Source organism: Lemur catta, chromosome 5 (genome assembly GCF_020740605.2).
Source record: "Lemur catta isolate mLemCat1 chromosome 5, mLemCat1.pri, whole genome shotgun sequence".
NCBI classification, from domain to species: Eukaryota; Metazoa; Chordata; class Mammalia; order Primates; family Lemuridae; genus Lemur; species Lemur catta.
Genome location: NC_059132.1, coordinates 96056053 through 96128141, shown reverse-complemented (window position 1 = coordinate 96128141; position 72089 = coordinate 96056053). Strand labels below are relative to the sequence as shown.

Genomic DNA, 72089 nt, shown 5'->3' with positions numbered 1-72089 from the left:
GAGGCCGGGTGCAGTGGCTCACGCCTGTAATCCTAGCACTTTGGGAGGCCAAGGCGGGTAGATTGCTCGAGGTCAGGAGTTCGAGACCAGCCTGAGCAAGAGTGAGACCCCGTCTCTACTAAAAATAGAAAGAAATTATCTGGCCAACTAAAATATATATATGGAAAAAAAATTAGCCGGGCATGGTGGCGCATGCCTTTAGTCCCAGCTACTGGGGAGGCTGAGGCAGTAGGATCACTTAAGCCCAGGAGTTTGAGGTTGCTGTGAGCTAGTCTGATGCCAGGGCACTCACTCTAGCCTGGGCAACACAGCGAGACTTTGTCTCAAAAAAAAAAAAAAAAAATCCTTTGTGTTCTTTGCTCCCATCAAGGATAATCCAAAAACAGATGGAAAAAAACAAAAAAACAAAAAACCCAGGGCAACACCTCTAGTCATGAACTTATCATTACTTTACACCTCAGTATGGTCCTTCAGGCAAATCTCCATGATAATTCTGAATGTTTTGATTGCTCAATAACCACTGACAAAATGCAAGCACCCCTGTTGAGCAGCCCTAGCCAGCCTCCCCAAATGTGAATTCTCCAAACCTACTCATTTGTCAGCAGCTGCAATCTTCTGATCTCCAAAGTTACATTTGCTTGGAGCCCTGCCTTTGTTTAGATCAATTAAATTGCCCTGGGCAAAATGCACGTGTCTCCCTTTAATATATATTTTCCCTCTGAGTTCCCAGCAATATATTTACTTTAAAGGAAAAGTTACAGATATAAAAAAAAGCTTACTTGGGGGATTACCATTCTTCTAAGTGAAGTATCACAAGAATGAAATAACTAATACCACATGTGCTCATCATTGAATTGGAACTAATCAATCAAGGCTTACGTTACATATGGAAGTAACGTTCACTGGAAATCAAGCAGGTGGGAGGGCAGAGGAGGGGATGAGTAAATTTACAACTAACCGGTAGGTACAATGCACATTATCTGGGGGATGGGCACACTTTTAACTTTGACTCAAACTGTACAAAAACAATTTATGTAACCAAAACATTTGTACCTCCATAATATTCATAAATAAATAAATAAATAACAAGGCTATGTGGTTCTAGAAATTCAACTTTCCTCTCACCATTTTATTTATGAATGAGAAATGTTACTGAAACCTTCTTTGGGGGGAATATGTGTTCCTGAAACTTGTGTCAGTTGCTAATAATGAAAGCATAGTATTTTATAGTAAGAGAGATTCATGCATGTTTTAGAAAATAAAGTATGTTTAAAGATATTGGTTGTTCCGATTTTGACTTCCTTTCTTTAGGGACTATCAGTCTTTTCTAGGCTCATTAAAACTAGAGTCTTGAAAATGTTTGTTGGCACATTCTGTAGTGTGAAGGGTGAGCATGGACCTCATACTTAAATTGGGGAAAAAGATAGAAGTGACGGGTAAACTGTAGGGATCCAAATGATCAGGTGTGTCCTCCGAAAGGTCAATGAAAGACTGAGTTGTAGAATGAAGACAGGACTCGGGAAACACGAAGCATTATTGTGTAGTTCGATGTCACCAGGAGGCTGACCTAAACAAAATACAGATTATCAAATACTGTCATTAAGTTCTCTTTTTATATTTAAATATTTTTTTTTAAGTTTTTTCTCTTCATTGCAGGCTTCTTGTTTTCTTCTTTTAAAATGTTGGAGATTCCATGTTACCTGGTTATTGGGAAGATGCTGGAATTTATGACTACTCATATTTGCTTCTGAACATTTTTATTTTATTAACATTTAGAAATAATTTTAAATTGAATCTCCACTATTAACAATAGCCAATATTTAAAATCTACATACAGTATCCCTCATTGTATGCTTGGAAAAATATTTCCATATAGTTATATGAACAGCTGGTCAAACAGGAATTATTATTTCTGTTTCACAGATGATAGCACAGTGGTTCAGGAAGGGATGTGGAACAAAAAACAGCAAGATATAGATTACTTTCTAGGTCTCCTGAGTGCTAACTCAGTTCTCTTTCTAATACATCACATGCTATTTAAAAAGAAAAATATTCTTTAAAATTTAACTACTAAGGGAATGGTCCCTACCATGAGTTTCTACCAATGAAATCAGGTTTTTCTTTGTTTTGCTTTTTTAAGTGTATTGCATAAATTTAGCATTGATGCTAAAGATAATTTTGCTAGGAATAAACCACACGTAGGTGTAAGATATTTTCGAGTTTAGCATTTGAATCCTTAGTGGCTGGAATTTGTGTTTAATACTAACAGAAAGCATAGCACTATTAATCCTCAAGTTTCACTACAAAACACCTAACAATGTCTTATTTATCCTTACTAATTGATGGACTGCTGTGAAAAGGTACAAGCACAAGTTTATTGTTGTAGTTTTAATGAATGAAAACACTTTCAGTTGTGGATTGGTTTTGTGGTTGGTTGTTCAGCTTGGTTTGTTTTGGTAAGGATATTGAGTTTGTATCAAAGCGCTGCTCCAAAATCAGTTTATATATAGTAGCTTATCGGATTTTCATCTTATTTCTTTTCTTATATTCAAAGATAACCACATGCCTGTGGCAACTCTTCCATTCCCCACACATTCAAAACCATGTTGACTGCATGCCAGATTCTCGCTCTCTGAAACTGCTGGGAATCTTCCTGGAGGAGTTCCTGACTATTCAAGGTCTCTGCCTACAAAGCTCAGAACATAAGAAGAAACGCATGTGATTATGATTGTGATCATCTGGCCCTTCTTTGACATCCACTGGTGTATCTTCAGGTTGGGTACCTTTTTCCTATCTTATAATGAAAACACAGTAATCAAGAGATAACAATGAAGAGATCATTCCCTTCCAGATCCTCCCTATAAGCAGGTCTTTTTTGCCAAAATTATAAAAATTTTTATTTTTTTAATTTTCTGAAAATTGTCACCCTTAAATTCTTCCTAATACAAAATCATTCACTATTACTAAACATTGTTTTAAAAATTGAAGTTGTGCCCATTGTTCTTTTTTTTATTTGTAAGGTACAGAACAGCTATTCAACATTTTCCTCATTGATTTCATAAATTCAGAGGTAATATGGAATTACCCTTTGTATTTTGTTTCCTACATTTTACAATATCAGTTTTCTTGACTTTTGTCCATAGACCCTAAATTGCCACTTGTTTCTTCAGCTTTTCTTTCAACTTGGTATTCAATGACAAATACAGAATCCTAGCTTGTCTTTTTACTTTCTTGACGATAAATAAGTTACTTAACCTCTCTAAAACTATTTCTTCAATTCATAAAATATAGGTACTAAAACTTATTTCATAACATTTAGTAAATTTTAAATGCAAAATAATTATATATCATGCACTTAGCGCAATGCCTGGAATATGAACTCTTGGTAAATTATACACTCTCTGCCACTCCTAGGCTGAGGAGGTGAGGGGCAGAGAGGAGGATCTGTAACTTACAAGATATTTCCCTTTAAAAAAAAAACAAAAAAACAAAATCACTAAATTAGCCTTTTACCAAAATTCATAGATTCCCCAGGAAAGGCGTTTCTCTGTGCTCTGGTCAGTTCCTAAGCGCTACCCATCCTTTGACTATCCGCTGAGGCTGTGTTCACAGGAGCTGTATCTGTTTCTGGCTTTGCCTATTCCTCTCATCCGTAATAGGCTATTTCTTTGCAAACACATCCCTGATTGCTTTACGCCCATGTGTTCTGCCTGCTGTTCTCATTTCCCCAACTCCTGAGCTGATGTTACTATTCTTTAAATTGAGGGCACCCTGAGGATGGAAACCTGCCGGGCAGCAGAATGAATTTAATCCCATTGTTAGTTTCTATTCTAAACTGCTCAGCAAGCAAAGAGCAACTCCTCACAGGATGTATTGCTCCTGAGAGTGAAAGGGTAATGAACTATAAAACCAGATGGCTCAATCCCCTGAAGCCATTACAGGGTTAACTTCCCTGTTGCCTGGGATGAGCAAGGGTGGCAACTCCAGCTAATTATGTCTCAAAATCCCCACTATAACTGACTTTGTGTCTTAAAATAAGTCTCCTTTTTTTAAAGAGAAATATTAAAATTTGTTAAGGTGATCAAGAGAAAGTAAAATTCTCAATTACTTGTTGTAGAAAACTGATAGACACCATTTGATTTTCTTCCCAGTAATTCTAAAGGGTCGATATTCTAATTTGGGAAGGTAGATGGAAACTTTTGCCTGTGGATTGAAAGAGAATTCAAATACAGGTTATGTTTTCAACAGTGTGCTCTGTGGGAAGCTTCCTGCCAAAGTTCCTCTTTCTTAGGACCTTTCTGCCTATAATTTGATGTAAAGAATTCACCACCAGTGCAGGCATATGTCCCCTAAAAAGGATAATAGGAACTGCATATGCACACACATCAAGGGAAGGCTCTTCTCATAAAAAAAAAGAAAGAAAAAAACACTAAAGTTTTTACTACAAATAGAAAATAACAGCTATGGTCTTTTGCCTTTTCTAAGCATTCTATTTTTTAAACAGTTTTTTAGGGACAATGACAGGGGCCATTTGTAATACTACTGGTCAACATCTTTTTTTCTCAGAACTTGATGAAAGTGCCGTCGCTCAATAAAGGCAGGAGATGGTGAAGAAGAGAAAGCTAGCTTTGTCCATTTGGTCCATATCACAGTTTTTGTTGTTCTTTGGCTCTTTTTCATACGATAATGCTGTGATGAATCAAGCACCACTACAAATCTTGCAGTGTTATTTTCATTATAAATTACTCTCAAAAATAACTATTTTACTTATGACATAAAATTTCAGGATACTTCTTCAGAAATTTATTTGGAGGAACAAATGCCATCACTTTGAAGAAGTTTGTACATATGTCTCACTTGTGAATCTTGACTCTCAGCTATAAGGTCCTGAAAAAGACTCTCTCCTTGACCAAACTTTAGTCAGGCTCCTCTGAGCCCTCTTCTCAACTAGGCCTCAACCCTGGGCGTCCCTTCCTGTTCTTGCAGAGCCAGTTGTAGCAAGAATCCTGCTAAGTCAGTTTAGCGAGAATCCCCCCAACTTTGATATCTTTGCACTCTTAGTATCTAATCAGATTTCTCGCACCCCACCCTTTAGAACCAATCACCCTGGCCTGCCTTCAGCAAGAGTTTTGTCAGGTGAATTTAGCAAGAGTTCCGCCTCGCCTTGATGGATCCTCTTAGTAATTTTTCATCTACCAACCTGACCCTCCAAACTGCTCCTTGGCTATAAATCTCCCACTTGTTCTTGTCATATTCAGAATTGAGCCTGATTTCTCTCCTCTATTTTCATAGTCTTGACACCTATCATGACAGCCTTGATACCTATCACAATAGTTCTGAATAAAGTCTTCCTTACCATCTTAACAAGTGTCAGAACAATTTTTTTCTTTGACAGTTCATCACTAGTTTCTACAAGTCTCAGTAATCTATTGATGGGAATTTCCAAATAAATCACAGGTACCCACTGGTGGAGCTAACCTGTAGCTTTATTTTCCTAAGGAGACTATTTCAGAATATTTACTAGTATTTGAGGAGAAAGCTTATTGCTAATGCTAATTTGGCTTTTAATCTACTTTCATCTCTTTCTTATCTCCACTTCACCTTCAGTACTATTAATACCATGACATTCTTCAGGTATAAAATTCTGTTCTACCACTAGTCTCTAAATCAAAGCATAGATCAATCTTGAATAGTCAGAAAAAAAATGTTGCCAGAATACAAAACTCTACTGTGTTTTGATGGAATTAACGTTTTCCAAAAAATCTGTAAACCAGCAATTAGCATTTTATGAAGGAATAAAGGAATATGCCATTCATTAAAACTATAAACCTAATTTGAACATATAGACAGTCTATTATCATCTTAGTCACATCAGAAAAAACAAAAGAACTTATATGACTAAAGAGTTAAATCAGAACTATTCACATCTAATAAAGTCATCAATGACTATGAAAGTTAATGAATGAATCAGACATTTAATTCAAATCAGTTAATTTAAAATACTGTTTGTTAAATTTAGCAAGTCATGTGGAAAACAAAGAGAAAAAAAAGGCAACTAACATTTATTTAGTGCCTCAACAGGCATTTTATATATATTAACTGCTTTAATTTTCACAAGCTTCTAGTGAATGTATTATCTTCATTTTGCAAAAAGTAAACTGAAGTTGAGTGAGGTGAAGTAATTTGCCTAAGGTCATGGTGCTAGGAAATGGTATATACCGGTTTGAAATTAAGTCTAACTAAAAAAGTTCACACCTTCTCCAAGGCCTGAAGCTCAGGTAAATAAAAAAAACAGGTTTGCATTTCAGCTAATTCATGGGATTGCAATCATGGTACACTAAGGTGACGCTATAATGTGTCATGGCATGACTCCAGCCAGTGTACAAATTGGCAGATGGGGCCTACTTATATTCAGAAAAAAAGATTAAAAAGCCCCTAATGAATAAACAATATTTCAAAATATTGAGCTGGAAAGCAAGTTCACAAAAGCAAATTTGTCAGCTTTATTAGCTATTATTTTAAATTAGGAATAAATTCACTTGGTAAATAAGAGGTATTCAGTGAAAAAGTCTGCCTCTTTTTTGCCCTGTGGGCTAGGTCCCATTCTCCTCCTTGCACACATAAACCCTGCGGTTAGCTTAGGTGCCCTTCCATGGTTGTTTACAAAGATTTTTTTTTGTCACTTTTAATGCAAAAAGCAGCATAAGGTACACATTGTTCTGCCTCAAGCTTTTTACTCACATGACAAAACATCTTGAAGATCTTTTAGTATTAGTACATGGAGAGCTTCCTCCTTTTTTTTTTCACCATTGCAGAGTGTTCCATTAAATAGATAGACAATAATTTATTTAATCAGTCTTCTACTAATGGACATGTTCAAATTTCTGGCCATTTTTGATGTTCATTTCTATACTATCATCATTGTTGGCCAGTTCTCTCTTTTGATTATTCAAACAATGCTTCAATGAATAAACTTGTATCTAAGTCATTTCAAACATGTATGGGCATATCTTTAGGTATACAACCAAAGTAGGATTGCAGGATCAAAGAGTAAATATAATTTACAATTTTCTCATGTCATAAGTAAATTGCTTTCTATAGGGATTGTGGCAGTTTGCACTCCCAGTTGCAATGTGTGAGTATGCCTATTTCTCAAATACTTTATAAAAAAGAGGTTTTTTAAAAATCAAATTTTGGGATTTTTTCCATAGATTAAAAATGCTATTTTAGTGTATTTCTTTCACAACATGTTGTACTTGGTTATTGCTTACATATATATAAAAACTAGTGAAAATATATATTATGTACTTCACTGCTTTATTGAAATCTCTAATTGTTTATGGTAGTTTTTCAGTTGATTCACTTGGGCTTTTCCCAAGTATACAATGACAATGTGTACATAGTGATAACTTTAGCTTCTTTACAAACTCCACCATTTATTTTTTCTTTTTCATACTGTATTGGCTACTAACTGCAGAACGTATATAATGAAATTGCATATAACTATTAATATAAAAAATAAAAAAGAGTGCATATAAAAACTTGTGAAATATAAATAAGGTCTTGAATTTTGTAAGAGTATTGCTCCAATGTCAATTTCTTGGTTTTAGTAAATGAACCATGGTAATATAATATGTTATTATTATTGGGAGAATCCAGGTAAAGAATATATTAATACATGAGAACTCAGCCATTTTTGCAAGTAAAATAAAAAGTTTGCTTGCATTTTAGCAGATTCTTGCTTCAATTCTCAGGCCTCTTAGATATTTTGATATGCTTATAGATAGTAGGAAACTCAAAGATATTGTTTAGTCTACGCACGTTCAAGGTTCATAATGTGTCCCATATGTGTCGTGGTTGTATTTCATATAGCATGGTTATCTTTCTCCACTTGAAAAATTGGATAAAAATGACTCACAACTACAATATATGCTGCTGTTTCCTGTGCTGACCTCTGATGGGAAAACAGAAGCACCTCTGTTCCCTGTGTGACAGGTTGAAGAAGGAAACATGATCCACTCTCCTTTGAAACAATGAATCTTCACTGTAGATTCCCTTATGGGGAAGGAAAAATTTCAGAAAAATCAATGTGAAAAGTAGAAACATAAAATCTCAGGGATTGAGGCGGAGATGGAAAACCATTCAACGTGGATTAAGATCTGTCATATGATTGAGACAAAATTTTCTGAGTCATTCTGTTAAAGGAGGAAGTTGAACTAGAAGACCCAAGGCAGTACTTGACAAGCATAGCTGATTTTCAGAAAATATTGGGAAGCTGTTAAAATGATTCAGATGCCCAAATGGGTTTGGAAGTCCACTGATCCAAGACAAATGTTATATCTAAATTATTAAGCAGGATTAGAACAACATCCATGGCAGAGATAAATGATATTCCCAACTTAATAACCAATGGGTCAAAAAAGTGAGAATGAGAGAGAGAAAGAAAGAGTTTTTAAACCAACCAATATATGCATTTTCAGACCTTAGAGGAATAGCTACTCTTGTTTAAAAATTATTTTTTACCCATTGGTAATTCTGGATCACCTTCAAGTCTTCATTCTCAAGCACTCCCTTGAGAGTGTATCTGACTTAAATATATCTTAAATACAGCTTTAAGTGCAACAAAGTCAAATTTTTCTTTGATACGTTATTAGGTATTTTGAGTACTTTGTTATTCAAGATTTGAATAGAGTCACTACAAAAAAAGGGGAAAAACTTCAAATAAAGGTTGTATATGACTATAAGTAATAATACATTTCTTGCTTCACAGAAGTTTTATTTTATATTTCTGCTGGCTCTTCATTGCTTAAATTTAAAAAACAACTTAGCAGTTTTTCTTTCTCTTAAAAATTATTTTTTACAATTGTTTAGGTAGAATCATCCACCTACATGGGGCTACCTGCTTTAAATTCCTGCTCTCATTTCATCCTGTATTACCTTATCCTTAAGTTAAAAAAAAGAAAAGTTTACCTTCAGACTTTTTATCTTTAATTCTAATGTTTACCTTTAACAAATTGATATATTTTTTAAAACAGAAATCAAGAAGTTTTTCTTCAAATCTTCCTACGAGGCACCTTCCAAGAGGAATGGATATAAGCAGGGGAACTAGGGACCTTGCCCACACTCGCTCATCTTCTCCCATTAAGCTTCTAGGGTGTCACTCTTGGTCTGAGTCCCACATTTGTACTCTCATCACTGCCCTGTGGGAAGGGCTGGAACTAACAATGACATAACTTGGCTTCTGTTCTCCCAGGAAGTACCTGTGAGCATAAGCAGGGAAGATATCTATATTGTGCACAGTAAGGCTCCATAGGGAAAATATTGCAAAGCATCATGGCCACAGTCTCATTCCCCCTTAGAATCCTATGAAAAGCCCTGCTGCTATGCTAGGAATTAATGCCAAAGGACAGCTCCTCGGCTGCAGCATCAGAGATAAGTGCTCTCTTGCTAAGGCATTGTCAGAGGTTAAGTCCTTCGTAACTAAGGCAATGGAATAAAGCTGAACTCTTGGTTTAATCTGAGCTCTGACTGACCTCCACATGCTCATGTACCTCCTTCTTCACACATACATTCATAATTTATCAAGTTCTACCAAACAGATGGAGGCACAAAATGTCCACCCTATTCTTGGTGTTATAAGCCAGCCTGACCCACACCAGTAACAAATGACAATCAGAGTTTGAGGATAATTCCATTGCTAGCACCAGCACCAGTACCTGGCTCTCTCTGAATCTACAAAACCCCAATCTCTTAGTTATGTGACCCTAATTTTATCTTTATCCTCTAGTCCCTTTGAACTTTAGTTCTAATGCTTTGGACATTGGCTTTTTCTTCCATTTTTGATTTGAATCAGTGTCCCTTTACCCATATTCACTCACTCTCACCTTATTGGGAGACAATTCTCCATGGGACTGTCATGTTTCTGCCCATCTTGTGATACATTTTATTCTTGACTATCTTTTCCCAGATATTTATGTAGTAAATAGACTTGGAGATATAGTATCTACTTCCAGTGCAGAGGATGATTTATTTCTTGTCCAAGGTAATAAAGACAATGGCTCTCTCCAAAGCAAAATTGTCAAGCATTGCCATTATAAGATGGAGGGTTTCCTAGGCTTTTGGTTCCTTACCTGTGATGCACAACTACTGTGCATGCAGCATCCTGTGCCTGCCTCCTTATCATCCATGTGGAACTTGGGGTGTGAGGAAAACCAGTGCAAACATGAAGTTCATGCTGCCTGTGTGCTGTGAGTAATAAAGTCCTGTGTCTCAAATTCAGAAGTCTTATGTCTTCTGATGGCATCTGTGAGGCTGTGGCAGGCTAACTTGTGAGCTTGCAAATGGGGTAAAATCCCAGACCCCTCATAGTTTTTGACAAGCCTCAGTTCATATTCATGGTCTAGCTGGTATTTTCTATTAATATTTGGGGTTTTCATAGCATTTATTTCCTTTCCTAATAGCACCCTGATTCTCTCTTAAGAATTATGTATTCCTCATTGGATACTAGCTTGAAGGATTTAATTATGTGTTCTGTCCTTTCTTAGCTAAGGGATGAAGGCATGACCCAGGCTAATATAACTGGAACTTAAAAAGAATGACAAAGACAATGGAGACAATTGGCATTCATTTATCCCAGCAGAGACTCCCTAAACAAATATTTTCTGCTATTTCTGTACATCCTTTTGCTAGAATCTATACATTGAACTTTGACTGTGTACAGCCCAGGTTCCTCACATTTCCCATGAATTGTGTGAGCTTCTGATATCCCCAAAATACATTTCTTTTTGCTTAGGTTGGTTTTTGTTTTCTTAAGCCAAAGAATTCTATTATAATTGCTAGCATCCCGGGATGCTAACCCCACAAGGTCATAAATGTATTTTTGTGTGTGGTGTCCTGCTTTTTCATATAGCATTGTTATCACCCTCTACAATTGGAAGATTTGAAACAAAATACTACTAAATATATAGATAAAAATATCAAAACACCCTGGATTTCATAGATCTCCTCTCTGGTTAAAAACCTATTTGAAAGCATTCATCCATCAATTTAACATTTACTGAACACCTTCCTTATGCCAAGAACTGCTAAAAATATGGCAATGAACAAAAGAGAAAATGTCTCTGCTCTCATAAAACTTACTTTCTAATTCTATTCTATATCATATTTCAACTCTCTCTTGAAAAAAAAAAGACTGTTAGAATATAAATCCCTTCAGGGCAAGAATTGTGTTTTTGTTGTTTATCACTGTTTAACGTGGTAACTAGCAGATATTAAGTATTCAATATCTATTGGATATCCAATATTTATTGGATAAATAAATGAATCACACTTACAATGGAAAGTTGCTGGCACTGAAATAAATGCATTGTTGGTCACAAACAGAATTGTCCAAGACAGAGATTAAAAGCCTTAGAACCTAAGGGGATGAAAGAATAAATAGAGTTCTTCTTGTGGATGAGTGAGGCCAAACTAATAATTTTCAGTTAGTATTCATTTGACAAGTAAAATCTCAATGTCCAATGGACCCTAAAAATCATTCTCTGTTAATTAAGAATTTAACTAGAAAGTGAATATGGTAATAATTAAATATAAAAAGTAATCAATGTGAGAAATACAAATAAAAACCAAATACAAAATGTATAAATAGAATTTGTTTTACAGTTTAATGAAGAGTATATTTTTTTCCACAAATCAAATGAGATATAGTCCAAAACCTTAAAATAACACAAGGTCATGGTGTCCATTGATTGGTTTTTACTCCTTTCTAAGGTCTCTAGCTTTGTTTTCAGACTATACTTTCTTTATTTTCCATTCTGGCATATCTTTTCTTCTTTTATTTTACCGGTTTTATTTTATTTTTAATGTGCTATTTTCCCCATTCAGCTTCTATTAAAATTTCTACCAAAGGGATTATTACCAAATCTCAAATCAAATGCCTGTTATTGTTGTACCAGTAGATCCTGTGGCGGATGCTCAGAGAAAGGGTTGTGGTATGGAGTAGGCTGACAGCAGCCCACGCTTACTCTTTTGGCATACCTGATAACTGCTCTTTCTCCATGCTTGCTGGATAATTGAAGGACAAATGGATAGGTTTTTTTGTTTTTGTTTTTGTTTTTTACACTTCAGTGACAGCTACTAAATTCTTCCTAGAAGAACCAACTGAATTCAACTTAATTGTCTCCAATACAAGGAGGTCAGGGCAGAGTATCAGCTAAAAGCAATCAAGCAGTCAACCACAAATGTTCCAATGAATAAGTGATGAATAATTGGTCTGCTTTCCTGTTATAGTCAATGCAAACGGAGTGAGTAGAACAGATGGGAAAGCAGCGATAAGAAAATATATACTATTTTGTACTAAGAGTTGGGTCCCGGTTTGAGAATGATTAAGCCAAGAGTATGTTTTAACAAGTGGCCTAAAATAGCAAGATTTAAATGTTTCTCACTACCACACAGCTGTTTCTGAATGAAAAGAAAGCGTGATTCAGAGAATAGTAATTGAACACATATTCTTTACGAACGGTAGCAAGATAAGACAGACTCGTCTCTATCTAAATGAAGATTACAGTGGGAGAAAAGGAGACAATCTGTTTAGTATAAAACAAAAAGAAGAACTATGAGAGACAAAAATAAATTACAACAGTAATTAAAAAGAAATGATCTTTGCCTGGGAGATGGGAACGAAGGCCAGTGTGGGCAGAGAAATATAGCTGTGCAAGAGCATAGAGTATTCTAGCAATAGTGAATATTCCTATGGTGGAAGTGAGCGGAGGACTTGGTGCACGTTCAGTGGGGAGGGGGGCGAGGTGTGGTAGAGAAAATGGAGGAAGGAGCAACTGCGGTGATGGGTGAAAGATAGTCTGTAACAAGCTGTGTGTGCCATGCATTGACTGTGGCATTCTGCTAGAAATGAGAGCTCTTAAAGGTTTGGAGGTAGAAGTATGCCGTAATAGAGTGATGTTCTGAAAAGATGACTGGTGGCTGCACGAAGGGAAGACTGCAGAGGAGATGGACTGAAAACTGCTGAAGAGTCTTTAACATGGTCAGAGCTTGGCTCTAAGACAATTCATCTGCCATCAGTTTACAGAATTGGAGAAGGCAGAGCACAGAAGAGAGGAATACTGGTTAAGAAGGTGTCCCAGGAGACCAGGGGAGGGCCTAGACGAGGGTGGTAGAAACGGGCAGGCAATAAAGAATAGGAACATAGGAAATGTGGTAGAGTTAAGAGCCCATAGGTAGTAACTACTGTCATGCCTCCCTTAATGATGGGGATGCATTCTGAGATGCGTTCCTGGCCGCGGAGCTCTGTGGCCAGGTCCCTTGGGGGTGGGAACAGCAATTTTAGCTCCATTATATTGTCATGGGAACGCTGCCATATATACAGTCCATTGTTGACTGAAACCTCCTGGTACGGTGCATGTCTATACATAGGTGCAAGAGTTGAAGAGAAGCAAGGTGGAATGTATTTCTTACCTGCCTGGATTTTAATAGGGTAGATTTTAAAAAGAATGCAGAGCAGGGCACTCTATTGTCCGGAGGTATATTGGTTATTTTTTTCCAAAAAAACACTAGTTTATTCCAAGTTAAATACTTATTTTTCCCAAAGAACCTCTCAGGGACTTTAATATAACAATGTGATTCTCCAAGAAAGAAAAATAGCATGCAGCAATTACTAAGCTCAGTGTAACATAAAAGTTTATTTTAGCCTTATTAACGCAATTTGGAAACAAAGTTCAGTAAACCTTAGTTTGGAGTTTTAAGTACCTGAGAGAATAAATTGTACAGCAGAAGCCTTTTTATTGATTCAACTAGGATGGATATTTGGTTTCCTAATAAAAATATTTGGTTAGTTATTTAAAATTTTAGTCACAAAACAAAAATGTGCATCCCTTCACTCATTTCCTGAGGAAGGACCAAAGCATTTCCTACAAGGAAGGGTTCCCTGATGGGTGTTTCCTGTTCTCTTTCGTGCATTAGCCTCGCACACACAGCATGATCTACAATGTCCAATTTCAGTTTCTTTAAAGTAGAATGAAAAACTGCTTATTCTCAGAGGAGTCAAGAAGACATCTGGTGGTTAGGTGGAGAAGTTGATGGATTTAAGTTGGGATATACTGAATTTACAGTGTTTTTAGAATGTGCATGTAGAAATTTTTAGCTGGTATTTGGAAATGCATAAATTGCATTTGCCTATGAGAATTAATAAGAATTACAACATTTAAATTGAAATTGTATGTGTGTATGGGAGTGTTTGTTGTTTCTTTATCTCTCTATTGAATTATGTTAGTGAAGTTATTAATATTAAATTGCCATCAAATCTCACAAAATCACATCATTTATTTAACATAACCTCTACCTTCACAATAGACATTACTTGCTTCAGACATAAGAAGGTTCACATTTAGATATAAAAATACACATAAATGCATTAGTTCGTGTTTCCACTAAGAATCACAGGGAAGAACAGATACCGCATTAGTGACAGCCCATACTTCTTGTTGAAAACTGTAGTTATGAAGAGTTAGATGTGTACCTAATATTAACAAACTCTAAAGTTTTCATTATTATCACCACACTTGCCTTGAACAATTTTTAAAAATGTTAAAGTAGGCCATAGCCAGACATAATGAGAAGGACAACATGGAAGTAAGTGGCACAGCAAGAAATTGCTAAGAAGAGAGGAGACCCTTGAGTGAAGATGGGCCTTTCCCCCAGGCAAATACAGTGACGGGCAAGTGTGTGGCTCTGAGCGTCTCCGACAGTGCACATGCCCTGATCCTGGTGGGATCCACAGAGCACCTCAGCTGTGCCTCTTACGAAGGAAGGAGATGGTGAGGAGCCATGTCCCTTCACGTCCATGTGCAGCTTACGGCTTAATTTGGTAATAAATCCAAGTGAAAGCTGAGGTAATTCATCATTGTTCTCAGTTCTTTCACCATGACTAGCCTTTGTGACCTAATTTAGTTCACTAGTTTGGGACTTGGAGTATTTTATCTATTTGCACATTTCTTTGAGGATTTTAAGCTCACAAATTCTCCTTAAAGTTTTTTTAACTAATCATATATTATTGTTTTAAATATCGTACATTATTAAAGAGTAGATTTAAATATGGGTATTTTTATAGAATTCCAGTTAGGTTGACAATTTTGAGTAGATAATGAGATCACTGAATGGAATCATTAGGAAATTTTAAATCAGTTTCAACAAGTTATTAATGAATTATTAAGAAATTTTAACCTAATACACTGAGAAACCCTAAAACAGTATTCCATTTGCCAAAATGGTATATTTACCAAGCATAAAGCATTTTTGTAGTTGGCAGAATCATAGGTCTAGAGAATCCTTTGAGCTAGCATTTGGAAATTTCTTTATCCATAAGGATAAAGCTACTTTTCTTTCCGAGCAAGACAGTACAGCACAGGGATGAGGGATATAGGTCCTAGAGCTAGGCTGCTAGGGTTCAGTACCAGCCTTTTGACTCATCCACTGTGTTCTTGAGCAAATTGCTTAAAATTTCCCAGAAATCCACCAATATAATCCTTCAGTGTGTATCTCACCACTGCTACAGTAGGGCCTCTGTATCTGTGGGTTCACATCCGCAGATTCTATCAACCACAGATCAAGATCAAGATATAGTATTCAAGGGACGCAGAACTCACAGATACTGAGAGCTGACGGGGGGACTTGAGCATCCACGGATTTCTGTATCCATGGGGGTCCTGGAACCAATCCTGCAAGGATACAGAGGAATTACTGTAGTTGGAATCCTTTCAACTGCTAGGACAAAGCAGTGAAAACATCAGTCATTGCCAAGTTCTCACAGTGTGTTTCTTTGGACCACCAGCTAGAACACTCCATGTTTATTTAGCCAATCAGTCTGTTTTAAAATTCTTCTGTTTCCATTTGTGTTTAAACATTTTGTCATGTTATTAAAATTTTAGAATACGATTTTTATTAATCCAACAGATTTATAAAGAATATAATTAAGGGAATTACTGCAGAACACTATAATCACTACAGAGGATACCTTGGCCTTTTTAGAAACCTCTCTTTGGAGTAATAGGATAGTTGTCCCTCAGTATCCGGGGAGGGATTGTTTCCAGGTCCCCCTTCAGATACCAAAATCCCCAGACACTCAAGTCCCTTATGTAAAATGGTATAGTAATCGTATATAACCTATGCATATCTTCCCATATGCGTTAATCATCTGTTACTTATAATACCTAACACCTGCCTTCCCATCACTTCATTCACGTGGATTCAACATAGTACTCGGCATGCAGCACATTCAAGTTTTGCTTTTTGGAACTTTGTGGAAATTTTTTTCCTGTTCAATTCTCATTTGGTTGAAATCCAGGGATGCTGAACCCACAGATATGGACGGCTGGTGTGTGTGTGTGTGTGTGTTTGTGTGTGTGCTGGTACATGTGTTGTGTTCTGGTGGGGGAAACAGAAGGTCATGAAGAAGTGACTCAAGTTTACTGAGCGAACACACAACTTTTATTTAGAAAATGACCATGTTTGCAATAAAACCCCAAAATATCCAACATAAGATGCCCATAATATTCTGATGATCAAGGAACAAACACACATGTACACAATTTATTGGATTACTGCAACTCTCAGAAGCAAGGGGGAAAAAAAGAACATTAAGTCCTTATAGAAGGTTGAGGAAGATATAAACGCTAAATCTTTTTGTTTTTCTACCTTCCTTTGGACAGTGTTATATATATATTTTTTCTTTGTAAAATGTTTCCAAATTCATTTGCTCAGTATTTTAAAATAACTTAAAACAACTAACAGTTGTCTTTATTATAAACGTATCATGCATGTTCTACAGGTTCAAGGATAAAATTAAAACACGATATCCTCTGTAAAGCAAATATATTTATTATGCACTTTCATATACATAGGGATTTTTGTGTAATATAATACAAGGAATAAAATAAAACTTTTACAATGTGAAATTCAATGTACATTTTAGGCTATTTACATACCCCAAACCAAGGGAAAAATAAAAAGAAAGCATTTGTCTGCAACTACATTTGCTGAGAAGGGTAAATGATGGACATTAAGCAAAACACACATTTGCATAGACAAAACAATATTGAGAAAAGTATTTACTCCTGTTTTTTAAGTAGTGAACTATTTTTGGTGAGGAGTCCAGTGGGGGTGAGAATGAGGGACAAAAAAATACTGGCTGTACTTTGCAGTACACACTTATTTCTGGTCAATTTTCCTTCTAAAACCTTTCCTAGAAACATTCAGGCTTTTATTTTTTCATTACTGTATTTGTATCACTTTCCTTATTATCAAATCATGACTTTTAGGGAGTGGGTACAGATGGAACGTTATAAAACTGTTATAAGCACATGGCATCATAGTTATATACTGTCAACAGCTAATTTACAAAATTTAAACATTTTAATTTCAAAAATAGCTATTAAGGAGTTTTATATTTGGGGGAATATTGTTATTTTTTTAATGGAGCAGTTCATTTTCAGTTATGGTATTAAATTCCCCACAGAAACAAATAAGCTAAGCAGGGCATCTCCAGCACCCTTTTCATCCTTATCCTAACTGAAAGTCACCTATGTTCTATTCCAAAACATAATTTATATAAAAACATCCGGAGGAATACTTACTTTTGAAAATCATATTTTTCCAATAAGTTCTCTTCCTACCAAGTGTTTCAAGTGTATATAGCATGAATATGAAAACATTTAGCTCTTTGAAAAACATAAATCCCTTATGTAATGAGTCATATCTTTGCCCTTTGGCCACAAGGTGCACTTTTGTAAAAACAATAAAATTAAATAAATACAATTTCAATAATTCAAGGTTAATAGAAAAAGTGGCAGCTTTCAGGGTTCTCTAAAGAAAAATACACATAATAAGAAATTAGAGCTTCATCCTCTATAGTAATGTAAATGTGTACTATATTTGAGACATGAGTAAAGTTGGTTCTAATAGTATGTGTTCATATTTATTAATAGAATCATTGACACTTTTAAGGCTACTTTGCAAGAGTCCTATTAAGTGTATTTAATAAATGTCCCATAGGGACAAGAATTCAATACTTGAAACATTCACATTTGAGTTATTAATATTGCCTTGTCATCTTAATATTGATTTGAACTTAATCGACCTATCTCCTAGTTCTCATTATGACTTATAGATGACAGACAAAATGAGTTTTGCTGACTTTAAAAAACAAAAGCAAGAAAAGCCTTACAATAAGATTCAAGTGAAGCTTTTATCATAACCAATTACACATTTCTATTTCCATGAACAACGCACCACATATGTGTCCTTTATATATGAAGATAACATCACTGACTTTTGTTACTAGGACATATTCTAAAGGTTTTTTTCCTAGAAGTAGCAGTGGTTTTGTGCTGAATCTCCAAATTCTCTTTCCTTATTCCTCCTTATCAACAGCACATGAAAAGAACAGAATTTCTCAGTTCTCTAAGATTAACAGGGCTTATTATAAGATCAAATCCATAACCTTGGCTTCTAAACCATTATGCCAACCTTTCCAGAATATACACATAACCCATCTAAGAGAGCTCCACTGGTTTAGAGTATATCCAGGAGATCAAGGCTGTAAGTCGCATGCTTACTTGAACCTATTTTACTTTCCTTGGCCACAGACTTCTCCCTTAACCCTGGCATCCAGCCCTCCTGCATGTAATTGTCTGAAGAAGAAAACAGGAAAGAGTATGTGGATAGAAAAGTGCAAATCCATCACTATTATTTATCAAATTATAATAAAAAGTATGCATGTACTATGACTGATGAATTTGTGGTATCATCTGGGAAGGACAGCACATATTACATTCATCAAGAATACTTATCCAACTAAACCATTAAAATTAATCCAATTGATTTTGAGTGGGGCTATACTGGTCATGCAGTGATTTACAAAATAGAAACAGCTGAGAAAGAAGCCAGCATTAACATTTACACTGGGCTATTATATTTCATTTGGCTGGAAGGAAGAGAAGGGTAGTCAATGAATTGTTCAGGGATCAAAAATCTACCCGCAGATAGACAGGTGCATTTCCCTCTGCACACACATGCAACTGAGGCATGGCTTTGTCCCTGAGAATTTTCATGCCTCAGGAATGATAGTCTGTTTTTTGGAGGTGGAATGACAAGCGAGTGGAAGGTGAAACTGCGTCTCAGTGGATGAAATAGAACTTTGTTCTGCCTACAGTCTGGTTGTTTGTTTCCATACTTTTAGCCAGAGATGAGGAGGATTCTACTGGAAAAATCCAGATTTAAACTACTTAGAGCAGCTCCCTAAACTATTAGAAAATTTTGTTTTAATTTGTCAAGAAACCATTTTTTCAACTCAATGTGACATTTACATAGAAACTCATTTTTATCCAATGCTGAAGGTGTAGTGAACATAAAAGAGTTGCAAGATTTATTTTATTGAGCAACATTTTTAAAGATACAAAAAACAGGCCATATGCTACAATGCCAATGTGACTGAAACAGTATGCTTAAGTTTCTTTTGTCTCAAAAAGAAAAAAATAAATACAAGAAACACTGCCTTTTCATATATATTTGACCATGGCACATGCACATTTATCAAATCTTAACTTAGAATACTTTAATCAAAATTTTTTTTTTAGCTTTTATCAGGGAACTGCATTTTAAAAAAGTGCTTATTCTTGTGTAGTGAATACAAAGCACACGAAATGGAAGTTTTTAAGCACAGAGGGTTACACTGAGAAGGCAGCCTTACTATTTATAGGCACATTACAGTAATTAAGGTAACTGTACTGTAGATATCACATTCTTCTTTTTTTTTTTTCAGCAAATCAACAGGCATTTTATGTTTTCATCCAGTAGCTGAAGAACCACTCCAATCACAATGTCTTCTGTTTCACAGAATAGGAAACTAATGCAAAAATTTAAAAAGAAAAGAATTAATTTCTACATTAAGCTTATCATCTAACTGCAGTTTTAAGACTTTATATGAGAATACATATATCTCTGTATATCCTTATATGTATATATTTATCATGTAAAGCACAAAGTAGCCTTGTCAATCAGAGATTCATTATTTAACTTATAAGCCACTTTTAAAATTCCACAGACTATTTACCTTAATTCATGTGTTTTATTGCTTAATATACATTTGTACTTTGCCTTTACAAAAGAAACCATAGAGTTGGAGGGTTGTACCATCAGAACTAAATATTTTTAAAATAAACCACAGTAAAGGATAATACAAATTATTTTTGAATGACATTTGACTGGTTGCCCATAGATTCACATTGAAGGGTGTTTATTATTAGAAGATACAGGGAATTTATTTATAATAATGTTTCACTTATCATCCCTAAAATATATCCCCAAAGACAAAAGAAGCAAAAGAGGGAGATTTCAGTTTGCTTAAAAAAAAGAGTACAATTTTGTTAGAGGAAAAAAATGATTAAGCAAAGTAGGATAAATACAGTTGTAATACAAGCTAGCAAGATTAATGAAATCTTCCAATTAATATAGGAAATGTGCTTCTGGAGAAGTATGCAAAATATAAAAACTATGTACCTATCTATTTTTCCCATTAACCCCCTTTATATAATTGTGAAGCATCCTTTGTAGTAGGGAGAAGAAAAGATATTTTTATTTAAAAAATACGAGTATTCTATTTAAATAAAATGGGCCCTAATACCCATCTTGCTAATACATCCATTTACCATCTTTCATACCTACACCTGTTGTGTGAAAACAACGTTTGGAAGATTAAAAAATCTGTAATAATAAAAATTACCTTCTACTGATTAAATCTTCTCTTTGTTCTAGGTGAAAAGGAATCAAATTAACATTTACTAACTAATAAGTGCTACATATACTATTTTATTCAAATCAAAGAGATGAGTATTACAGAAGTAGCCCCTCCCTCTGTCACCATCAAAGATCTTTTAGGAGGGGGAAATGACTGAATAGAAAGAATTCTTAATCTGGGATCCATAAATAGTATATTCATTCATTCACTTATTCAACAAATTTTTACTGAGAAACTATCATAGGTCCAAGCATGATTCCAAGTATATACAATACAACAGTGAATAAAACAGATAAAAGTCCCTACCCTCACAAAACTTATATTTTGCTCGAGGGAGACAAAGATTAAACATAATAAATAAAACATATAAAGTATGTTAAATAAGTGCTTTTGATAACATAAAGCAGGAAAGGAGAAAAGGGAATGCCAGAGGTGAGAGAAGTCACATGCAAAAGGGTGATAAGGAAGGTCTGGCTGAGAAGACATTTGAGTAGAGATTAGAAGGTGAGGGAATCGACCACGTGAATATTAGGAAAAAGAGCATTCCAAACAGAGGGAACTATACTTTTCATTTTTATTCTTCATGTTGATGAAATATTACCTTTTATAATGGTGTTTCCTTTTTATAGTTGAAGCTAGGGTCAGAGCTCTCAATCTGAAGCTTCAGGGCTTGTTTAAGGCTTAATTCTGTCTCCGAGGAAGGATACCCCTCTAATACTTCCTGATGCCCTCTATCTTGTATTGTTCGCGGGACTGAAACCCTACCAAGAAAAACCTGGTTGCTTTGCAGATGATAATTTGGATTTGTCATTATTCCATTTCTCTTCTTCTGTTCTCCACTTTGTTGATGAATAAGAAACTGCTGTTGAGATCGACCAATTTCCTGCTGAGCTGAAGGTATCATAATTTTGCACTGAGATTCTGCTGGCATTTGTTTAGGTTGTGCACTAGTCCCAGATTTGGCTGTAGGTCCTCTTTTATCAAGCTGAGTCATTTCATATTCTAAAACCTTTGGCTGTGAAGAATTACTTTGTTTAGCTTTTTTCCCAGCTGATCCAGATTTGGTGGAATTTTCTGATTTACTCCCTTTATTTGCTTTAGCTGACTTCAAACTGGGCTTTACTTGGCTCCACTCAAACTCACTACTTGGTGAATTATGACTCTGTCCTAAAGACTGTGTTGTGGAAGACGGGGAAACAATTGACTGTCGACTTCTACTGCGTGGCAACGAATGCTGCTGAATTTGTTCTGTGAATGACAAGTTATGAAAACTATCAATTGGCACTGTCTGAGCCGTTGCTGTAGATGAAGTAGTTCTCAAAGATGAATTTTTTGAGCTTTTCAGGGAATTGTTTGACAATGATGACTTCTGCCGATCAACTGTAGAATCTGGAGACTCTGAAGGAGAACTAAACGCATGAGCTGGCCCATTAGGCAAACCACGTAGTGAAGGCTGTACATCCCCTCCGCCAGTACTACCAGAGCTATTTGATTTAATTGTTAATGATTGCATTTTTGAAGACACTGACTGTAGAGGTTTTTGCTCCATTGTGTGAACAGGAGATGGGGAACAGCCATTCAAACTAGATGCACCATATTTTTCTAATAATTTAATTATTTGAGAATGTCCATTTTTGGCTGCAACACGCATAGCAGTGCGCCCAAATTGATCAGCATGGTTTGGGTCAGCACTGTGCTCTAACAAAACCTGCACAACATCAATGTGCCCTTCCTGGGCTGCAATACAGAGTGCAGTTGCACCTTGGTTACATGTATGGTCAACTATGGCACCATGCTCAATCAGAAGCTGAACTACTTTTACATGGCCCTGCCAGGCCGCAGACTGCAAAGCAGAGCGCTTTTCATTGTCTGCAGCATTGACATCGGCATGGTAGGCTATCAGAACCTGCACCATTTCCATGTGGCCTTGCCAGCAGGAAACATGAAGTGCTGTCCTTCCTTCAGCATCACTTGCTTCCACATTTGCACCATTTTCTAAAAAATATTCAGCCATTGTAAGTTGGTTTTCTAAGGCCAAGATATAAAGTGTGGGCCTACCATCAGCATCTTTGTAGTTCACATCAGACCCATGGCTAAAAAGCAATTCAACAATGTCCCTGTGTCCTTCTAATGCAGCAACCCGCAGTGCATTTCTTCCATCATAACCTCTTTGATCAATGTTGGATTTATTTTCCAATAATATTTGAACACAATCATAATGACCCTCCTGGGAAGCTAATATGAAAGGGATTCGCCCATCATTGTCAATCTCATTTGTTCTAGCACCTTGTTCAATAAGTGCTTCACATATTAATCTGTGACCTTCAAAAGCTGCCATGTGCAAAGGTGTCCATCCAGCATCATCTCTGTGATTTTCATCTAACCCTCTATCTAGCAGAGTGCGTACCACCTCAACATTTCCTTGTGCTGAAGCTATGCTGAGGACTGTCCTACCTTCACTATCAATACTATCCACAGCTGCACCCCAGAACAAAAGTGTATTTACAACTGAGGCATGACCCATAGAAGCTGCAGCTAAGAGGGGTGTACGGCCATTGTTATCAGTATGATCTACATCTGCTCCCCCTTCTAGAAGCAAGTCAACCACATCAACATGTCCTTCATAGGCAGCTACCAGGAGTGGAGTCATGCCATCTTTATCACAATGATCTACTTCAGCACCTCGATCAATTAAAAGACTGACGACTGATGCATGCCCTTTACTCGCAGGCACACAAAGTGCAGCTACAGAGAGTGCAGTCCGGCCATCGACATCCTCATGATTTACTTCTGCTCCATGGTCCAGTAGGTGTTCCACAATCTCTCTGTGCCCCATGTATGCTGCTGCTATCAAAGCAGTTCTACCTTCATTATCAGCTTTGTTCACTTCAGCACCATGTTGTAGCAAATTCAATACAATATCCTCATGTCCGCCCCATGCTGCTGCTCTTAAAGCTGTTCGGCTATCAGCATCTGCACAATCCACTTTTACGCCAGCATAAAGTAGTGCAGAAACTACCTCAGTGTGGCCACCCCAGGCAGCAGATCTTAATGCTGTCCAGCCATCTTGATCAGTATGATTAATATTTGCTCCACATCCAATCAAACAATTAACCACCTTGGTATGTCCCTGTCTAGCAGCTAGGGTGAGTGGTGTATGTCCATGAGCATCTTCTATCTCTAAGTCTGCTCCCCTAGAAACAAGTAAATTCACTACATCAAGACTGCCACTGTATGCGGCATTAGCCAGTAATGTTCTCCCATTTGAATCACATTGATTTACTGAAGCTCCATTATCTAATAATGTCCGAATGGAATCCTCTCTTTCTAAGGCTTGTCGTACTATGCATGATGTGCGATCATCTTCACTGTTGACGTGAGCACCAGCTTTAACCAACAGCTGTAGCACTTCTTGTTCCTTGGGTATTAAAGTAGACAGGGAGTCTCTGACAGGTGTACCATTCCATATCATCCACAGAGCTAACTCAGCTGTCTCTAATTGCAAGTTTGAATTAATTAAGTGCAATGCAAATTCTTGTGCTTCCAATGGTGTTAAATTCTTGGCTTGACAGGTATAACTCATGGCCAACATTCTGTGTCCTTCTGCTGCATTACATAAATACTTCTGAGTGCAGTGTTTCACATCCAGAAGCCACTCTGCAAAACTGTAGTGAAACAGTATTTTAGTATTTCCTAGTCCATCAACAAGAAGTTTGGAGAGGACATCTAACTTCCGTTGAAAGTCTTCCAAGGTTAATGACATGTTTTTGGTCCATACTGCATGATATAATTCTGTTATGGTCAAAGGTCGGCAGGCTGCAAGAATCACATTCAAAATAGGCTGAACCTTTGCAAACTGTTTTCTTACAAAAAGTCTTTGGCATAGCCAGAGATATAGACCATTTAGAGTTCCTGGGATGTCACGAATCTCTCTTAACATGATAAAGTTTTCTACAACTCCATCTAGAACTCGTTCTAGGTAAAGAAAGCATCCACTGCTTTTAATGTGCAGTTGATTTAACATCTCTGCAGTTTCTTTTGTGAGGTGTTGTCGCAAAGCTTCTTCTTGATCTAAACGATGAAGAATGTACTGTTGAACATCTTTAACAATATATGCCTTCCGAAGGTCATCTAAACTTATTTTTCGAAAACCTAGAGAAGATACAAAAAAGTAGATGTCATCAGTTGAAAAGGATTATAGAAGTTGCCATATCTTTGAAGAGAATGTCTTCAACATATAAGAAACTAATAAACAAATTAATAAATTAATAAGTACTAATAAACAAATCAATGAATCCCTATTAGTATGTAAATCATTTTCTTTTCTTTCTGTAAAAACACATTGAAGGCAGAAAAATGACTTCATTTTCCTATCTACAAATGGAACTACTTCTTATTCTTTTAGTGGCTCAGTGCCTCTCCTCCACTCCATTGTAAGAGGTACTAACTAAGCATTAGGCAATCTTACATATCCATAAAAGTACCTTATTAAGATTTTCTGAACTCCCAAATGATTAGGAAAAAAAATCGCAGGACACATAATAAATAAGGTCTATTTTTACAGGATAATCTTTTTCAAATGAATAATTGATATATTTCCACCTATACAATTAAATGTATATTAGCCTTAATTATGGAATTGAATATTTACATCCAATTAGAATATCCCCTGTCGCTGCCTTTAAAGAACATTATTTTACATGTTATCAAATTAAAATAATGAAATTTTAGACTGTCACTGAAGAACTTGAACCAATTAAAATGCAACTTGCTCAAATTATGGTCACAAAATTTCAGCATTATAAAATAAAGCAACTTAATAAAATTCAAACCAACCTAAAAATATACTAGTCACACCTATTTGAAACTCACTTTAAGTTCTTTAAAGGGAACCCTAATTTCATTCTCTGAAGGGAGATGACATCATGATGTATAGACATGAATTTACTAGATAATTGTGTATTCATCTTCCAAAACAAAAACCTGCTGAGTGAATGAATTCAACAAGGCAATAAGGGGACTAGGTTTGCATTTTGAAGGACCATTCTGACATTACCAAAGAAGAAGAACTGGAGCAAGTCAAGACTAGAGGCACAACCTTTCAGAGAGGCTGTCAGAAACTCTAGCTGAGAATCACTAAGGGCCATGGCAGCAGCAGTGGCAGCAAAGATAAATATAAATGATGGATTTGGGAATTATTAAGAAGAGTGAGATTATACAGAGTCTGATGAATGTGGAGAAGAAAAGCGAGAGGAAGGAGTCAAAGCTGACATTAACTTCTGGCTTTGCCAAAAGGATTGAAAAAGGTTTGTAGAAAAAGCTGACAAATTCAATTTTGGGATACTAAGGTTGAAGTACTTAGAGGAAAAGGACAAATTTATTGAAAAAAGCTACCCACTGAGAATGAAACATGAAGAAATAACAAATTTGCATAGCCCTAAATCTATACAAAAATGGACTCATACACACACACACACACACACAAATTGATTATTAAATCCTCAACAGAAATAATTTCAAAAGATACACTTCAGTTATGGAAACAGACACTGCTGACCCAAGGAGGGTATGATTTGCAGCAATCAGCATTTACTAGTGATTTGAGATGGCTTGTCTTGCATCCTTTTTCTGTGTGTCCATTTGTTTTTGGCTTTATAAATTCATTAAGGCAATTTAAGTCAGAAAAGGAAAACACCTGGTATGTTGCTAATAAAAAAGTTATTTAAAACTAGTGCTATCTTACCTCACACAGTGTTTTAAAGTTGCCACAGTACTGACTGATTTACTTGAAAGATCATATAAACCAATATGAATAAACACCTATAATTTAAACGTAAGTACTAAGATCTCATGATTGAAACTTGAGATAAGCCTTAGGGATTTCCTTTATAGCAATGCAAAATGGGCTAATATAGACATATAGAAGGAAAATTGAAAAATCTAGAAAAAACTTGAATAAATGACATATGCTATGTTCATGGGTAGAAAGAAAGCATATTTTAAATGTCTAATTTTTTCTAACTTCAATTACAATTTTTAAAAAATCTTAATTTTTTTGGTTTCTATCACTGATAGTTATAATTTTAAAATATGCTATTTAAGTCAATCTAGAGGAATAAAGGTAAAAATATACAATTTAGAATGACAATGTTGATGGCAAAGAAGGCTAGGAAGTAACTGTACAAGAAAAATACAAAAATTAAACCAACTTGTGGATAGATAGTTTAAAAGAACAGATGAATAGTTTAGAAACAGATCAATAACACACAGACATACATATATGCACACATACCTAAACTTAATGTATGATAAAAGGAACATTGCTATATATGTAATATATTAATAACATATATGTCATATATATTAATAACTTTAGCAATATCTTCAAATTCTTACCCCCAAATTCCAAATCTATCATCAACAGAGATGTGGTCAAATGTTTATATACAGCCCAGCACTTTTAATAATTAATAACATTTCAAGGGAAGGAACAGGATAAGGGAATCTGATTCCTCCTGATTACTGGTTTATTAGTTTTTCCACTAAAACAAAGCTCAAAGAAAATATAAATTCATTTACTTGCAAATAACAGAATGATAGCTTTGTTTTAAGCTCTGTTCTGGATTCTAGGGAGATAACAAGAGTTGACAAGATGGGAAAAATTTCTATTCTCATGGAGGCTAGCTATATCCTAGCAGAGGAGACAAACTAGTGAGTAAATAAATAAAATACAAACATTTTAAACACTAGTGAGACATACGAAGAAAATAAAACCAATTAAAGAGAGAATGTGTATGATTAAGTAGTTGGAGAGGGAAAACTATAACTAGAACAAAAAACACAGTCAGAAGGCTGTAGGTGATTGATATTTGAGCAGAGATCTAAATGGGAAGACAGTACACAGTTCAAGGAAAGAGCATTCCAGTCAGAAGGACATCAAGTGCAAGACCTTAAAGTGAAAAAAAAAATCTGAAAATACCAAACGCTCACTGATGAAAATGTAGAAGAGAAACAGGAAATCTGTTATGTTGTAGGTAGGAGCACAAATTATTTCAAGCACACTAGCTAGTAATTTGGCAAAATTAACTAAAGCTCAAAATGTACATGCTCTATAACCCAGCAATTCTAAGTCTAGGTTTATAAGGTAAAACTTTAGCACATATGCACAAGAAAACATGGGCAAACATGTTCATGAAGTATTTTTCAAAAGAGCAGAAAACTGAAAATGATCTAAATGCTCATCACTAGGATAATGGAAAATAGATTTATTCATGGGGAGGAACACTATCTAACAGTTAAAAACAATGAACTTGATTTATAAGCAGCAATAGGTATAGGGCTCAAAAATAATGTTTGTTAAAAACCGAGAATAAAATGATAATAATAGCAACAATATATTTATGAAGCACTTTCTATGTATTAGGTATTATCCCAAGTGCTTCATATGTAACTTGTCATTTAATCCCCATTTTACAGATGAATAAACTGCGGCAGAGAGAATATAAGCTACATAAGGTCAAAAAGCTAGTGAGTGGTAAAAGCTAAGATGGTATATATAGTGTTTCATTTATGCAAACTATAAAAATATATAGTATATAAATATGAATTCATAGCATATAAAATAAGCTAATGATACTAGTTTTCTCTAATGAGGAAAAGAAAGGAATGGGTGACATAGACCAAAAGGGGCTCAGACTTTACCTATGCCTGGCACATTAAGTGCTACCTAAGTGTTAGCTATTGTCATTTTAACCTCCAAACTTTTACCAACTATATTCTTACCAATAAAAACAAAAAAGAATACTGTACATGGAAACCAAAAGTGCTGCCATTCGTAGGAGTCTAAGAGACAAACTGATGGAGGGAATAAAGCTGGTTACAGAAAATCATTAACAAATTCATAAAGTTTCACCATACTGGAAAATATATAGAACTACTTAAAAGTGATATGGCTAATTAACTATTAATTAATATCTCTCCAATTACATGATAAATACTAAGATAGGTCCTTATTTTATACTCCTTTTATTTCCTATGGGACAAAGAAGAGTGCTTTACATAATCTAATAGGACTAACTACAACTTCAGCATAGTAGTAAAAAAAGCAAGGTAAGAAACAAGGAAAAGAAAAAAACTGATGTGTACTTTTATATATTACAGAGACTATAATTTTATACATCAGAAAAGGGTTAAAAAAGGATATATTTCAAGAGGTATCCTAAAGGGCAGTTAACTCTAGTCTCTGTCCTCTTACACCAAGAAAAACACATAATAGAGTAACTGCCACTGACTTCAAACAAACAAACAAACAAAAATATTCACTAGTCTTAACATGCTTAGTTTAGCTAGAAGAAATATAAACTGATCATGAAACAACAGCATAATAAATGCAGCCCCATAGATATATAGCAGCAAATATCCAGATCTTCAGCTACATACTTTCCTCTAAGAAACACATATACTTAGTTCATCATGAAAAACATTTGACGACAACAGTAAGTAATTTTGCTTACCAGTAAACATTTTAGTAACAGCCTTACTCTGCTTTCGGGCAGAACAGAGAAGCAGCAGCCATGGTGGGAAGAACTCATGGTGTCCGGCTAAAAGCTCTGCAACAGTCCCAGCCAAGCTGGTAGACGTTTGTTCACCCTCAGCAATGTTACACCCTTCATCAACAGAATCAACAAGCAGGTACAAGCTTTGCTGGGGAGGCTTCATTCCCAAAAGAGGGAGCAGAACACACCTGAAAAACACATCCACATGAATGTTTTGAATGTTAATGGCTATGATACTCAGATTTATTATTCAAACATTAGATCAATAATTGTAAACATTTTAAGAATAAAATAAATTAAGGTATTAGAACAAAAATGTTACATAAGTGTCAATTTCCTACTTTAACTAGATTATTGGTCCTAACAACAGTATTTTCCACATAAAGTGTGTATGTGTGTACGTTAGTGATTCAGCATAATTAGGAAGGGCAGTAGGAACTGAAGGAGACTAGATTTCAATATTCCCCTTCAGATTTTTGAGTTAGCAATAAAAAGCTTCAATTATGACAAGGTAAAAATGTGCTGAGGATAAAACAAAACAAACTTTGGGGATCACCTTAATAAAAAGAAAAATATCCAGAGTTCTACAGAATTTAGAAGTGTTTTACCATTATTTTTTCTCATATAACATATAACATGATGTTTTGAAGTATACATACATTGTGGAATTACTAAATGTATCAAAATAACATATGCATTATTTCACATAATTATCATTTTTGTAGTGAGAACACTTTTGATTTCCGGGCAGAAAGGCAACTAAAATTCTGAGATGAAAGACATCCATTATTCTTTTTCTTGGACACAATGTATTTACTTACTGCCTTTTTCTTAGGTGGCTAATTAGTTTTTAAAAGTGACTATAAAATGATTATAAGGAATATACTATGAGCTAGATTGATAAATAGATTAACCATGTACAACAGTGTCCTTAGAGTTAAAATTGTTACTGTCAGACATTAGGTTTCAGCTCATTCTCTTTGTTACTTGTTCAGATATAGAGAACTAGAAAGAATGTCCCTCACAGCTTTTCAACAAAACAAGCCAAACAAGCTACAGGTTCAAGTTCAAGTCAGTTAAAAGAGTTAAAGAAGAGTGTGGAGTCCCTGGGGCCACCAATAAAGAGAGAGCTCGTATCCTGTTGCAAAAGTTTTTCTACTAATTCCACAGGGCTTTAAAACAATAGCAACAATCCTAGCTGGGAAGGGCATAGAATGAAATCCCCCTACCTAAACTCTTCTCCCATATAACCCTTAAGGAAAAAGCCTTAATATGGGGAAGTGGGAGGGAAGGAATACTACTACCCTTAAGGAGCTAGTGGAAACCACTTGTACCCTACAGCAAGGGGTCAGGCAGTATCACTAAGACCTCACCCTGATCAAGGGGCACACCATAGACTTAATCAGAAAAACAGAAAATGTTTCCACCCTTTGTTCTGCACTCCCATACTCCACCCTCACTGCTAGGAGAGTTGCAGAAGGGAAGAGTTTGAGGGCTGAAAGTAGAGTAGATGTTGAGAAAATCCACCTAGAAAATCGGCACCCATCCTAAACACAACATACTATTAAAGAATTGGAGGTCTGAGATTCAATACGATAACCACCACAGCAACAATAAACATCAAATCTCTTGACTCCTGACTAGATTAATTCATCTCCCTTCCAGTCAAGATAGTAAGGTACATATTTGTTAAAGATAGACACAAATTCTAGAAACAAACCAGCATAAATATAGGAAGATGATTTTTTCACACAGTTGCAAAGGTATTTCAACTGAGAAAGGAAAGTTTTTTCAACAAATGATGCTGAACAAAAGATGACAACTGGAGGTCTACATGCAAAAAGATGAGCTTCAAAAAATATTTCTTACCTCTTTTAACAAAAATTTACTGAAAATAGATCATAGACTCAAACGCAAAACATAAAATCTTCGTGATCTTTAATTAGGTAAAGAGTTTTTAGACACTACACCAAAAGCAGGATCCATAAAGGAAAAAAAAATTAAAAATGGACTTTATCAAAATTAGTCACTATAAGAGAATGAAAAGACAAGCTGAAGACTGGCATTAAATATTTGTCAAACAAATTTCTGACTAAGGACTTGTATCAAAAAATACATAAAGAACTCAAAACTCAACAACAAAAAAAAATTTTAATGGGCAGAAGACTGGAATATTCACTTTAGAAAAGAAGATATAGGGGTATCAAATAAGCATGTAAAAATATGCTCAATATCATTAGTCATTAGGGAAATTGAAATTAAAATCATAGTGAAATGCCACTAAGACACCTCTCAGTGTTGCTGAAATAAACAAAAACCGTGACAATACCAAGTGCTAGCACAGAGCAGTGATACAGCCATCATCTCTAAATGGCACAGATACTTTGGAAAAGTTCAGCAGTTTCTTAAAAAAATTAAAGATATAACTACTGCCTGACCCAGCAATCCCACTTCTAGGTATTTCCCTAAGTGAACAAAAACCTTATGCCCCCACAAAAATCTGTATATAAGTGTTTACAGTAGCTTTAGTCATGATCCCCCAAAGGTAGAAACAATCCAGAAGCTCTTCAACTGGTGAATGGATAAACCAACTGTGGTACATCCGTACAACAGAATACCACTCAGTCATAAAAGAAAAAACAACAATGACAAACTACTGATTCATACAACAACACAGATGAATCTTAAATGCATTTTCTAAGTGAAAGAACCCAGATCTAAAAGACTGCATGTATAACTGAATTTATATGACACATGGAAAAGCAAAACTACAGGGACAGAATTTAGATCAGTGGTTGCCACAGGTTGAAGCGGGGGAAAGAGTTTACTAAAAAGGACAGCAAGTGGGAATTTCTGGGTTGATGGAACTGGTCTGTATCACGACTGTGGTGGATGCATGACTCCATGCATCTGTCAAAATTATAAAATTGTACTCCACAAAGAGTGAACTTGACTGTATGTAAACTAATAATAATAATAAATTATTACTGTTACTGTGTCTCTGGAAAACAAAAGACATAGCTTGGTATATACCAGAGTGTCAGAATATTCAGAACTTAGGTGACTAACTCTGCCTTTAATGTGTTACATTGAACAAGTCATTAAAAAAACAGAATGCCTCTGTTAATGGGTTGTTCTCTTTCCAGTTGGTACTCTGAGGTTCATGTGAACAGACCAATGTTCTTAGATCAGATCATTATCACTAAAGTCAGTAAAGCCCATCTAGACCTAGTAGCATGCTGAGTCAAAGCCACAGGCTTCTGTTTTCCAGGACCTGACCAACAACTGGCACCTTACCCACTCCTCTAACCTCATCCGCTCTGCTCTGGGTTCTTTGAACAGACCCTCCTTTCACCCTCAGAACCTTGATACATGCTGTTCCCTCTCCTGCTATAATTTTCAACCCTCCTCACTTTAGAGTTTTTATTCATCCTGTAGAGATCAGCTCAAATATCACTTACTCAGAGAGGTCTTCCCTGACTACGCTCCTCGCCAGATGGACAACCCAAATGAGGTATAAATGTAAACACCTATAACACTGTAATTAATCAAGTAACTAAAGAATTGGTACTTTAGCATCCACTTCAAAAACTCTAGGAGAGAAGGAACTATCTGCATACTATTCATCACTGCATTCTAGCAGCTAGCCCTGGACCTTGCAGAAAGTGGATGATCCATAAATCTTTATATAGATACAAGATAGTTCTGAATAGAACAAAAGGCTGATCCTCTCATCTGACTGCCTAAGATGGAATATCAATCTTTTTCTGCCTTTGGACTTGAAAAAATCCGCTCTTCTTCAATCTCAAGAATGCTGGCTTTCAGACTGTAATTTCCACCATTAGCTCTCCTGATTTTCAGGCCTCCAGACTTGGGCTGGGATGATAGCACTGGATCTCCTGGATCTCCAGCTTGCTATCTATGGATCTTCGGGTTTCTTTGTCTCTGAAATTATGTGAGCCAATCCCTTACAATAAATCTTTTATATTGACATATGTATGTGTATACGTATAAATGTATACATATATATCTTTTGGGTTCTGTTTCTCTGGAGAACCATAATACAGGGCTTATTGTAAAATTTTTCCTTCATACATGTTACTTTCTTAAATTTATTCTTATAAAATTTGGGTTTTTTAAATGTGCATTCTATATCTTATACTTGTACCTACAAAACACTTATTTATACCTTTTCATTTATGTTTGGAGTATTACTCCATTCTTACTATGCTTCAAAGTACTGGATAAAAGGCCATGTGTGTGATTTTTTGATTTGGGCTCTAGAAAGAAACAAATTAAACTGCTACCAAAGGACATGCTAGTGTTACATAAAAACAATCAAATAAACAAAATATCTATGCATCATTAAGAGAGGCACACCTCTCTCAATTTCAGGGACATTTGTAATATGCCAAAATATGACAAAAGCTGTTACAGTCACTTAAGAGTAATAGAAAGGGCTCAATATCTTTCTTAGACTTCTAAAAGATTCTAGAGAAATATCCATATGCCATCCCTGAAATCCGTTTCAAAAAAAAAAAATGGTAATACATGATTTACCTTATTTCCTATACTCCTGATAACTCAATATTAATTTTATCTTCTCTTAAGATTATGCTGCACTACACAAATTACCTGAGTTACCAAATTGCCTCACCATTATTGCCTTTGACCTACCCTAATGTTGAAGCTAACCTCTGAGAGGCATATTTTCTGAGAAAGGTCTGTTTTTTAATATTTATAACAGATCCATTTTCATGTCAGTAAGAGTATTTCCTAAAAAAAATACATTTCCAACTAAGAAAATAAAAATAATAGATATTAGTAACTAAAAATAGGATAATACTTTAAAAATATACTATAATTTAAAAAATCAGTTATTTAAAATAAATAGCAATACCTTTACAAATGCTTCACAAAGAAAAATGGTCATGATATACTACAATTAACTGCTGTAGGTTTTAACATCTTCCTACTTCTGGTATGTGATTAAATAATTCCTGCTATTTTTGATCAAATAATGGGATGAGAACACTCTAAATTTGGGGTGGACAATTATATTTCTTTAAGGCCACTGACCTGTATGAGAGAGAGCAAGACCAAGAGAGAAGGAACATATAAAGAACTAAAGAAGACAAAATCAATTTAGGCCCATGTACCCAGAGTAAATTCATCAGTATTTTTTCAAAGATAAATCATTTGACTCAAACTTTCTATTGAATAGTATAAACATGCATTTACTCAATAAATATAACAAATCTTTGTTTTGGCCTTAAAGTAAATGGTGGAGGAAAATAAAGAAGAACAAGAGAGAGGAAGGGAGGAACAAAATGGAAAGGAATAGAGAAAAAGGCCCTGTTTTGCATTGTAAATGGAATGGCAATGCCTCACCTCTACTTATGATTCAGAATATTATCATGTTATCCTGAACTCATTTTGTTATATGTTGGTTTTAATATTGAGATGAATACTTAAATTTTTAACTCTCTGAAGATACTAAAGCTCAAGAAATTATTTCTCTGGGTTATAATAAATACATTTATTACTGAAACAAAATTGATAGGAAGGATTCCCCATTTCTGCTCTGAATGGTACACTTAAGGATTCTGATTTGTCTTGCCATTCTTTCCCTTCCTTTTCGAGTCTCTTAAAGGAAAGGGTGCAATATCAATAAAAAGCATACTTTTTCTCTAGGAAAAACTCTGTCTCTGGCTACATATCCTAAACTGAGGGCAGCAGAGAAATCCTTTAATGCTGTAGTCTTTAACTCCAGGGTCATGGACCAGTAGCAGTCAGTGGCCTGTTAGGAACTGAGCCACACAGCCAGAGGTGAGCACCAGGCCAGCGAGTGAAGCTTCATTTGCACGTACAGCTGCTCCCCATCACTCTCATCACTGCATAAGCTCCACCCCTGTCAGATCAGCAGCAGCATTAGATTCTCATAGGAGCCGGAACCTGTGCATGCGAGGAATCTAGGTTGCCTGCCCGTCATGAGGATCTAATGCCTGATGATCTGAGGTGGAGCTGAGGCAGTGACGCTAGCACTGGGGAGTGGCTTAAAATACAGACTATCAGTAGCAGAGAGGTTTGACTGTACAATAAATGTAATGAGCCTGAATTATCCTGAAACTATCCCTGCCCTCCCCCCAGTGGAAAAATTGTCTTCCATGAAAATGGCCCCTGGTGCCAAAAAGGTTGGTGACCACAGCTTTAATGCAACAGCAGTCCAAAATTACTAATTCTTATCTACTTTACAATAGCATTCCTATTCTAAAACTCCAAAATCCAAAATCCTCTAAAATCTGACACTTTTTGAGCACCAACATGACACCACAAGAGGACAATTCCATACTTGACCTTATGTGATGGACTAAGTGAAAACGAAGGCTCACAACACACTGTTCATTTGTGTTTCCAGGGGAAAAATACAGTTACCTTTAGGCTATGTGTATAGGGTATAAAACATAATTCAATATCCTGTTTAGACTTGGGTCCCATCCCCAAGATATCTCATTATGTATATGTAAATATTCCAAAATCCAAAAATATCCAAAATCTGAAACATTTCTAATCCCAAACATTTCAGATAAGGGATACTCAACTTGCATTAATTCAAGCTGTTCTGCATTCAGAAGTTGGCAATGAACTAAAACTGTCAAGTACTAAACACTCAAAATCATATATAGACACTGAAACACATGTCTGGGAAGTGATTTAACTAGTAGATATTTTAAAGCAATTTGGCTTTCTGGTGGGAGGAGATGGTTAGGGGGATATAATACATTTGTCTTTTTAAATCAAATACATGTGAAATGTGTATTGATTAATTTTCTTCTTTAGGAAATCAAACTAAATATAAAAATGGAAAAAAAAAACCCCACAATAAATCCTGCCATGGTCTAAATGAGTCCCTCTCAAAATTCATAGGTTAAAATCTTAACCTCTAGTAAGAGGTGGGGCCTTTGGGAGGTGATTAAGTAATGAGGGCAGAGACCTCATGAATGGGATTAGTGTTCTTATAAAAGAGACCCCAGAGAGCTAACTCATCCCTTTCTACTATGTAAGGACATAGTAAGGAGGGCCATCTATGAACGAGGAAATTGGCCCTGACCAGACTTCAAATATGCCAGAATCTTGATCTTGGACTTTTCAGCCTTCAGAACTGTGAGAAATAAATTTCTATTGTTTATAAACTTCACAGTCTATTGTATTTTATGTATATTATGGCAGCCCAAACAGACTAAGATGTAACCAAATATTTACAGAGTGCTTACTATGTATGAAGCATTGTGCTAAGTAATCTCTATGAGTTTACCTGTTTATCCCTCACAACAATCCTGTAAAGTGGATACTATTATCATTGCCACTTCACAGATGAAGAAACAAAGCTTTAGAGGCTAAGTAGCTTGCACCGTGACACAGGTGCTAAGTGGCAGAAGTAGGAATAGGATTGTATTCATTTCAAAATACTTCTTCTTGATTATTATGTAGAACTGCTTCTGAAAATATCAAAGAATATAAGAGCTTAAGGTCCAATTTTAAACAAGAAAGTATTTAGAACAACATAACTAAACCAGGCAAGTGACACTAACTTTTCATCAATTAAATCTGCTGAAAACATTTTTATGGAAGAAACAAAATGATAACTTTTAAGGTCTTCTAACTGAAAATTTTACTTTCCTGAGAGTATTAAACATTCATGTTTGTTTGCTACAGATTCTTTACTAAAAATTAATGTCTCAATACTGAAATTCCAGAAAATCAGTAGATGGCAGGTGTTTGTAATAATTTTGCTGAACTTATTATATAGTTAATATCAAGGGTTTAATTATGTGATTTTCTGTGATGTGTCAGACTACTCTTTCAATATATTAAGACTGCTCCCAAGTTTCATTTTATTCAGTTACCATGCTAGATGCAGAATTATGATTATTAACAAAAAATACCCAGATCTAATGTTTTTCAGTTATAATTACCTATATATTTTTTCTATATTCATTACCAACTACCTTGATATTTAAGGAATTTAAAAAATTTAATTATACATATTAATAGTTTTGCCAGATTAACATTTTGAATTCTGGAGCCTAAAATCTCACTACTATCTAGGAGAAATTTAGTACCAAAACATATATTTAGAGTTTACCTAGAAAGTAAACTAAACCTTCTAAAATAATCTGGAACATATGCTAAAACATCTATCATTTTATTAACCAAATTATTGAATTCTTATAAAAAGCAAGTTATAAAAAATATGGTTTTATAGAAGATGAGAAGTAGAAAAAGTAAACAACTAACTATTCTTACGCAATATGTCATGCCTTCCTTTGGGAAAACAAATGTAGGTCCTATTTCTTTTTTCGTAGGAATAAAATTACCCATGCAACAAATTAAAGTATGTAGAACAGGGAGGAAAAGGCAGTATAATCAATATTGCCAATCAGGGACCAAATACTATCTGTTCATTTACCAAAAAAAGAATCTAGTAAGTAAAATTGATAATTAAAATCAGTCAGGAGTTTAGCCAAAATGTACGGTAAAATTTGTTTCTGAATTTTTGACCAAGGTGTTATAGTAATTTCACACTTTTATGAACCATCTCCCCTTTGCTAAAACACAGCAGGGAAACATGGAAAAAAATATATACATATAGCCAGTCAAAACCAAGGTAAACATTTCAAAGTATCAGAAACAGAAAAGAAGCATAATGCTGTGAGTGAGCCTAAAGCTCACCAAAACAGTACATAATGGCAGCCTGCAGATTTGCTTGTGGAAGTGAAAGGGACCGCAAGTTCTGCCTCTAGAAGCAGGACTCAGGCTCACTGTTCAGAAGTAGGGGCTGGAGCTAGGGCTGGCTCTACTAATAATGAAAAAAGGAACTGTTGACTACCACCTAGGGCTATGGGCTTTTAAAAAGCAGCAGAGAGCACACAAGGCTAGCCTCAGTGGAGAGGGGAACTGAACCTAAAAAGATCATGCCTCAGTGACTGATCACTGGTACCCGCTTGGAGTTGGAGTTTCCTATCTCAATTTTCAGCCCTCATGCTAGATCACTCTTGGGGATGGCAGTGGTGGGGGCCAAAGAGGCAGATATGGTGATGGAGAGGGAATCCAAAATGGAGGGTGAAAAAAAAAAATTATAAAACTCAAAATGCCCAGAAAGAGAGCAACTAATGCAATGATCACAATATGCACTCATATCCAAGTTAAAGCAATTTATAAAACTGCCACAGAATTGAAAGAAGATGTATTTGAAATGTTCAGAGAAATAAAGAAGGGATAAAATTATTTTAAAAAATTATTTAACAAACATAGCTACATATCCAATAAAATGAGAAAGAACCAGACAAATCTTCTTTATAAGGACTTCTACTGCCAGACAAAAATGTAGTAGGTGGCAGTAGCCCAAAACTTCCACTGCAAAAACTCGAAAAAAATGTATAAATTCAAAATTTATATTTTTAAAAGATGTGAGAGGGCTGTTGAAGCAAGAAGACAAGATGAATTAGAACTCCAAAGGATAGGAGCTCCTCCAAAGTGAGCAAAAAAAGGAGTGCTGATTTCTTCTTAGTGGTCATTTGCTAATTTGGGAGACATATACAGACTAAGAATCAGGTTTGGCCCACTCTGAGGGACTCTACAGGGGGAACAAAACCAGCAAGGCCTTTAAGAGGTAAGGCATGTCCCTCTCAGAGAGCAAAGTGCTAATAGTGGTGTCTGGAACACAAGGCTCATTTTCCTTAAGGCACGTTTGCTCAATTCTGGGCCATGCTTAAAAAGCTGGGGAACTAGGCCAAGAGCATCTAAAAGGCAGCATGAAATCTCTCATAGCCTGTATGTTGGAAACAAAATTCTGCTTTAAACACAAAACTCAAAAGATCTGCAAGAATTTGAAGGTATGCATGCAGCAGGAAACTAAAGAGCTAAACATAAATATTTCTTGGGAAAGAATTGAATTACCAAGAAGCTTTCAGAGCTGAGGAGACACCTCCAGGCTCTCCAGTCAAAAGCTTGGGAGAGCTACATAAAAGTAATAGCAATAAACCAGAGGTTTAGTAAGACTGTGAAGAAGCCCCAGCCAAGCTTGATCCATGACTGCATCAGCCTGTCATCCTATCTGTAGGCTCTTTTTTTAAGTCAGAAAGCTCTCTCTGATAAAAGACATCATCTAGAACTCTATAATCATTAACACAATGTATGACATAAAATAAAAAATTAATAGAAAAAAGGCAGCAATATGAAATTGATAATCTAGAAGAAAAAGAGATAATAAATGCAGAGAAATAATCCAGATATTTGTGCTAGCATAGACTAAAATAACCATGATTAATATGTTAAAGAAAGTGGTAAAGAAAAACAGATAAAAGAAAGAGAATTTTAATAAAAATGGAATCTATAAAAATAAAGAATTAAAATCCCATTATAGAACTAAAAAAATCATAATATTGGACACTAGGAACTTGGATGTATTCAACACTGTTCTACTTACAACAGAAGATAGGATCAGAATTTCAAAACAACAGTTCAATAGAAAATACCCAAACTGAAGCACAGAGAAAAGGATAGAGAAAACAGAAAAGAGTGAAAGAGATGCATAGGACTCAGTTAAAAGGTACAACATACATGCAATTGTGGTCCCCAAAGAAAAAGAAAGAATAGATTAGGAGCAATATTTGAAGAAATAATAGATTAAGACTTCTCTAAAACTTATGAAAAGCATCAATCCACAGATTTAAGAAACTCAATAAATCTACAACAGAGAAAATACCAAGAAACCACACTTAGGCATATCATAGTCAAACTGTTGAAAAACCAAAGACAGAAAACCTTAAGAATAATCAGACAAAAAAGGAATTATCTTCAAAGGAACAAAAATATAACTTAAGAAACTTTTCAACAGAAACTAAAATTAAAAAGATGTGCAAAAAATGGAAAACAATGTCACTCTTTTAAGTGTGTTTTTTTCTTTTGGTCTTGGACAATATAGTTATTCTTTTATTAAAATGTTATTTATGTTAACAGGTAATGGATTTATTATTAAATGTATTAATATATATTTTATAAGTTTATCAGGTTAAATTTTAAATACAGCAAATATTAACAGATACAACCCATACATACAAAAGTTCTTTGGGGTCCCCGATAATTTTTCACACCCTACATCCAATATGCTATCAGATCAATCTTAAAATATAAATTAGAATATAACACTTTTCACTAGTTCTGACATTTCACCCAAATCCAAGCACCAGTCTCTCACTTAGATTCCTGCATTACCACATACTGGTTTCCCTGGAAGGATGAAATTGCTGTTTACTAAAAAGGAGAAGGGAGAAGGAATAGGTGGGCTAGAGGTCAGAAGTTTAATTTTGAATATGCTCAACTTTACACATCTAAGCAGAGAAGTTGAGTAAGCACTTAGATTTACAAGTCTAAATTCAGAGAAGAGGTGCTGGCTGTATATGTAATACTGGGTTCACTGGGATAGTCATTAAGACCATTAATGAGCTTTATGCAAGAAGTGAATGTGAGTAGAGAAGAAAGAAGATACAAGATTTGAACCTTAATTTATTTCAGAATTCAAAGGTTAGTGGTATGGTTTGAGTGTCCCTGCCAAAACTCATGTTGGAACCTTAATTCCCAGTGCAGCAATGTTCGAAAGTGGTCCCTTTAAGAGGTGAATAGGTCATTAAGATAGATTAATGCCTTTCTCTTAAGACTGGATTAGTTCTTGCAATAATGGATTAGTTCCCAAGAGAATGTGCTGTCATAAAGCAAGGTTGTTTCTTGCATTAGGTCTTTTTGCATGTGCCTGCTTCCCCTTCTGCTTCTCTGCTATGTTGTCACACAGCATGAGGCCCTCACTAGAGGCCAAGAAAATGCCAGTGTCATACTCTTGGACTTTCCAGCCACAAGAATCAAGAGCAAAATGCCTTTTCTTTATAAATTACCCAGCCTCAAGTAGTCTGTTTTAGCAACACCAAATAGACTAATACCATCGGTAAGATATGAAGAAAGAGTAGCTGGTATGATAGGAGACAGCCAAGTGAAGAAAGTATTGCTAGAAGGAGAAAGAGATAAGCTATGTCAGGTATTTCTGCTGAGTTGAGGACTAGCACTGGATTTAGAAACATGGAGGTCTTGGAATATTAATGGAGTGGGAAATAAAGCTTGATTATTGGGATCATGAATGAATGGGAGAAGTAAACAGACAGTAAATATAGGCAGGATTTTTTGAGGCATTTGCTGTAAAGGAAAGCAGTGAAGTTAAGTACCCTTCAAGAAGGATATAGGTTTGGGGGATGTTTTAAAAAGGGATATATATATATTTTTATATATATATATATTTCAGGATAATTGAATAATGATGGGAGTGATAAAGAAAAGAGGAGATTGGTAAATTCATGAAAGAAAGGGTAAATTCCTGGAAAAATGTCACTGAGGAGCTGAGATGGGGTGGGATCTTGTAAATAAGTAGATGGGATAGGAAGGAGCACAGATGGTTTGAGTATGGATACATATTCTATATCCAAAATTAAAGCAAAGCAGAGTATGTATTAAAGGCAAGAGGTTTAGTAGAGTAGATGTTCCAGTGAATGTGTGGAAGTTCTCTTCTAATTATATGTGCTTGTACGTGTGTGTACATATTTATATAATGTATATATTATTTATCTGAATACTGTTTTATTATATAGGAAGCAAAGTCAATAGCTATCTATGAGTGAGGGGAGGGGCAGAGAGATTAGAGGTTGAGAAGAGAGGAGTATGAAATCATCATCTAGACCTGAGGTCCCCATCCTTTTTGGCAACAGGGGCTGGTTTTGTGGAAGACAATTTTCCCACAGAAAGTGGTGGGGTGGGGTGCAGAGCTCAGGCCATGATGCCATGATGGGGAGCATCCGTAAATACAGATGAAGCTTTGCTTGCTCACCTGCTGCTCACCTCCTGCTGCACTGTGCAAGAGGGGGGTGAGGGGTTCCCTAAGTTTTATGAAAGACAATTTTTCCACAGATGGGGTTGGGGGGATTGAGGGGGTGGCAGAGCTCTGCGGCCAGGTCCCTAACAGGCCATGAACCAGGGGCTTGGGATGGCAGATTTAGACAAGTGAGGGAATGGATGGTTAATGTTTCTCCAAGTGAAGCATGGGGACCCTGAGAACTTTTCAAAGGCTCTGTGAGGTAAAAATTATTTTCAAAATAACAGTAACACAATTGTTTTCACTCTCATTGTCTTCTGAAGCTATGGTAGAGCTTTCCAGAGGTTACATGATGTGAAATATAGTAAGAAACTGAATACACAACATTCCAATTGGGATTGTGATTAGGACTGCACTGAATCTGTAGATTAATTTGCGGGAACTAGCCTGTTTACAATATTGAAGCCTCTAATCCATGAAAACGGCATCTCCCTCCATTTATTTAATTTTTTTTTTTTTTCCATTTTCTTCAGCAGTGTTTTATAGTTTCTAGCTTACCGGTCTAACACATCTTTGACTAGATTTATCCCCAGGTATTTCATTTGTTTTGTGCTATTGCAAAAGATATTGTTTGTAAATGCATTTTAAAAAGTTTGAAAACTGTCGTTTTGGAATCAAAAATGTACAGAACTAGAGCATATACAAGTGTGTGTGTATACCTAGATATCTCCCCTAGTGGTCAAACTACATAGACATAAAAAGTAAATTCACAGGAGGGGTCGCCTACGGGTTGTGAGTAGATCAGAATTAGGAAGGGACACCCAGAGGCTTTAAGTGTGGATTATTTGTTCTATAAAATAAAACAAAACCCCAGATTTGAAGCAGATATGACAAAAAATGGGTAGATACATGTGTGTTTGCTTTCCTATTTACTTTCCTGGATAATTGAAATGCTTCAAGAGAGTGGGAACAATCTATCTTATCTTTTCCCCAACAAATTGCTTTTCTACAAACATTTCTTCTTCTCTGGTGACATTAATTTTCCCCTTTCAATTCCTGTGAAGTTCATTGTTTTCAAACCATTTCCCTCTTTAAGCAGAGATTTAACAAACATATCAACTGAGATTTAAGCTACAAAAGTGTTTCCCTTTTCAAGTGAATATGAATTTTAAATGATAATCTCAGAAAGAATGATAGAAATTCCACAGATAAAACTGTGGACTTACGGAAAAGACACAAAAGGTGACTTCATATGACTCATTGCATAAATCTAATGCTGTTAAAAAAGATTTTCCATTTGATAAAAATTAATTTCAATGTAAATTGTTAGGTATAAATATAACAAGCAAAAATACAAGTTGAAAACAGATCCTTTTCATCTGTAACTGTATATAATACATATGTATAAATTGTTCCACAAAAAATGGAATATTTAAAAACTGAATATGGTTGAAGCAATACAAATTGAACAAACTTATAATATTTTAAATTCAAATATAAATAGTTATTCATTTATTCAAATAATAATGAGGAGTTCCTACTATATTACAAATCCTGGTAATACAAAGAGGACAAGATAGGCAAGCACTCTGCTCATTCCAACAAGTAGGCAGAAAGTCCAAGTAAACAAATGCACAAAGTAATTCCAGATCATGATAGATACTAAAAATTTAGAATAAAGAAAACTAAGTGGGATGATGGGATTTAAGAAAATGACTGGGTGGGGAGACTTCTAAAGACTCAGTGGTCAAGGAAAGCTCTCTGAGGAGGTAATATTTAAGATGGTACCAAAGTGATAATAGGGCAAGCAGCCATACAAAAATGTGCTGGCCAGAATTGACCTATTTCAGAACACAATAAGGGCAATGTGGATAAACAGCAACAAGCAAGGGTAAAAGTAGTACAAGATGAGGTCAAAGGTTAGGCAAAGGATTAGACCATGTAGAGTTTAGGTTTTATTCTAACTGTAGATTTTAAGCAGAGAAGTAACATAATCTGATACTCTGCTTTGTGAAGATAAAAGGGATGCAATAGCAACAAGAAGTCCAGTCAGGAGGCTAGTACAGTAGTGTAGGCAACATAAAATAGGGGTAACAGCAGTAGAGATAGAAGTGGAGGTATTTGTTTTATTTTGGAGATAGAACAAAAGTAGTTGGTGGATTGAGTGGATGAATGAAACTGAGGAATCAATGATGACTCCTAGATTTCTGATAAAAATTAATGACTTTCTATTTAAAATATCATTCCCTTAATTTTTGTATAGTTAGCTATTTTCACAATAGTGGTATATCACGAACACTCCAAAATTCAATGGCTCAACGTAACAATTATTTATACTTTCTTCTGTATCCACGTTTGTTAATCTACTCTAGGCTTGGAGTCAAGCTGCAGGTTAGGTCTCGTCTGCACCATCCGTCTCTTATCTTCCTTGGACCAGCAGGCTAGCCAGACCATGTCCTTCTCATGGTGATGGCAGAAGCACAAGATAAGCCCTACTTTAAGTCTCTGTTTGGGTCATGTCTGCTAATATCACACTGTCCGAAGCAAATCACATGGCTGAGCCAAAATCAAAAGGTAGAAAAGTATATTTCTCCTCTAGTGGAAGGACCTGCTATATCATATGACAAAGACCACAAACACATGGAGATATAAAGAATAGAGGCAAATAATTCAATCCACCATCGCATCTATGTATTCAAATCATGAGACATAAGTGTAAAAGGCTATATCAGTTTCTGGAAAGCTCCACATTGTTCTTCAAGATAACCATGAGTAAGATATAATTTATCTTAACTAGTACTTATTTTTATTAAGCAATTACATAAACATTTTCAAACTATTTTATTACCAAAGACTACATTGTATAGTGAGAAAAAAATGGCATTATAAATATTTTTGAGATTAGGGTAACATACATGATAGAGAGAAATTAGTTTGAAATTTAAAACAATTAAAATGATATGGTCAAAGACATCGCTGAAACTAGAGGGTAAAGACAGACAACCAATTGGAACATACTTCAGAGATTTTTAAGAGGAGAAAAATAAGTATTTGGTTATTTTACTTCATAAAATCAGGCACCTTACTTCACAGAAACCATTTTACCTCACAAAATTTAAAAATACAAAACAGCAAAATTGCTAAAAACAAAGGGCTAAAAAAAGTCAAAAAATCTACAACACATAATAAACAAAAGGTTTATATCTTTATTGTGTAAATAAAGTTTTTACTAAGCACGAAGAAAAATAAGAATATTCTGACTTGTCCATATCCTCTGCAAGCTTTAATATGACTTATGTGCTTAGAAATATTTCTTGAAAGAATAAATGAGCTTAATGTGCTCTGATGAGGTTATGGAAATATGATACACACTTTAGATGGGGCAGAACTAAATTATCAATGGTTTTTAAAGCTAAGCAGAGAAACCTGAATTTTTTATGTAAGTTATACCAGGCTTAGAGAAATGTCCTAGACAAAGTACTGTTTTACTATTGTTAAATGGGCAACTGAAAAAAAGGAATTAAGCAGACCAACTAGGAATAGGTGAATAAAATTTCTAGATTAGGGTAAAAGTATTCAAAGAACATTCCAAGAAGAAAGACTAAATGTCTTAGAATAGAGTAATATAATAGAAAATAGTCAAATAAATTTCTAGAATCCAGCCTAGGGAAGTGCTTCTCAAACTTGCATGTGTACAAGATTCACTTAGAGATCTCATTAAAAGGCAGTTTCTGATTCTATGGACCTGAGATTTTACATTCTAATAATCTCCCAGGTGATGTTAATATTGCTGATCTTTAGATCACATTTTTGAGAAGAAAAGGCCTAGGAAATAAGAATAATTATGGAACAACTTAGATAAGGAGTCAGTTTTCCCAGAATTCCAGATAATCATCAAGCTTTATATTATATGCTTTCTTATCATCCATTTCCTTCCTTCTTATCAAAGCTGTTTGTTTTTTATGTTTACTTTTGTTATTATTTGTTCAATGTATTTCCTCCCACTTAACTCAGTGTCCTATCTGACTCACCACTTTAGCTCTGATACTTAGTACGTATCTGGCACATAGTTGGCACTGGATGTTTGTTTAAGGAATGAATGAATGAAGCGAAGAACAGAAATGCTAGTTTGAACATAGGAAGGTTAGTGAGGTACACCTTTGTGAAAAGATACACATTGATCAGAATAAAGATAAAAGCTGTTGATGCAGATTTGATTGCTGTCATATTAGGTATGTGCATTGGTAGCCAGGTAAACATGTAAATAAAATAATTGAAGGAGTATGTATAAAGAGAGATCTAAGTAAGCTTGTGGAGAAAACACCCAGAGAGAACCTAGAGGAAGAGCCACCAAAGAATGGAGTCAGTAGGGGATTCTGAAAGGTAGAAAGTACAAATAATGAAAAAATCCAAACTACATCATCTAAGGCTAAAGACAGATTGAGCGATAAGTTCGGAGGCAACTATGCAAATATCTTTCTGTAACTACGTAGAGGTAAAAGTCAGATTTCAGTAAGTTAAGAAGAAACATGGTGACAAGGAAAATAAAGCAGCACTTGTTTTAACACACAAACTCAAGACGATATGAGAGCAAATTTGGGAGGAGATAAACATATAGTCTTTCTTTTTTCAGGGGAATAGGAAACATGTATTTGAAAATGCCTACAGGGGGCAGGTTGGGGTATATAAATAAATGAAGTGGTGTTGGTGTAGAATAATAGAGCGTGGTGGGGACTGAGTCAAATTAGAGCATGGAGGCCCCATATAAAGACAGCAGCAGGCTCAGCTCCACAAGATGACTGTTTCTAAAGGATGAGAACATAGTATTAATATGTCAAAATTTGTTGTTTTTTTTTTTTCAAGAAAACCAAAAATCTGTATATGTATGTGAAATTTCCTGAATTGGGTAAAAAACATACTCAACTTGTAGGGTACCACTTTATTCTCTTTGGTCTAAAAAGAATCTGAGTTATCAAAAAGTAAATAAAAAGAATGCTGAACAGAACTAAGAATGTGGCTGACTTTAAACTGTTTAAGTTTGCAAACAGGACCAATATGTTATGCCATTGTAACATAAGTAATTAGAGGATGAGGACATGTTCAGCAAATGATGGAGTACCAAGAACCAAAGGAAGCAGTACTTAGATATTTAGTATAAAGAAAAGAGCCAGTCTCGGATAAAAAGAAGAAAAGATTTTAGGAGGAAAGTGGGAGAGTTTGAATGAACGCAAGTCCATCTTAAAGTAAAAAGGATATAGTTATAAATTGGAAACAACAGACGATTCAGCGAGAAAGAATATGATCTTAGACTAAAAGATAAACATGCAAAGTACTGACTCATTTATTTTATTTAAAGTTTAAACAGTAAAAGCACTTGTGCAAGGATCTTTTAATTCGTCAATATTTAAGAATGGATAATGACAGTTATCTTAAATAGCATTACACAAGATAGATTAAGGAGCTGGAATACCTTGCTGTGAAAACACACGAGAGAGGGTAAGAAGGAAGCACACGTTCCAGCTCCATTCTGTTCTTAGCCCCTTTGTTCAGTGTGCCAAAAATACTTGGAGCCAGTTGAGACAGAAGATAGATATCTGGCCACTTAAAACTATCTGGACTAATGCCATATTCATACATGCTAAAAAGTGGACAGCAGGTTAATAAATTAATAATCACTAAATGTCTGGTCTGCACTTAAAACTGACCTAAATCTTATAGCATTTCAATTTCCTTTCTTGTTCAAGAGCTTCAGCCTTCTTTCAATTGGGTTCAGACATATTTTAGATAGACAAGTAGCATTATTCACTCATTCAAAAGGCAGTTATTTCACAATTATTGTATGCAAAGTGCTATACAAAGTACTATGGAAAATATAAAAAGTTCATCAATCATAAATAATGTCAAGAAGAAGCATATGCCTAATAGGGGAGATAGGAAACATATGCATAAATAATTACAACACAAGATGAAAACCTAAGGAGATGTAAGTGAAGAACCGTAAATGCTCCTGGAAAAGGACAGAAAGATTAGAAAGAAAATTCAAAGGTTCAAGAATTCCTATCTGACATAAAAAACAAATGTCAGTGTTTGGTCTCCCAGTTTACCATCTTTTTGTAACAAGCCACGCTACCTTTTACCACTAACACACATTTTCTGCTAAATTCTCAAAGCTTATTCATCTTTAATTCTTTATCACAATTTTATTCCATTTACACTTAATTTGTGGCACCCCTGAAGATGTTTAATTTTTCTTGTCGGCATTATATAGAACAAAATCTTTTTACTCAATATAGGAAAATTGACATCACACATAGAAAACTCACACCTGGTCCCACAGATTGTTAACCAGAAATGAAAGTTAGGAAATGAAATACATCAGTGACAAAGATTTGTATTTTCCAGCACCATATCCATCTAAATCTCCAGAAAGACCCTTGGGTTCAAAGCCCATGATAGTAAGGTTCAGAAAGGAGTTTATTATTGAATGAAATAATCATCTTCAGTTTTGCTTCTACACCAGCAACAGACCTAAAGCTAGCTGCTGCCCCATCAACCCATATTCCCTAACTTAGATGCCTAATCCTTTTGTCAAAAATAACTGGAATTTGCTTTACAATTATAGGGCTACTAGGAAACTCTACCTTTAACACTAACTCTAGAATAAAGACATATTCATGCAAAACATATTATACAAAGTTTTGCAATAAAGGCCTAAAGAGGGAGGCAGAGTTAAAAAAAAATCACCCTTGGGCATTCAAAACAAGTAAAAATGTAATCATCATCAATTTAATCCCACTAACAGAAATGGGGAAAAAAATACTGAAAACATACTAACAATAGTTTTGCACTTTACGTAGTTAATAAAACTGAAAGAAAAAAAAAGAAATCAATGTGTCTTCATTCATCATTCCCTTTAGCAGATCACATAATTCTATTAATGTTACAATTGTTCATGTGTTGCATGACCACTATAACAAGTATTTACTCCAACTGTTACTTCTCTTTATAGAAATAAGATAATATTAATGTCAGAATTTAAGCTCCATGAAGGCAGAGTTCTGTCTGGAGCAATATGCATTCAGTAGAAACCTTACTTGCAGCACTATATATTGAACACTGTACTGAAAGTGAAAATCAGAATGGCTTTATGCTATCATTTTTGCTTTTGCACCATCCTAAAGTTGAAAAATCTTTAAGTCAAACCACCTTAGGTTGAGGACCATCTGTATGTGAAACCATCAATATTATTGAATTTTAAGGTTAAGAAAGTAATAATACAAAAACTGGTTTGGATTTTGTTATTGTCAAAAAGTGACAAAAGAGATTTTACTTTTCTTTGCCTACAGTTATATTTCACCTCCTGTCATGTTCTAATTAGCTACTTCCATCTCTGTCTCTCTGAAAATATAATTCTCTAAAACTTAAGAAGTCAGTCAGGCACTAGCAGAACCTACGATAGTATAATCTTGACTATTTGTTCAAAATTAGAGGCCTAGATCACCTAAATGTCACAGACCATGTAAAAATATACATTTTTAACTTTGAACTGTGCTCTTATGTTTGCCTTTGAATATGGCCGTATTACAGCTTCACTGTCTTAGAGGAAATGTATCTCTAAGAATGAGCAAAAGGAGTGAGAGTATCCCAATACCAAAGTTAGCTGATTTATTTCATGATTAATTATTTTAATGATGGCAAAAGAAAGTGGCCCAGGTTTTTGGAAGATCCAGCAGGAGATTAAGTAAGAGTACCAAAATGGTCCAAGTAGAAAGACTAGGCACACTATCAAAGTACAAACTGAGAATACAAAGTAATTGTCTCCTTCTGTAAATTAGAAAAGCAATGCTGGTGTGGTTTTTATATACAGCTCTAATTGCTTCTTCTTTCCCTTCAATTAGTTAATAACTACACATCGCGCTGGAAAAAAATAGTAAGATGAACAACTGAGTAAGAGAATTATTTTTCAGGAAAATCTATGATACCACAGAGAAAGATATGCTTAGCATCAGAATACATAAAAAAACATACAGTTATCAGACTTGATTTCAAACATTTGAACATTTAGGCATTAAAAATTTACATATGAATTCTGATAAATTATAAAATTACATAATTCAGTTACATTAAGCTCATCTTATACTAAATTTCAAAGGGATTAAGGTGTCAATAAATCCAAACAGCTTACTTATATTAAAGAAATGAAAATGCGGCTCTTCAACTAGTGATAGTATCTTCACAAAAAGCAGTAAGTCAAGAGGAAAAGAGTGTTTACGTACAGAGACTTTAAGTATCTTAAAGGAGAAAGTTTTATAATAAAGACATTATTCCATATATAGTGATTCTATACTTAACACTCTACATCAAACCTTGCATATCACATTTGTTGCAGGCCTCAACTAACAGGTTTGCTCACTAATTTACAAACCCTGATTTTGATGGCTAACACCAAAAGATAATAGATTTGTCCTGAGTTTTACTGGACTGAATTTGTACATTAAAAAGTCTATGAGTATATCACACATCTTATAGATATGTCCCATTGGCTGACTTTCATAAAACCCCCCCCATGATTGAATTCTACATCATCATCTATAATTCTCATTCTAGAACACCATTCTATTACATGGGTAATCTGAAAAACCACACTCAAAGTACACTGTGACAACACCCTCTGTTCACCAACTTCACAAACCACTCCTCTTCCCTTCAAGTCCTCCAAGGAATTTCTATGATTACAAACATGTATACATATACATTTATTTCATACCTCAGTTCCAACACTTATCAAACTATAACCTTGGACAATTTACTTAGGTTCTCTGTGCCTCAGTTTCCTAATCTATAAAATGGGAAGAATAATAGTACCTACCTCAAGGGATTGTTATGAAGACTAAATGATTTAATATTTGTAGAGCACTTAGAACAGTGACTGATGCATATTGCTTACCATAATTATTAAATATTTTCAATATTCTAAAATGTATAGATTTCATTCCCTTAGATTTGAGGACATCACATATGCATCATTCTTTTCATAGCAATTCAAATACCTCCTGTTTGAGATACCCTCAAACAGAAAAGAGAGACAAAAATACACACACAAACCTCCAGGGCATAGTATACCAGAATCTTTGGAGAACAAATTTTTGCTTGCTAAGAATTAGTTATTGTGGAGGGAAAAAAAGCGTATGGCGAAATGAGTAATTCAAGCAGAAATCAGGCAGTAGTAAGCACAAAATAACAATTTGGCTGCAATTTTTACAATGAACAGAGAAGTGATACACAAAAAATTATTCTCAAGGAATTATATTTTCTTGAACACATTTCAAATCTGAAACCACTCTGAAAAGCAACTTGCTCACTTCTTGGACCAATCCATTTACTATAGAAATATGATTAACTGAAGTTAGGAAAAAAATTTTCTCTGTATCACTCACTAAAAGTACTAAAATGATCCCAATTTTCACCATTTTATAAATATCACATACTTCAAAAATATTACTCAACTTTTCAATTACTTAGTAGGGGAATAAATCCTAAAACACACTGGCAAATTTTTTTCAGATTTCAATGGACAATGATCTCTTTTAAAGAGAACCTTTTTTATTTAAAGATAAAAATACTACTATAAAAAAGGTACTAGATTCTACACTAAGTTCCTCCAGGTTCAGCTCCAATGTAGAGTCTACCCTTCCTGAAAAGGTAACCTAGGTCCCAGCTGGCTAAATGTTATTTACCATAAGAAAAAATTTCCCTTACCATTTATATATAGGTAATATTAGAAAAGTACCACTCTTTTATTAAACAAGTAAAATTAAGACATACTTTTAATCCATATACTGTGCAATACAAAGCTTGTTTTGTTTCCTTCAATAGTCAAACTAAACAGGTGTATTCACAACCACAGATTAAACCCAAATAAGCACAGTAAATGTATCCCACAAAGTTTAACAAAAACAAAACAAAAACTAAAAATCACTCTAATTTTTGCATAGAAATCTGAACATGATGACATTCTTATTGTTACCTTTTAAATGCTTCAGCTGGGTTCCTCTCACATTCCCCAGGCTGCAAGAGGCTTTGGACTGCTGGATCTCTTAGTTTGTCCTCATATCCTTGGAGTAGTCCACTGCGGCAAATCTGGGCAACTAGACCTCTAATAAACCCTCCAACACACAAAGTATCAGAGTCCTGGGCCTTGCAAAAATGAAAGGCCAAAGCTTGGCGATGTAAACCTCTCTGCAAGCTTGTAGGTGAACTTGGCCATAAGAGCTCAGTACACAGGGCTGTCTTGCCACTGCCAGGCCCTCCTACCAACAATACACCCCAGGCAGCTCCCTTTCCAGAGACAGCACTAGCATTATTCCCAGAATTCATTAAAAGGGATGGTGTGTTGACAGCACTATTGCAGCAGTTAGTTTTCTCCTGTAGGCAATGCTGAAGCTTGTGGAAAACCCACTCCCTACAGTAAAACTGCTTCCCTTGCAGTAAACTCGTTTGAGCCATTTTGCAGACTTTCTCTTCCCAAGGATTAGTCATAATAGGTTTTTTATCTTCAACATTTGCTAGAGTCTGGATACATCAACACAGGTCTTTACATCCATGACGACATAACTTGCATATTAAGTTGACTTTGAATGACAGACTTAGCAGTTACAGTAAGAATTCAACAGCCACAGAGCTCATTTGTCAACAGAATGTACATGACTTTAATTGGCTCCTTATTCTTGATTAGCAGAGAATTAGTTTAATTGTTGAACTGATGGAAAAATGCCTGGTTCCAAAGCTCAGCAACACTTTTCCTATATCTTGATGAGTCACACAACTCCATGGTTATATCTGGAGTTTATGTGATTGTGGATGTTTCAAGTATACAGATGAGACAATACATCTGGAAAACTAAAGAGAAAGCCCAATCTTTCAATTTGTACAAAATTCTCCTTCAGATTCCAAGTGTTAATTCTGTATCTGACAATTAGATGCAGAAAAGCTGTCCATTATATTAAATGCCATCAAAAAGATTACATTGATACAGTATGAGGTACAGTACATAGGTAGTTCTGTACTTCTCGTTCAAGGATGATCACTCAAACTACTACTTCTTGCCAGTTTCAGGCATCTGGGCAACTGCCAGCGCACTGTTTCAGATTATAGTCTTTTATGTGGCAGAAATGACAGACCACTGCTAGCACCTTCTTAATTCAAAGCATTCATAAAATTCATTTTTCAAAACAGAAGATTCTTAATAAACCTATTCACAGGTTTCTTGGTTTTAAGATGTCCAGGTAATCAACAATTTCCACAAGTAGCTAAAATAAAACAAACAAAAATATCTCAGTGCAAAATATCACATGTTAAAAGCTTATTTATCAAAGGATATAGTTTACCAGTTAAAGTACTCTCAAAAATCCACATACTTCATCTTTGGCACTTTCAAAAAGTTAGACATTATGCCTGAAATAATTACATTTTCCTTTCCGTATTTTTCTTCCTCATTCACAGGCTTTTCAAACAGCCACATTTTAATCAAGTTATTCAGGATTTTTAAAACTTGACTGCAGAAAGGAGGAAAAAAGATACTTTATGCACATAGAGTAACATCCTTAACTCTAGCCAAAACGCTCTTCCCCCGATTAGATTGGTAGAACAGCGCCAGCTAAGGAAGCTCTATTAACTTACACAGTCCAGTCAGTCAAGGACTCTGTCTACTCCAGCAGCCACACTTCTTTGTTGATAGTTTGCAAAATATAGGGGAAGATTACCAGGGTTGCGGCTGGATAGGAATGGCTTAAAAAAAGGAAGGGGGATGACTGCTCCTATATGAATGGTAAGTCAAACACAAGTACAACGTGAATCTTTCGTTCATTTGAGCCAAGGATGGAGGTGTAGGATCGGGCTCGGGAATAGAATCTACCACTCAGACCGGAGAAAAGGCGGCCGGGGAGAATTCCTTCCGAGGCAGGAAAGGGATAAGGAGTAGAGTGCTTCAGGGCTGGTGGGTGTTTGCCTACAGTTCCGGCCTCTAGTTTCAGCTGATAGACAAAAGGAACTTCGGGATTCCCAGCGACGGGAACCACCTTGGGTTTGAGCCGCCCCAAGGAGCCACAGGGGGGCCACCTCGGAGAGGCCACGGGCGAAGGTGCAGTCTCTACCCTGAGGTCTGCCCTTCCAGAGCCTGGGAGTGCCTCGGCACCCCGCCCCGCCCGGAGACCGGGGTGTGTCTGTGAAGGGGGAGGGGGTGCCCGAGGTCCTTCCCAATCCCAGACGGGGGGTCGCCTCCCAGTCGGGGTCCGGCTCTGCGCCCCCACCCCGTGCCCCGCTCCCGCTCCTACCCGGCCCACAGCGGAGCGAGGGGAGAGGTCAGACCTGGGGCCGGAGGCCGGCGAGGGTGGCTGGGTGGGTGAGGTCCAACCCCCGCCTCAGCCTCCGAGCTTCCAACCTGAGGGAGGGGCCTCGCTTCCACCGCCGCCGCCGCCGCCCCTCGGTTACCTGGGCCCCAGCGGCCGCCGTGGCCGCCGCCGCTGCTGGGGACTCAGCCTCAGACACTTGCTTCGCTGAGAAGCCGCCGCCAGCAGCGCTCCCAGGACTCCAAGTGCAGCCGCCTCCTCCACCGGGCCTGGAGCACGCTCCCGGCTCCAGATCTTCCTCTCGGCCCCCGCGATTGCCAGTTCCAGCTTCCCCGGCAGCCTCGATCGTGCTCCTCCCAACCCCCACCGGCCAACCGCCGCCGCCGCCGCCGCCGTCAGGGCAGTGACTGTCTCAGGCAGCCCGGGACCCGGCCGGCTCCGCCCCGCCCCGCTCCGCGGCCCCGCCCGCCGAGCCCAGGCCCCGCCCCCAGCCCGCCGCTGGGCCTTTCTTTGCCCGTCGACTCCGCCCCCTCGTCCTGCCCCTCCCCCACAGCGCCGGCCCATCGCAGCCCGTGCCTGGGCGTGTGCGGCCGCGGGGGACCCGCTGCCTGCACGGCGGGGAGACCTTTCTGGGGGCGGCGTGGGGGCCCCGCCTTTCTCAGGGGAGGCGGAGATCGGGGCGGGGGCTGCGTTCTCACGTCCCCGAGCTCACGCGAGTCACTGCCCCCACCCACCCCGTCACCACTGGGCCTTGATCCTTCCTTTGTCTTCCAGGCCGGAGAGACTCGCTGGCTGTCGGGGCCGTATCCGCTCCTAGGAGGGGGCGGCTGGGCAGGGGGAGATTGCCCCTTGCCTCTCCCATAACCTTCTTGCCGCTCCCTGAACCCCCTTTCCCCCAAAGGGCATCCCAGGCCCCGTCCTGCCCCTCAGTCGTCCGGGTCTCCTTTCAGTCCTTTAGAATTCCGGGGATGCTTTTACTTTCTCAGCCTGGGATTAAGAGAAGGAAGGAAAGGACTGGGAAGAATGTTGTGAAAATACAAATAGTAGGGGTACAGGGCGACGTTCCTACCGGCCTCATGAATGGGACGTGGCCTCCATCCAATGGAGGTTGACAGGCGGCCTGATTAGGTCTCAGGCCCCTGCCCTTCAGCACTGCTTGGTCACCCGCAGGGGCCACTATGGGGGAAGAGAAGGCCATGGTCAAGTCAGAGTGTGGGTCAGATGAAACGCCCTGGAGGGCCTGCTCACGGGGCAGTTACTTCTGGACTAGACAGGTCAGTTGTTTGCACACGCTGGACCTGGGTTATTTAGATTCCAGTTTTCTGCTGGGAAAATAAGTGTATTGTCTACTGATGGAGTATGAAATGTAGCATTAAAAAAAAATTTTTTTTGTTTATGCTAAAACTAAAAGTTCTCCATCTCTCCCATTCCCCATTAATTTGAATGTTTGCATTTCCCAAAATATTAAGCCAGTCTCCTATATGGTTTTAGGAATTTCAAAGTATAGCTGTGATACCTAGAAAAAAAAGATTAACAAATAGATGGTATTTGAGCTTAAACACGTCCATATTGTTTATTTATGGTAATTGAGGCTTATTGATCTTAATACTTTAATTCATGTACCCTGAATTTTGGGCTTCTTTCCCAAAACATGAGCAAAAAAGACAGAAGAGTATAAATTCTCCAGAATTAGAGAGATGAAAATTGATTTTTGAAAAGCTACAATTTTGATTTATTTTTGCTTAAGCAGTTTTAATTACCACTTAGCTTGTTTGCTATGCAGCTTTATAATCATTGAATAAGTTGACTCCTTCAGTTTCATGGTTGTTAAATTACATGTTTAGAGAAAAATTTAAATGAGAACTATGTACATTACATTATCATTTCCATTAAACCATTTGCTAATACAATAATTAAAATAATTTCTGCTCAATGCAGAAATTACAGAAACTTTTTGTTTAGTGGTCCTCATTTATGATAACTAACCACTATAATGGAATGTTGTTTTAAATAACATCAGCTAAAACTAAGCAGTGACTAATCTTCAAACTCATTTAGAATTTTATATTTTTTGCTTTAAAGTTTATTTCACATTCCACTTTATTGCTTTTTGCTTTCCCTAATAGAAAGACTTTAACAATAGCATACATGTATACGGCAAATTTTATAAAACTTCTTTTTATCAATTACCTAAATGCTAACAATGGCATAAACAGAGTAGTTAGTAGTTACTATTGGTACATACTCACATACTTTAGTTTCTTAGCCATATTTTCTCCAATACCAGATGCTGGCATTTTTCCAAAGAATGCATTTTTTAATATGGTTTTTCTTACTTTTAATTTTTTCATAAAATTTCCTGAAATCTTCACAGTTCCATAATTTGAAATTATGGACACCTTTAACTAATGCTTCTCTGCAGACTATAATATTTTAAATTGAAAATTATCTCTATAAGCGGTAAGGTACCTAGTAAGCTCAAAGAAAACTCTACTAAATAAAATATATTCTCAATTCTAATTTCTTCATACTGATATATCCAGATTTTTCAGCCCAAATTTTTTCCTAGTTGCCCTTTTTTTAAACCTCACTCAGAGTTATATCCTTTAACAAAAATATTTTTCACAAGACTAAGCTCATCATATAAGTTTTCTTTATGTTTATTTTGATGGTTTCAATCAAATTTATGTACTGCAAAATTATATGTCTTCTCAATTGTAATCTATTTGGGTACAAAATATAGTTTTATCAGATTAGAAGCAGCAGCTCCATCAAAAGATCCTCCTTACAAATTGAGGTATTCCAAAGCATAATTATAAATTTCAAAAATTAAGTCCTTTATAATGTTTATGCTCTTATCACAGAGTACACTTAGTTCCTTATTTGGTAGAGGTAAATTTCAATTTCTTTCTTATCTGCAAGCTCTATTTTTCAATTATTATAGTACCTAAAAGCTGCAAAAGTTGCATACTTTGATTTTAGAGTTCCAGTAATTTTAAATGAAATGCTATGAAAGTTTAGAGGATTTATTTTCGTCATCTAATATAACGAGTGCAGATCACTCAGGTTTATTTACAAAGTGATGTTTTCTCACTGGCAGTCTTTCAGATTATGCCACAAATTTAAAGCACTCTGTTCACTGTACAAAAGCATTCAGCCTACTTGCTATCTACACTGCTACAGGGTCACAAAAGCATTCAGCCTACTTGTATATACACTGCTACAGGGTCACCCAGTCTCATTTTCACATACTTCAGGATATACTTTACATTGAATTTTCTACATTTACCAGTGATTCTCGGAAGTGGCAGCCTGGTGGATTCATGCATGTGGAAGCTAGCTGCAGTAGGCCACAGCATACCAGACTAGTACAGTGGCTAGTCCGGCAGCCTTGAAAATTTCTGTGATTACTACCAAGCCAAGGATGTGGTATGTAGATGGATGTGTATGGGTATATGTTTAAGCCACTCATATCACGCTGTATTTTGTTTTTTCAACTAGCTCCCTGTACACTATCCTTCAAAGAAAGGGGCTAGTTACTTTGAATCTGGAAAGGGTTGCTGAAAGAATTGTTGCTGGCACCCTTTCAGATTTCCCCACAAATTTAAAGAAGTCTGTTCATTTCATCTCATACACTATTAAACAAGACCATGGCAAATGCTGGAAACAAAACAATGAAGGTCTACCAAACCATCCCAGATCATTTTAATGCTACTATTAATAACACTACTGTGTTTATGCAAAAACACATTATGTTAGTTATCTTCATTGGATTTGATGGAGACCTAGACTACAGAAAGGCTTTGCTCGACATGCTAAACATAATGCTAGGAACGTCCAGCTGTGGCTACCCTCTTTTAAAAGAATGCTTATTTAAGCCTGACACTTTAAATGTACTTGTTGCCATCTGTATTCATTCCTGTTCTTGAAAGCAAGCCTAAAAATAGCTTTTGCTTATAAAATGTATAAGATACAAGCTTTTCCTTCAAAGAATTAAACAAATCCCCAAATAAGGTTTATTTTGCAGAATTTCCAGTCAAGGGGAAGGAAGACTCACTAGCTGTGGTTATTAAATAGCTAGTTACAATGCTTCACCTTTAACCCTCAGGCTCCTTATCTAGGAGCCTATAGTCAGTAGACCCTAAAATCATACCCACAGTACACTTCATAGTGTGGACCTGAAATTTATATTCTTGTCCACCCCTCATATGCAGCAAGAAATTTAAAGAAGCAAATTAGGATCTTCTAACATGTGTGGCTCTATTGGATTCTCATAACCGCTTTTTCCTACTTTTTCTTTTGTGAGTTTATATGTAGTTTGAATGGCTTCCCAGTGCCACCCGCAAAGTCACCATCACCCTTTTGTCAAATCCCTTATCCTGATAAATGTCATTCATGGAGCATTCTCTGAATCACCTTTTAAATATCTCAGAACAGCTGAAACTGGCTTAGTAATAAGTTACATTCCTGAGTCCTATGTCACATGTAATAATAGCAATAATTACACACAATTATATTAATTTGAAACTAATACTAAATGTCATATATCAAAGTGAACTTTCATAATTTTATTATGTCCACGATGCATTCGTTGACCAGATTTCAGTGAAATATTAGATAAATTAATCACTTGATTTGCTGCACATAATTTGTTAACTTGACAGGTTCCCAAGTAAATGAGAGAAATTATTTTATTTATTGTCCTCAGGCTCTCTGTTCTTCTAGATTTGCACCTTATTTTTTCTTTGTCCAAGTCTCTCTTGCTTGCTAAGCCTTGACCTTGGTAACCTCAGGAAGGTAGATTGTATTAATGTCGAAAGTTAATATTATGTACTAGAAAGCATAAAAATAAACCAAGCAAAGAGTCTGTGGGAGTAACACATCTTTTAAGACATTTTCCTAAGGTCACAGAGGCTCCTGTGAATCCCACGCTTCCCATCCTACACACGTTGCCAAGGAACTCGTTTATACTGCACTGTGCTGTTGGTGTAGGCAGGGACAGCCATGAAACATAGCAGGGCCAAGAGGCCTGTTGCATGGTGGTTAACATCTCAAAAATTTTCGTTTTGTTTTTTCTAAGTTAGGCTGGATGTTAAATGGCCACCAAGCGGTAATTTATAATTTCCTTACTAGTCAGTTTCATCTAGGTGCTAATATTTTTTATTAGCATTCTTCAGTCAGCCTAATTTATGATCATTCCTTTGGCGTGTTACAATTGATTTTTATTTTCATTTAATTTTGATTAAACCCCTTCTGTTTTTGAAAATTGTTCTGTCAGGAAAATGTAGCTGAAATCCCAAGTTTAGACTGAACTGGTTGAGGAACACCATATGCCACGTGTTTTAACTATGAAACACAGTGCCCTGTCAGAGATGATTGCTGTGCTAGAAACAGACTGAAAATATCACTCTACAATTATTTTCTCGACCAGCATGTGTATAGATTTTCACATTCTTAAAAAAGGAAGCAATGTTTTAATGCCCTTTTTCCAACTTGCTGCCTGTGTGTGGTAGCTAGACTTCAAAGATGCCCCTAGTGGACCATGCCTCCTGGAATTCATGGCCTTAAACCATCACTTCACATCGTATCTGGTCTTGCCTGTGACTTTCATTAACCATGAGAATGTGGCAGAAGTGACAGTGTGCCAGCTCCAGGTCTAGATTTGAAGACGACTGGCAGCTTCTGTGTCCTACTTTGGAATGCTCACTTGTAGAAGCCACCATTAAAGAAGTGTGGCTACCCTGTTGAAGAGGCCATGCAGAGGGACCACACTAGGATGATGCAGGGAGAGGCCCTGGGATCAGATGGAGAGGTGGAGAGGCCCAGTCATCACAGCATCCCAGTGGCCAAGGGGGTCTTCTGATGACTCTAGCACTAGTCACCATTAACTTCATGAAAAAATCCAAGCGATACTGGTGAAAGAATTATCCATCTGAGCCCAGTCAAACCTCAGAGCCATAAAAGCTTTCAAAATAACTGCTGTGTTAGGTCTCCAAGTTGTGGGAGTGGTTTGTTATATAGTAATAAATAAAATACTATGTGATACTAATAAGAAATCTCCTAGTGTTCCACAAATACTAAATATAACTGCTCATGTCTCTCTCTCTCTCTCTATCCAGTCTCTTGGGCAATTGATATAGCTCTAGAGAAAGAAAACAACATGTCCTTGTTTATACCACCCTAGTTTTCTTTGGTAAATGCACTATCCATTTGAGAAACATTAAGAGAAATAAGATAAAAGTTAAGTGAATTTTTAGGATCATCTAGACCGAATGAGAATTTAAGCTAGGCAAGGTGGCTCATGCCTATAATCCCAGCAACTCAGGAGGCTGAGGCAGGATTGCTTAAGGCCAGGAATTCAAGACCAGCCCAGGCAACACAGCAAGACCCTGTCTCTAAAAAAATTAAGAAAAATTAGCCAGGCAATGTGTGCCTGTAGTGTAGTATCAGCTACTCAGGAGGCTGAGGCAGGAGGATCACTTGAGCTCAGGAGTTGGAGGCTACAGTGAGCTATGATTGTGCCACTGCACTCTAGCCTAGGCAACAGAGCAAGACCTCGTGTTTAAAAAATAAATAAATAAAAAGAATTTATATCTGTGTCCAAGTGTCTTTTCTCTCCACTACATATTCCTTATCACCTTAGAAACCTTTAGTCAATGATGAAGTCTCTGATAGCCTATCAGACAGAAATATGATATTTCCAAACACATAAAAACATCTGGTTCTAGCATAATGCTCCATAATAAATGAGAATCACAAACTTCTGTCTCAATTCACCTGTGAAATTTCACATATAACTGGAATGGTTTGATGGCAGGGGGTGGGGTGAGGTAACCTCAATCAGAAGCACATTATCTCGATAATGTTTATTTAAATTCTGAATGCCTTGAGTTTGCAACTGATTTAAAATTTAAAAAGGCGGGGAACCACATTTTTTTGTTTAGCATTAACTTTAAGAAAAAGCTTTTAATTTCTTTCTCTTTTTTTCATGGAGGATTCTATATTTACTATGAACACATTATTAAGAAAATTATACAAATAAAAGATCTAAAATGTAAATGATTCGGGCAAACAAGATCATTAAAAATCTACTCAGAAGTCCATGCTTAATATCATAATATTTAAACATGGAGGTAAACTAGTTTACTAGAACCCAAGGATCACAATTTTATGTGAGAGTCCAACCAAATTTGTTGTTACAATCTCAATGAGATAGTTACACAACTAAATATTTTCAGTCAAATCAGGTGGAATAAGAGCCCCGAGGAGGTGGGAAGGGAAGCAATCAACTTCTCACTTAGAGATGTACACTTAAAAAAAGAGAAGGAATCTTTTTTTTCTAAAAGACTACATGGGAAAAAGAAAGGAAAATATGGTTTGGAGATATTTTGAGAGGGAGTGCATCTGAGAATCAGCATTGTCTATCAGATGGAATCATCATCTGAATGTTAGGAGTATCATGGTTTTAAGATATTTAATAGTATAGTTTCAGTCAGGGCCACTACACATACCTGCACAGGCTGTGCACTGCAAAACTTCTAGTGACACCATTCAAATGACTATGAGGTGCTTCACGCCGACTAGAGTACATCTATGCTGTGAATGCAGTTAGAGATCACGTTTGAATATGTGCAACAAAACCCAAATCCAAATTTGATACATAAGACTTTATTTCTCTTGTGTAATAAAAAGCCTGGAAGGCATAGTTGATAGGTTAGCTCTACAGTATCATCAGGAACCACCCTTCTACCTTTCTCTTCTGCCATCCTGAGTTACTTTCATCTTCGTTATCACCTTCTGGTCGGATGACCAACTTGTTCCAAGTTTCCTAAGGCTATCCCTGTTTTAAAATGAAAAGTCACACATACAGGGAACCTCCTCAGTCCCTGATTAACCAGGGTGATCGGTCACCCGACATGGTCTCAAAATGACATTCTCTTAATATCTCCAGCTTCTCTTATCCCTTACGAACCGGAAGAAGATGAGTGAAGAAATAGAGAATAAGTAGTAGGTAGCACCTGTATCAGGAAAGGAAAACTTTTACAGTAATTCTCAACGCATTTCTGCTTTCGTCTAATTTTTCAGAACTATGCAAGACCGGTGGGGAAATAGATTGTATTAGCTGGACACATTGATGCCCTGAAAAAATAAGAGCTCTACTGGTAAGGAGTAGAGAAATTTTATTAGGAAGACAATTAGAAGTGTCTGCATCATTTTGTGACTTTGTCTAGTATTACTCAGCATCTCTGGAACAGGATGCAGACACCCAGGGCAAATCGGGGCTGGGGATTGTCAAAGAAAGAAGATTCGAAGGCTAAGGAAATACATTATTTGGGGGCATGTATGTCTTTATTAAAATGATTCATTATGCAATGCTTACTGGGGAAGAAGTCCACTAAAACCAAGAAGGGTGTTTGTTACCTATTGAGAAAATGATAGAAAGAGTAAGAATTTAAAATAAAATATCAGTATTCCTGGGTAAAAAAAACCTACATGAAAAAGTCAATGATTTCTTTTACTTCATTGGGAGCAGTTTGCCTTCAACTGAATACTTACCAAGCAATTCTGTTTTGTTCATTTTAAACTTTAAAGAGGAAATTTTATTTAAATTTTACATTAAAATGATAATATTTCTATTACATGGATAAAAAAAAATCAACAAAGAAATTAACAAGGGTAAGGAAACTCTAATAGAAAAACAGATTTGGTGATTTAAAAACAGAAGCGTTTTTAAAATGTATTTTAATTAAAATGTGTGTGCAAAGTTAAGCTAAGCATTTTAATGTCTTACGACAATATGACTAGATTATGTATTGAAAAGGAAAACCATTATCTGTAAATCACAAGTGACAACAGAATTGACAATATCACCTTCTACTTAAATTAGACCACATTAAATATTATATGCATTTATTCAGACTGGAAATAAGCACTGCAGTAAAAATCCTTATGAAAGAAATAATGTTTATTTGTGAATATTCCAATTTCCCTAGTTACATTTGAGAAGGATAAAATACAATTTAATACAATCTAGTGATATTTAAATAAATATACTTTAGAGAACTAGGAAAATATAATAGGTCTTGAATTATTCAAATATTCCTTTGCTTCCACAAAGAAAACAAACAAATTAGAATGAAGTGACAGACTTAATAGACTAAGATTGTGAACTAGCTGATATTAGGAATTTTCATATGTCATGGTAAAATATAAAGCAACCTTTTGGTAACAAATCACATAAATTTGATTTTCCAAGTGTACACCTCATTTTTATTAAATTTTAACAATTAAATATTCATGTTTTAATCATTATCATATTCAACATCTGATACAGGGTAAATGAGATATAGAATAGATGATTAGATACATAATTATTTTTGAGACAAGACACGGTGAACATAAAGTGATCAATTTCTCAGAGGAGAATCCTCCCTTAATGATAGCTTTTAAAAGTCCAAATTGGAGATTCTATGTATTTGCATAAAGATGGTCAAGAAATCCCATTGACAATGTTGTAAGAATTTGAGAGGAACAAACATAGCAAGTTAAGCTTACTAGGCAGCTAAAGAAAGCAATTACCAATAGTCATAGCTGCATCGTGTTTTGCAGTCCACTGAGGCAGATAGATACCTCTTTTGCTTCTCAGTCCAGAGTGTAGATTCCCAGATTTGGGCTTAATTTCCTACATTGGCATAGGTCAGTTTTACCCCCCAGAGGATTTGTTACTTCTCTAAGACAAGGAGGAAAAACTCAAGAAAAAGGAGAAATCAGATGGTAATAGGGTAGAGCAAATATTATCTGCAAAAATGACTGTCTATTCCCAAGAAATTGAAGATTTATGTAAGTTCTTGTATTGATAAAATGATTCAGAAAATTTTGACATCTTCTTCAAAAAAAATCTGTATATTATAAAATAATCACAATTTATAAGGTAGTAAAAAGAGAATAAAATTATAAAATCAGTATGTAATAGAAACAAAAGGGAAAAGGAGGGACAGAAAAGAAAGCAGTGGGATTATATTCATGGAAGAATCATAAATTTTTGCTACTGAGCTCCCTAGTGCTGCTTTGAATCTAGTTCCAATCCCCAGATCTTACACAGCTATTTCTGTGTAGGTCTCACCTCTCTCACCGAGCCTTATATCAAACCTCTGCTACTTGAGCTTGTTTAAATGACTTTGTTCCTTGCAACCAAAAGAGCCTAACCAAATGTATTTCTGTTTTAGGTGTTTGGGATCCAATGATATCTCTGTACCTACAGAGTTTAGTCGCCTGAAATAGAGCAAACATTACAAATAGGTGATTCAGAATATATCACGAAGACTGAATCATTATTTTTGTAATGGATATCACATTTTACTGATTTTTATAACTCCATAAAATGTAAATCCAGGCCCAAACCCCTTTTTGACTTTGTTTCTTATTTGTAAGACCATATCATTTGAATTCCCACTTGGAATTCACATTCCTGGTTTATCCCATTATTTTCACCAAAAAAAATCTTTCTGTCTTCCTAATTTCAGTTAATGTTACTATGATACATCCAGTAATATTGGTTTGATACCTTAGTGTCATCATTTATTTCATTTATTTCATGGATTGGTGTTTCCCTTGTGTTTTTTCCCATACCAGTTAATATTTTTCTAGGTAAGCCCTAATGACCCCATAAATAGTCCCTCTGCCAAACCACCTACAAAATTTACCTTAGTAAGAACAGCTCTCATAGGTCATTCATTCCCCTTCTCAGAAATTCTCAGTAGATTCCTATTGCTACTACATCAAGTCCTGATTCCCAGGGTTCTTTCAAGATCAAATTTAGTTTCCAAGATTAATGCTTGTCATTATCCTAAACATAATTTCCACTGAGGTCAAAATGGGTAGATGCTTCTATGTAGTTCGCCTTTCCTGCTTATGCTCATTCTCTTTCCTCTATTAGGATGTCCTTCCCCCATTGTCTATCTATCAGAATTCTATTCCTTCCTTCAGATATAATATTTAAATCCTTTCTTTTTTTAAAAGTATATTTCCTGAAACTTGCCGCCAAATATATTCTTTCTAACCTGAATTTTCATAGTGATTGGTTTGGACATCTCTTCTGACACATGCTGATTAAGTGTAACTTATTGCCACTCCCATATTCAATACGCTTCTTAAGGACAGGGACCACGCATATTCATTATTTTGCTCTGCACCCCCATCCATTACCCTGCCTTGGCATTGTTATTCCTCAGAAACTCTTATTGAGTAAATAAATGTACTATGACTAATATAGGGAACCACAAAGCTACTTTGATAATAAAGCAACCTCATTTAATATAGCCATAACATGATATTTTCATTTTAATTCAAATGAACATATCTTTGCATCCCACACAAATCTGTTCCTCCTCCTGGTTCCTTCCTACTGTTTGGCTACATTATCTACTTGGTTGCCCCAGTCAAAAACCTAAGACTCACTCTACACATCTTTTTTTTTTACTCTTTGTATTAAACTCTGTTTTTTCCTAAATATCTTTTATATCATTCCATACTTCACTTTCTCATCATTACTATGTAGTTCACATTTTCATCATCTCTCTCTTCTGTTTTTCCTACTTCCAGTTTCAGCCATCTTCTGCACTATTGTAGAGCAATCTGTCTTCTATACCTGCTGTCCCCAAGCCCCAGGCTGTGGACTGCTACCAGTCAGTAGCCTGTTAGGAACTGAGCCGCACAGCAGGAGGTGAGCGCCAGGCCAGCGAGTGAAGTTTCACCTGTATTTATTGCCCCCCCATCACTCATATCACTGCATGAGCTCCGCCTCCTGTCAGATCAGCGATGGGGGTGTGGCAGAGGGTAGTATTATATTCTTAAAGGAGCACCAACCCTACTGTAAACTGCACACGTGGGGATCTAGGTTGCGTGCTCCTTATGAGAATCTAATGCCTGATGATCTGAGGTGGAGCTGAGGTGGTGATGCTAGTGCTGGGGAGCAGCTACAAATACAGATTATCATTAGTAGAGAGGTTTGACTGCACAATAAATGTAATGCACTGGAATCATCCCAAAACCACGCTCTCCCCACCCCCATCCATGGAAAAATTGTCTTCCATGAAACTGGTCCCTGCTGCCAGAAAGGTTGGGGACCACTGTTCTATAATATTGTGGAAGTGACCTGTTGGATACAAAAAAAGTCTGATCACCATTCTCCTTTGTTAGAATTTTTTTTCATTGACTACTCTTAATATAGATGTAAGAGCTAAAATTCTTTGTATAGCCCTTCATGATGTGGCACCTAAATATAGCAGTCCAAATTACGTATTGGCTTTTTTTCCTGATACACTGTGTGCATACTAAATTACTTGTGCATTTTACACTTCCATACCTTTGGAAGTATTCCATGTAGGGATACAGATTATTTTTTTTAAACACTTGTACCCTTAGAACCAGTGGAGTGCATTTCACATAGTCATTCAATAGGGACATGATAAATTCTTGTAAAATAATTGATAAATAAATGAATAAACATGAATTATAGGAAAGGGATCTCTATAAGTGGGATCCCTTAAGTCATGCCATATTCCTTTGTTAGTAATTATCAAATCATCTTTTAAAGAGTAAAAGTGGCATTGAGAATTATTTTTGCTTACTGCAAATAAATAGTCATGAATTAAAATTGTATAATAAATCAGCAATAATATAGCCAGAATTTTATTTCCTGTAGTATTAAAAGACAAAATGAGTGCCCAACACTATACATAGAATACTAGATTATGCATAAATTTACTTCTTCACAAAATTTAAGAACACAACATTCTGTACTTTAGAAATACTTCAGAAATGTGACAACATAAAACATGTTTATGGTCTTTTTCAATGGTGGGGATAATTGAATTGGCTTTTTCAGAAATGACTATCACTACTTTTGTCGTCTCCATGTTCTTAAAATCTACATATGTTAAAGAGAAAGATATAGGAGTGTCTCTCCCTGGGATGATACACAAATTTTTATGTGCTTAGCAAAAAATATATCACAGTAGTAAGAAATATTATACTTCAACAAAAAGTGAATATATCTTACACCACAACAGTTGAATTGGATAATATTCTATCTGTGGCTCTTACCTCATAGATTAGAAACACTCAAGTAGTTTTAGAGAATTAATAAGCTCCATAAATCTTACTATTTTAAAGTTATCAGCTTTATTTCTCCATTGTAGCTAAATTTATGTTTATTTTACATTCTACTTTGTAGATGTAAGTCAGAAGTTTAAATATAATTAATATAATTAACTTCTAAACATATATCAATATATTAATTATCCAGAGTTAAGACATGTTCTTCAGCATCCTGGTAGGTCTCCTACACCAACATTTTATGTCAGGGACACTGGAAAGTAGAATAAAAAATGAACAATAGGATTTTTAGTGGAAGAAAGTACTTTGAGTCTTAATGTCTGAAAGAAAGGCTCCAATATAACATACTGCAAAATATTCACTTTATTCTAAAATGATCATGAAATAATATGATGCTTAAATGATTCAGATCTTTGTTTATAGCTTTACAAACCAAATTTCATGCTTTATTAATATAAACACCTAATTCTTGAACTTTTAATGCTAAGAATTATGCTAGATCCTAAAAGTACATTATTTTAGTTAATCCTCACAACAGCTCTCCAAAGTAAGTACTATGATCACTATTTTATCAACAAGGAAACTGAGGCATGGGAAGTTAAGAAACTTTCCCTTAACCTTTGGCAATAGTGGATTTGAAACCTAACAATCTAAATCTAGTCTGGTGCTTTATTGCTCAGTTATACTAGCCTACAGGTACTTTTAGTTTAGATCAACATTGGAAGGTGCTCAAGAGAAGTACATGTACCTTCAACATTTCTCTCTTTAATTCATTCAAACCTATCAGCGCAAGAAGTGGCTAAGATACACCAAGCTTTTTTAGAAGTTCTCCTAGATATTAGGCTTGAGGAAGACATAGGGTGGGGAGACCTGTGTTTTACCAATATATTCAACACGTGTATGTTGAGCATGACTTTTCACCTGGCACTGTTCTTGGGTTCTACTTGAGATTAATTCCAAACATCAATCAAATCAAGATAGGGTATCACTGCCCTAGAAAACGTATGACAGTCAAGTCCTTCTGGTAAACACTTCAGTAGAGGATTCTAAACTTACGAGGCAGAGTTGTCACAACAATCCTTTCCTACTTGTACGTAAAAGCCTGTCAATTCTCACTTTACTTGTATGTGAGCCAGTTCCTCTCTGCTAAAGAAGAAGAGAGCTTAATGATAATCCAAAGTACCTTAAAAATCTGCACTGAGAGAGGAGATGCAATAATGGAAGTCATCTACAGCTATGACTTTATGCGGTGAGTCTGACTAACAAGGTCTTTATTGTACTTTTATAAACATGTTCAAATAGACTGTTTTTGAAAGAAATCACATTAAAGAACTTATCTGTGTTCTTGTACACTATAAAGAGAAATCCTTTCATTTATTTCACACAAAAAACATGGCTTATGGAAATTTGTTTCTCCATTTTTCATAATTAATATTATTCAGGGAATAATAATGCGGGCATGAACAATGAGCCAGTGCTTTTTGCTTCTTTTGGTAATGCTTAATATTGGATCTCTGGATTACTGGTTCGCAGTTTCCACTGCACCAAGTTTCCATCCTGGTAGGCTGTGCTGTGCTGGAGAGAGCGGCACATCATGGGTCAGCACTGGCCTATGCAGGGCAGAGACCTCTTGGGCACATCACTATGGTAATTGCTCTGAGTAAAGATTTTTTTAGAGAAGGACTATCAATCTTTATAAAAACTCCCATCTAGCTAATAAAAATGGCGGGGTCAGTGAACTGTGTTGACTCAGAAAAAATTAAAATCTAGTAAATTCTAATGGACTGACGAGAGCCAGATCACACAGCTTGTAAGAACTGTTCCAGTGACCTGTTTATTATGGCGCTAAGCTTCATTGTGAGAGTTTTGCACAGAGTATGTGCCAAAAGAATATGTTATTACATATTTTCTTAAGAAATGTGTGTTTGTATGGTGCAAAAAGAAGAAAAGATAATCTCTTGACATATGACTTTAGAAGAAGATACGGCACTCAGATGTAGTTTCTTTTTCATAAGCCCACTATGTGGGGGAAATGGCAAAATATGCTCTGTGAGCAACCTGGAGTTTTCAATATTGTGTGTTTATTACCTTAAAAGGTCCCTTTAGCTTGGCAGATGCATTTAATTAAAATCAGTGGATTAGAAAATAAAACAATGAAAGTTGCTCTTCAGGGGCAAGGCTCTGTATAAGAAAATGCATGCAAGGCCCAGTTTGCTTTCAGTTACAAACATGTTTTAGAAACTTTGTGGCTAAATTCTCATTACACTTTCTTCTCTTTGACCATTGTGGAAGGTTTCCTTAATAGGAAAAATAAAAGGATTTGGCATTTTTATTCCTTTTGCATTTGAATTCTCTTTTCTACAAGTCAGTAAGCATTCTCTTGCTTCCTGAAGAGAGAAACAAGTTAAATAAGGCCCACGCACTATAAACACAACTGAAATTCAAAAACACATTAAAGTGACGTCAGCCATAAACACTAGCAAAGCTGCACAGAGATAAAGACATGGCATAGTTCCATTTGGTCTTCGTGCCTCTGCTTCCTTTTGGCTCAAGTGACTTTCTAGGGCTCTCTGATGTCTATACTCTTATCTTCCTGTTTTAGACCAGACATACTTTTCAGCTAGTATTGTAACCTATTTGATTTATAATTAATCTCTTTAAGGCCTGAATGTCCGCAGTAATAATAACATTTACATGGCTAAATATATTGTTGCTGATGTACTAAGACTCAAGCATCATATAACATCTCTAGGGATTACTACACTATGCCTCTCTCTACCCAGTAAAATATGTCTATTTAAATAGTGCCATAGTGCCTTTTTGGAAAAATGCAGGGAAATGAAATAAATATTTATTTTGAGCTTCTGTGCCATCAATTCGGAGGTTCTCTGTTTAAATATAGCAATGTTAGCAATCTAATATAAGGACTTTGCAGCCATCTTGTTGTTGTGGGGAGTGAGGGAGGACCAGGAAAGACGGAGGGGAGGGGATACTTTGAGGTAGGTGGGAACTATTAACATCTAATATCAAAGTACACAATGTGAATTTCCAAACATTTTGCTAAGAGAACTACTAGTTTACCCCCCACCCCTTTTTTGGAAGCTTAGCAGTGGCTGCTTTAAATGCAGATGTACAGTCATTATTCTTTGTTGCAAGTTGTCTATAGATTACTCAGTGTATGCTAGTTTTGCATTTTATTTTCAAGGTCTTAGTATAAGACAGTGATTCATATATTAAAATTATTTTTAATACTCAGTTTCTGGTTTTTAATATCTTACTTTACTTGCTTATAAGAGATAGGACATTGAAACTTCTTTTTAATCTCGTGTTTAGTTAAACACACAGTGGAGTAAAAAGTAAAAGGCTGAAAAAGTGATTTGTGTTTTCTAGCTTTTTCTCTATATCTTACTTCACTGCATACATTTTCCATATTTTCAGTTTCCTAACATAGGGATATTCCTATTGTGTGAAATAGTGCTTACATTAATTTTACCCTGTTTTAGAATTGCACTGAAAATATTTCAATTATGTCACTGTTAAAGACCTTTCATTCTCTAGATTAGAAAGAAGAAATCCAAAGTCCTTTCTGCTTCACATCAAGAAAAAGATTTAAATAGAGTTAGTAAGTGGGATTAAACAAATGATTCAATAAGTTTGGAAGAAGAAAACAAAATCACAAATTGGTTTCCATTGATTTCTGCTCTTACTACCTGAGGTATAAAACTACAAATTTGATTGAGCAAACTTTTCTTTTCTCCCTTTAACTCCATTTCTATTTGCAAGTAAAGTTGAACTTAAATAAAATCATTATTTGAAATCATTCTCATTGTACAATAAATGGGGCTGTAAATACATTTTAAATAAAACCCTGAATTAAGTGGATTCTGTTGAATTAGACTTCACTGAATATAATTTTATGGAGTTTTTACTTGAATTCAAAAGAGGTGTAAATATCAGGTGTATTTAAAATGAAGCTGATGAAGTTCCTTGAGGCTCCACAGTCATGACCTAATTATCTTACTAAGGCCCCACCTCCTAATATCATCATATTGTGAGTTAGGATTTCAGCATATGAATTTTGAGGGGGACACATTCAGTCTATTGTACATGGACATGCTCATTAATTTGTTTTTCTTCTTGTACAAGAAGTACTTTGTGACTCCTCTATTCTTTCTTGTTTTTTTTAAGCTTCTATTATTTCAATAATGAGCAAAAGATGCCATAATGTAGTTAATACAATGTGTGAAAGCCTCTCTCCTTTGCCCATCATATATAGCTTAGTAAATAAATGTCTAATTCAACAAAAATTTATCTAGTGCTTTTTATCCAGTAAAAAATGTAATAACTTAGAA

The 72089-nt window shown here is 35.9% G+C and overlaps 1 protein-coding gene across 1 annotated transcript; it reads right to left on the bottom strand.

Moving 5' to 3' along the window:
* Nucleotides 1-16864: 16864 nt before the first annotated feature.
* ANKRD50 (ankyrin repeat domain containing 50) lies at nucleotides 16865-55030 on the bottom strand. Its single transcript, XM_045552312.1, has 5 exons — nucleotides 54764-55030; nucleotides 52302-53583; nucleotides 29317-29546; nucleotides 21405-24955; nucleotides 16865-19912 (listed from the first exon to the last, which is right to left on the bottom strand). Exons 2-4 carry the CDS (start codon nucleotides 52811-52813, stop codon nucleotides 21408-21410), a joined length of 4290 nt encoding a protein of 1429 aa, XP_045408268.1. The 5' UTR covers nucleotides 52814-53583; nucleotides 54764-55030; the 3' UTR covers nucleotides 16865-19912; nucleotides 21405-21407.
* Nucleotides 55031-72089: the final 17059 nt, after the last annotated feature.

Coding starts and splice junctions, on each gene's coding strand:
- ANKRD50 (XM_045552312.1), bottom strand. CDS start 52,813: ATGACTAATCCTTGGGAAGAGAAAGTCTGCAAAATGGCTCAAACGAGT. Junction 29,547..52,301: donor CCAGCTGAAGCATTTAAAAG/GTAACAATAAGA, acceptor TGTGTTTTTCAG/GTGTGTTCTGCTCCCTCTTT. Junction 24,956..29,316: donor TGTTACTAAAATGTTTACTG/GTAAGCAAAATT, acceptor TATCTTCTCTAG/GTTTTCGAAAAATAAGTTTA.